Source organism: Gossypium hirsutum, chromosome D04 (genome assembly GCF_007990345.1).
Source record: "Gossypium hirsutum isolate 1008001.06 chromosome D04, Gossypium_hirsutum_v2.1, whole genome shotgun sequence".
In the NCBI taxonomy this organism is placed as follows: Eukaryota; Viridiplantae; Streptophyta; class Magnoliopsida; order Malvales; family Malvaceae; genus Gossypium; species Gossypium hirsutum.
The window spans coordinates 33,121,002-33,193,090 of NC_053440.1; the positions used below are offsets into that span (position 1 = coordinate 33,121,002).

Genomic DNA, 72,089 nt, shown 5'->3' on the forward strand with positions numbered 1-72,089 from the left:
ATTTCACAGAATGATTTTGTGAAAATTTCGTTTGAAAATTTCGACGTTTGGGCACTCAATTTAGTCAAAAGGACTAAATTGTAAAAAGTGAAAAAGTTGAGTTCTACATGTTAGAGGTGTCCAATTGTTATGAAATTTTAAATTGGAGGTCCTTAAATGGCAATTAGACCACTGGTTAAATTGTGGACAAAAATGGACATGAGATAAGTGAAATAGGATATTTTTAAGTGAAGAGTATTTTAGTCATTCAGTAATAAAAAAGAATTAAAAAGGGGAAAGATGGCAAAATAAGCTCATCTTCTTCATTAGGCCGAATTTAGCAAGGGGGAAGCCATAGTTAGGGTTTTCAAGCTTCCAAGCTCCATAGTAAGTGATTCCAAGCCTCGTTTTTAATGTTCTTTACGTTTTTGGAGTCTCGGTAACTTGGTTTAGCTTATTCTAGCAATAATTTAACCTAGGGTTCATATTTGGAAAAATATCCATAGGTGAAATGTTTTTACTTTGATGTTTTATGGTAGAATATGAAACTTGGAATTATGTTAAACAACTTTTCCTAAGCCATTTTATGTGAAAACGAGTAAAACGACATAATGGGTAAAAATACCTAATGTTCATAAGTGTTAGAGTGGGAATTTGATGTTGCCATAGGAGGGAAAAATTTTCAGCATGTCATAAAACATAAGAATAAGTTATGAAGTTTAATTTCCGAGCTTTTGGGAAAAAGTGTAATTATTCAAAAGTTTAGGGGCAAAATTGTAATTTTCCAAAGTTTGAGTCAAGGATTGTTTTGATGAATGTGAGTATTAAATAAGATAACTTTGCTAGTATAGATCAAGAAGAATGAAATCCGGGGTTACATTGGGGAAAGAAAAAGGTTGAAGACTAAAGTGCTAGTTTTGATCATATTTTGTACCGAGGTAAGTTTACGGTAAATAAATGCAATATTTTGATAATTATTATTAATGCTATTATTTTTCAGCAATTATGTATTTATTTCATGAAAATATTTCATGTTGACTCAAGTATGAGATGACAGAGAATTAGTGATACAAGCCCCGTTGAAACATTAGGAATGTATTGGATACAAATGTCATGACATTTGGATAAAGAGATGCCATGTAAGACCATGTTTGGGACATGGCATTAGCATCATTGAGATTATGTGAGGTCCTATGTAAGACCATGTTTGGGAGATTGCGTTGGCACTGAGATGAGAGGTCCCATGTAAGACCATGTTTGGGACATGGCGTTGGCAGCGAGATGAGAGGTCCCCCGTAAGACCATGTTTGGGACATGACATGGGCACCGATATGAGAACTCTCATGTAAGACCATATCTGGGATATGGCATTGGCAATACAGAAAACATCCTATGTAAGACTATGTCTGGGACATAGCTTTGGCATGTATTATCAGACAGGAGACCAGAGTATCCTTAGTATTCCAAGTGATTCAACGGACTAGTAAATACACCATGTTACATGAAAGTTCAGATGAAAGCATAATAATAAATTCAGGTGAGTTATAAGGATTGAGAATATCTCAATGATCAGTTGAGAAATAAATTTCAGCTAGGGAGGAGTAAGTTATAATCATGAGTTATTTAAGTAAGCAAGTAAGTAAACAAGTAAGTAAAAAACGAGTAAATATTCTAATGTTTGATAAAATTTATGAGTATGATTATTTATGATAAATGTTGTTATTTATTTACTTGTAAACTTACTAAAATTTATGCGTACTTTCTTTATTTTTCTTATTTTTATAGTATCGCCAAGTCAGTTCGAGGATCACAAGGACGTCGGAGTTCGTCTCACACTATCTACAGACATCTTGGTATTATGTGATTTCGAAACGTGTAAAGTTATGGCATGTATAGAGACTTAGTCAATTTGAGTGTGTTTATATGATATGGGTATGGGTTAGCTATTGAAATGGCTAATTAAGAACATGTTTGGTGTTATGGATGCCTAAATGATAGTAAATACAAATAAATTATAAAAGAGTAAAAATTTGCAATGGAGCAGTTTTTGGACAGCAGCAGTGATGTGATTTTGAAAAATCACCAAGGATAGTAGAATGGAATTAGAGAGTGAATAAGATATAGAATTAAAACTTATCGATTCTATTTTCACACAAAAGAAATGGTGTAGGCAAAGGAATTTTATATTAGGAGATATTTGAATTTTAGTAAGATAGTGTCAGAGTTGTTTTTGAAGTCCCCTATTCTGAATTTATAAAATCATTAAAAATTGTACAGAAATAATTAGGATTCGTAATTTATATTTCTAGAATCCTTAGTGAGTCTATTTTCAAAAGAAATAAACAAGAATGTTATATGAATTCTGTACAATGAGATAACTGATTTTTAGTACAAAGAGGTTAGAACTATCGAGTAGAGAAATAGGGGAGACTTTAACTAATAAACTGTACTAATTGGCTAATCCGAAAACTCTGAAAATTTTATAGTAAGAAGATATTTGAGTCTAGTTTCAGGAAAAATTTATGGATCTAAATTTTTAGTTTTGTAACTCGACTTATAATTAAATTAGTGACTGTCGCGCGAGTGGACAGCTTTACCGTGAATAGTGATATAAGTTATTTTTGATTTGTTTAAGTATTCGAAAAATTTTTAGTGTTTTCAGTTTGGACCCAAATCATTTTTGTTGCATGTTTTAGGGTCTCGAGTGTCATTTTTAGGGTCATATTGATTGAACATGAGCAAATTAATTTTAAAATAAATTTTTTATGCTCTGAACTGGGAAGTTAAATTAGATAACACCTCGTGCTCAACTCCTGCAACGGTCTCGGGTAAGGGGCATCCATTCAGTCAGCATTTAACATGTCCTGGACTGAAAGTTGACTCTATTGTATGAAAGATTATAGTAAGGATCTGAAATCTAGTGAACATAAGTGGAAGATAGCCAGTGTTAGGTAATGAGCTTTACATCCAAGCGTGTGAATAATTTGGAGAGTTAAGCTTGTTAAGGAGTAAAGGAAACTTGGAGGAGGCAGAATCAGGACCATATCATAGAGAACCATTATTGTAAAGATAGAGAATAAGTCCTCCACTGGTAAGCTACGAGAAAAGGGGAAGGCATTGACCACGCTGGAGAAATCTGTGGAAGGCCAAGGATGAACAAGGAGTTGAAATCTCTGTTTAAGATTTTGTTTTTTTCAATACTCTGAAATTTCACTAGAATGTCATCTTGTAGAAATCTCACTAAGTTCATTTGAACTTACGAAATTATTTCTTATTGCAAGAAAAAGGTTTGACTCAAGGATCGAGTGGAGTGTATAGAGGGGCTCCCTTAGAGGCCACGCCTCAGGGATCGAGTCAAATGTTCCAATCTTTATTTTAAGCTTTAGTGTTGTAAATCTTACTAAGAATGTGAGGCCAAAATTTTAAAAAGAAATATATTTCTCGGTATAATTTGGTGTGTAACTTAATAGCTTTTGTAAGTTAATTACAGTAGAACCAAACATACACACATATATAATATGAACATGAACTTTCTCAAACACAATCATTAACCAAGTTTCAACCAACTATCATTTCCAAATAATCTTATATAAATATATCACCTATGTACATGCCACATAACTGAGCTTATAACGAGCAAAAGTCTACCGAATCGATAGCAAGATAATGTAAGCTTTGAAGTGATCCAATGAACATGTTCCGCAAACCGACAATCTACAAAAAAATGAAAACAACTTGTAACCATTTCGAATGCTTAGTAAGTTCAGAGGTATTAAAATGATAAACTTACCTCGTTTAACAATTAAACATGTTAAAATAATAACTTGACACAACTTGCATAGCAATTCACAACAACAAGGTGAATTCATCATATAACCGAGTCATATAGTAATACAACAATTAACATCTTATTTCAATTTAATACCATTCACATAGAATCAAAAATTCAATACCAGTTGCATAATCTCAACATCATATACACATTTGAAAACTGAAATCATCTCATTCTACTTTCATTTCTCTTTTTCATTAACCAGATAGCCCGATGAACTATAATGAGCAGATTCAGATACACGGTAACTACACCACACCGGATTGCTTGTTAAAGAAGTAACTACATCACACCAAGGCACCGAAATGCAAAGCCCGTTGGCAACATATAATCGTATAACAATATATCCCTCCACCACACCAGGGTCTTAGTAGAGACTAGACCTATCCATGGGCCGGGCGGCCCGGCCCGGCCCGACGGGCCGCTCGAAATATGGGAGGGTTTGGGTAAAAATATAGGCCCGAAATATGGGCTTGGGCAAAAATTTAGGCCCGTTTAAAAAATGGGCCAGGCCTCGGGCAAGATTTTTTGACCCGGCCCGGCCCGAAAAATATTATATATATTTTTTTTATTTTTAAAATATAATAGTTTTTTATTTTAAGTTTATTTACTTTCATTTCCTTGACTAGTGTTACAAAATAATAATAATAAAACATCAAGTTTGTTTTGCTAATCAAATGTTAGATTTTGTTACAACAATTAATACAATTAATACAATTAATAATTTGATAAATTTACTAATCAAATGTTAGATTTTATTACAACAATTAATACAATTAATAATTTGATAAATTTACTAATCAAATGTTAGATTTTATTACAATAATTAATACAATTAACAATTAATAATTTGATAATTTTACTAACAATTAATTTTAATAACAATTAGTTTTAATTTTATTAAAAAATAATTTTAATTTTAATTAAAAACGGGCCGGGCCGGATCGGGCTCGGGCCCCATATTTTTCCTCCGGGCCGAGCCTGGGCAAAATCTCAGGCCCATATTTCGGGTCGGGCCGGGCCCGGGCCTAGTAAACGGGCTGAAATTTTTTTGTGGGCCCGACCCGACCCGGCCCATGGGCAGGTCTAGTAGAGACATATGACTCGGTAATTCGCAACATATGGTGGATTCCGGTATAATTTAGTAATAACTTTGTACCATTACATTTATCCCATACTATCGCACAATTAACCCTATTGGCATGCCAATAATATCCTATCATTTATTACGTTCACTCGTGCACATTTAGCACATATAACAATTTCTTTACAATTTAGTTCATATCTCACTGTTTTGTACTAAATCAGAAATAATTTAAATTACAACACCACAAGCACAATTTCAAAATTCAAGTATATACTACAATTACATATAATCATACCACATTAACTTGGTAAAAACAGTAATAAGCAAGACGTCGAGGACTAATCCACAATTTTGTCTTTTCCTTAATTATCCTTCGATTGGTTCAAATCTCGATCTATACAATAATTCATTTCAATTTATCAATTCCAAGTACCTTATATCATCCTACTATACGTAAATGACATTTCAATTTCACTTTTTAAATGTTCCCTAATGTTTTTCATTTTATTTAATTTAGTTCCTAATATTGAAATTGTTATACTTTCAAATTTGAGCTTCGATTTCAAAATCGATCTCAATTTCATCCTTCTACAACTCTCTAATATTTATGATTACTGAAATTTAACTTCAATTCTGAATTCTTTACACTTTACTCACTATGAAAATTAGTCATTTTTCACTTCTAAGCTTAAAATCTAACAAATTAGCACCAATTTCAACAAGTATTCAACAATGGTAACTTTTGAAAACTTTAAAAATTTTATAAACTGGTACATAGACTAACTAAATCGAGTTTTCGAGACCTCAAAAACATAAAAATTACAGAAAATGGGCTAATTAACATACCAAAGCAAGGGTCAAATGTTTGAAGGGTTCAAAAATGGCTTCCAAGGTTGCTTTTTGTTGGTTTCAGTGGAGAAGGGAAAAAGATGACACTATTTTTCACTATTTTATTTTTTATACTAAAGATTAACTTTAATCAAGTAAAATTAACATAATTAAACATTAATTAATTTAATTTAAACATGATTAACAAGGTGAACGACTTACAACCAGCCCCCACTATCGAATATCCATTTAAAAATGGTTTAATTGCTTAATCGTTCTTTCGGTTAACTAAAAATCCATAACAATTAACTTTTACCTCTTTTACAATTGAGTCATTGTATCTTAATTACCTATCCAATTAACAAAATTAGAGGACCAAAATTTAATTAAACTTTACACTAACCTCATAAATATTAAAACGGGCTCAATCATCGAAAATGGGCTCTAAAACCACCATTTCCAACACCACTGAAAAATGGGCCATTACATTACTTTTCTTTAAAATTTTAATTTTAAATGATGTCACATAAGATCTAACATCTCATTTAATGGTTAAATTAAAAGTTTTAGTGATAGAAAGATCTTATTGATAAAACATCGATAGTTTGAAGATTTAATTAGAATATCTTAAAGTTTGAGTATCAATTTAGAATGAAAGTCATAGCTTAGAGATGTCTGGTGCAATCAACTAAAATGAAAATATACAAATTAAATTAGAAAATTAGACATAACAAAAGGATTAAAACTGAAATTTAATATTTTCCTATAATGTAAAGAAAAACAAAATAATACATGTGTCAAATTTTTACTAACAGATTTGGTTAGGAGATAAGATGAATTAGTATGTAGATATGGAGAGTTAATGTTCATTGTAAAGACCAATGGAATGAAAAATGTGCAAGTATAAAAATAAGTTAAGATTAAAGAAGAGACACAACCGATTTTTATTTACACAATTCAAGGATCTTACATATGTAGAGCCTTACTCAAGATATATTCTTATTCAATCACCAAATCAAATCAATCATAACAAACCATTTCTACAAGCTAAAGCTCATAACCCCTTCACAAAGCAAGTTCATGGAGTCCCAATAGAAAATAACCGATCACCAAAAAACTAGAAGTTGTCACAAAGAATACTTGAGAATTATCACCAAAAACAACTATGTATTATCACCAATGATCAACAAAACAAACTAACATTCAATAAAAGGAAAAACTAACAGTTGTTACAAAGAATACTTGAGAATTTGAGGATATACCAACTCTCGGAAGTCATGTTTCACAAAGGCTAATGGCGCTTATTTATAGGATGAAATACCAAAAAGATAATCTTCTCTAAGCAGCAAATAAACCCTTGAAAATTCCTTGAAAAATCTGAAACTTATCTCTTAATCAAATCTTCATTCAATAAAGTGATAAAAATAATAATACAAACTTTATCTAATATCCTTATGGCCACCACAAAGATAAATTGAAGTGATAAAAATAATAATACAATCTTTATCTAATACTTGTTTTGTCAAATATGCCACAATTCTATAAATACTAAACATCTAGCAATGATTAGGACGAAACCTTTCCATGGCTCAAGAAAAAAATTATTCTCATTCTAACTGAACATGGAACGAGAAATATCCAAAAATCCAACAATCTCCCCCTTGGTATTTTGACAAAATCAATAACATGAACTTCAAGACTCACCCTCAGTACAAGCAAGTGAAAATAGAGACAAACAAGCAATATAGCAGTAAAGTATCAAAAGATAAAAGTTAAAATCCACCAAGTCATTTCGCATAAGCAAGAACAAACAAATATCCTCCAAACATCCTAAGAAGAAGCAATAAGAACAACCCAAACTAAACTTCAAAAATGAGAAAGAAAATTAAATGCAAAGCAGCAACAATCATCATCAGCATTTGCACGAGCAAAGCAAACAAAAAATACCATCTATCATATCTTCCCCATTTTGAAAATATGCCAATTTACTCCCCTTTTCACCAAGGCTTCGATCCTAAATCTCGAAGAAATCCTACAAAGTGTGTTTTTCGAGCATTAAGCGGTTGCACTTCAATGCTAATGCCATCAATTTCAATTCTTAACACAAGCATTACTAGGACTTTTTGAATCATAATAGAACTTTAAGGAGCACTTGTTCCTCCTATTAGAATGGGAGATGGAATGAATACTTTTGGCACAAGATCATTGACCCAACTTAGCTTATAAAGCTTACTAGAAATTTTATGCTCCGAAGACTCAATTGTCAACATGTCATTTTTTTCACCTTAATATTCAATTGAAGCATAAGAATTTGATAAATCAAATATGGAAAGGGGAGATACTCACATGTAAAGACAGATTTGACATGCTTCATGATTTTATAAAAATAAATTCTCAAATATTGAATCGAACCTCTTAACCCACCATATAAAGAAGTTGAGCTAACAGATTATTGATTAATGACTTGTGGATCACCAGTAGCTAATTATGAATGGTTATTTTGAGTAAAACACAAAACTTAGTCATTAGTCTTTTGAGAGAAAGATGACTACTTTCAAACCATACACGTACCATGCCACTCGTGATAACATTAATAATATTATTGCAATCTTCGGTACACTCATCACTAACACTCTGATTATTTAAAACCGATTGATATTGTTGAACTAAAATTAAACATATTACTCGTACCTTAACTTGCTCAAAATTGGTTGACCCCCATATATCAATGTCATGCTACAAGTTACAGAAAAACTCTTGTACAATCTCTTAGATATACGATCTTGCTAAAGTAATGGATTTCAATAGATTAGCGGCTTTAAACAACTGCATTGGAGAATATTTTTCAAAGTGAGAAATCATAATATTTCATTCCTATACATCCTTCTGTGTAGCCACATTTTCCCTCCTTTTTCGAGCCAAAATATCAACAAAGTCAAAATGCATTACCTTAATGAACTCTTCATCTCGTTTGGATCAAACTTCACGCAAGTGCTTCAACGGATATATGGATCATCATCGAGTTCATCAATCTTACACTCCCCTTTGGCCTTCATACGAGCATGTAATTACGCCAAGGTCTCGCTATCCCCCTCGATTTAAAGCTCGATTCTTGATCAAAAGACTCTTCAAATTCTTCATTATTTGACTTTAGTGCATCTTTTGATGGAATAATCTCGTCATCTTGAGATGTGTATGTTTCTTGATCAAACTCGGTCAAACTATCACCAGTTTCTTCAATGCCCATGGTTAGCATCAAACATTTTCTCAGTGTGAGTCGGTGTCATGTTGACCTTTTCGATGATAGAGGTTGAAGATGAATGTAACTTATTCGAAGCTTTAACACCTTGTTACTGAGTCGATGCTACAACACCTTGTTGCCATTATGTCTAATTCAAAGTATCGACCCTTGTTGCAATTTATCAACTATTTCAAAAGAAGAATCTAGAGACCCACTCAAATTCATATGGGTTGTTCTCTTTACTCTAGCCATGAAATGGGAAAGGAAAAAAAACTAGAGAAGATGAATAATGATGGTGGCGATGGAACTCTACAAGACGATCAAGAGTGTCATCCACTTCTTGCAATTTTTGTAGAGATAAAATCAAGTACTTGTAATTATAATATTTAATACAAGGCAAGAGTTTAAAGAAAATCCAAATACCTTCCCAATAAGAAATAGGAGATGTGACAAACTTGGTGGGAAGGCCAAAAATAATTTAAAGCCTTATATGTGAAAAATCCCAAGAGATCCTCTCAAGCTTTCAACAAGTTTTGTGTGGGAATACAACATGAGATTTTGCGTTTGTATTATCACAATAGACCATTAGAATATGAGTTGGAACATTGTAGTGATTAAGCATTTGCTTCATTAAAATGAGTTGAGTGCAACAACTTCTAGATGTAATATATTTAGCTTCGGATATCGAGAGAAATAGAATTTTGTTTCTTCTATGGAACCATACCAAACTATTCCCAAAAAAGAAACATCCACTGAAGGTACTTTTACAACCATCGACACTTTCATTCAAATCCGCATTGTTATACTCGACTAGTGCCATGCTTGTGTCTTTAGTGTACCATAACCTTTAGTTGATAGTGCCCTTACTGTATTTAATGATCCTTTTTGCCTATTTGAGATGCTACTCCTTCATTAGCTTGGAAGCGAACACACACACCCACACTTTGAAAAATACCTGGCCTGCTAACTGTCAAGTAAAAAAAACTCCTAATTATACTTCGATACATCGTGCTATCTACTAGAATACCATATTTTTCTATCTCGAACTTATCACTTGAACCCATGGGAGTCTGAGCATTTTTTTGCTTGAGCAAGCTTAAACTTTCTTACCATATTCAACGCATATTTTTCTTCATTGACAAAAATACCTCCTTATAGTTGTTTGACTTGTAATTCAAGAAAGTGCGAAAGTTCTCTCGCCGTGCTCATTTCAAACTCAGATTACACAAGTTGAATAAAATCATCTATCGTCTTATCAGAAGTAGAACCGAAGATAATGTCGTCAGCATAAATATGAACAAGAGTGATATTCTTCATGCCTTTATTTAAATCAAGGTTTTGTCATCCTTTCCTCGAACATACCCTTATTGTAATAGGAATCAGGATAAATGCTTACATCAAGCCTTTGGAGCTTGTTTGAGACCGTATAAAGCCTTGGATAAATTAAACACGTAATCCAAATAGTGTGGATCAATGAACCCTTTCAATTGCTCAACATAAGCTTCCTCGTTAAGCCATTCATTTAGAAACATATTTTGACATCCATTTGAAATAACTTTATATCAAAATAATAAGCAACAACTAATAAAGATGAATAGGTTCTAACCTTACTATTGGAATAAATGTTTCGTTGAAATCCTCTTCCTCAATTTATATGTAATCCTAAGCCACTAGATGAGCTTTCTTCTTCGTAATATTCCCATTCTCCTCACTGTTATTCATGAATATCCATTTGGTGCCTATAACATTACATTTCTTCGGTCGAGGTACAAATGTCCATACTTAATTTTTGACAAATTATTGTAACTTTTCCTACATTGCCAAAATCTTGTGTCTATATCACGTAAGGCTTCATCTACCATTTTTGTTTCAAAAGTAAAGACATAACATCCCATGTTAATCATATATCATAAATTTGTTTGTTTCCCATAAGTCCTCATACTATCAACAATATCAACAATAACATTTCCTAGAGGATGATTCTTGGACATTCAGGCTAGAAGATTGATCTTGTGGTTATCATTCATTTCTCCTTTAAAATGCCTTATTTTTGTTTCATCTTTCGTTGGAACAAATTTTGTTTGGCAGCAACTTAATCTTCTAGAAGATCCTCCTGTGAGTTTAGAGTCATCTACTACCATATTTATTCACTCCATCACAACCTTGGTCCAATTTTAATAAACTCTATATGCTCAACTATTAATTGAATATCCCACAAAAATACCATAATCGCTTCAAGCGTCAAACTTTCTTTTGCTTTTCGATCTCTCAAAATATAGCATGGACTACCAAAGGTCCAAAAACATGCTACTATAGGTTACCTCCATTTTCATATTTCATATGGGGTAATTATTGTTAGAAGTCTGAGAAAAAAAATCTAATTATTGACATAAAATGTAATATTAATGGTCTCAGCTCTTAACTTGTGTGAAATTTTTTTTGAATTAAGCATAACTTTTACAATCTCTTGAAAAGTTATGTTCTTTCACTCAAAAATCTTATTCTTTTGAGGAGTCTTAGGGGTTGAAAATTAATGTGAATCCTTTCTTGTTCACAGAAGTCTTCAAATTCATGATTCTCAACCTCTTTTCTGTGATCACTTTGAATTCAAACAACTTTTCCTATCTTTTCATCTTTTTCATTCATGAGTTTTATACATAAATTTTCAATGATATTACAAGGCTTTGGTTTTTTTTTTAGAAAATTAACCCATATAAATCGATAAAAATCATCAATGCATACAAATACTTACGTTTTTCCTCTTAGGCTCTTGAGTTGCATAGGAATTATAAGGTCCATGTGTAACAACTCCAATGGTCTTGTGGTAGTGATATGTTGTAACTGAGGATGAGATGAACGGTGGTATTTTTGTTTTAAGTAACCTTCACATGACCTAGTGATGAATCCTTCAAGTTTTGGCAACCCTTGGATGGACCCATGAAGAACAACCTTTTGAAGACTTTTTTAGCTTGCATGTCCTAGGCGTTGATGTGAAAGATCAAGTTCATTTGTTGAGAATGCATTATAAATTTCGTTCCTTACGAGTCTATAACAATGATAAAAAAAAACATGGCTCCTTCTATTATGCATTCACCATTTGTACTCCAAACTTCATAGTCATTCTTGTTAAATCTTATGAGATACCCATCATTGTACAATTGAATTATGCTAATCAAATTAGCACACAACCTCTACGAGATTAACATTCTTATGCTAATCAAATTAGCACACAACCTCTACGAGATTAACATTCTTGAGCTCCGGGAGTCTTTTATTGGCCAGTACCATTTTCCCAACTACTCTTCATTTCCGACCATCTGTAAATGTTAATCTATCTACATTACACCTACTAAAATCCTTTAGGAACTCTTCATTTCCAATCATGTGCCTTGAGCACCCACTTTCAAAGTACCAAATTTCCTCGGTAGTAGCCTTTTGGGATATATGAGCAACCAATAGACTCTTTTCCTTTCTAACCCAGACCTGTTTTAGAGGGTCCTTCTTCCCAACTCTTGTTCAAACACTACTATCACCAAGATTGAACTTCTTAAAGTCCTCTAGAAGTTTGAAATAAAATGGTATTATATACCCTTCCTTGTCGTAATAATGACATGCAAAGCCTCGTTTCTTTTTAGATTTTACTTTTGTTCTTGGTTCAAGTTTCTGCTTAGATAGAATCACATCAAGCTTAGTACTCTACCCTCAAACATTTTTAGAGTTAGTTTAGCTTCTTCAAGTTATTTTTTCACTTTATCAATAGCATGTTTGTTTATATGTACTTCTTTTTCAAGAGCTTTATCTTGAATTTTAAGAATGCATGCTTCTTCGTACAAATCTTTATTAATTTCACACTCCATTTCCATTTTCTTTAACAGGTGAAATATGCATTTTCAATTGACCCTTAATCACTTTTATCCTCATTTTGAATTTCCATCTTAACGGTGAACGCCATAAAATTACTCAATTCTTCATCAGACTTAGATGCATCATCCTAAACTTCTTCATCGCTCTATGTAGTGACTAGAGACTTTTGCTTCTTCTTTTTATTAGCGCATTAAGATTGTATGTGCTCATACCTTTTTCATTCATAACATTGAAAAACTTTATTTCTCATGTACTCTCATTTAGTCTAGTTGTTCGTAGGCATTTCTTCACCATGTTTATCAGCGACTATCTTCTTCTTAGCAAACCACTTTAGAGTCTTGTTGAATTTCTTTAAGAGTAACTCAATCTACTCATTGATCTCTTCCATAGTCTTCATGGAATTCTTATCTATTATGGCTGAATACTGAGCATTAAAGGGTACTCTTGATTTTACTTTGTCCCTTTGAGCTTCCAACATGAGAAAAATGATATCTTTTGCTTCTTCTATTGTTGTCACCTCGATAGTAAATCATTCTAGCAAAGAACGTAAAACCTTCCAGACCAACATGGTTTCTAAAAAATGTTCTCTGAAGCAAAAAGTCTCATTAAAGATGTCGCATAGCTGAGCATAGAGTTTAGACATTGTCTCTTCTTTATCCATCTTCAAGTTTTCAAATCTTGTAGTTAGCATCTATAGTTTTGACATCCTGACAGCTGTGTTTCGTTAATGTTGGTTCTGAAGTATGTTCTAGGCATCATTTTTTGTTTTATACATGGATATTACTTTTAATTGCTTCATATCCACACTACTAAAAGTGGCATTCAGTGCCTTGGAATTTCTAAAAGCCATTATTTTCTCTTCAATTGTGTACTATGCTTTTCCTTTCAATTGAAAGGTGTCGTTTGCTCCAGCCACAGTAGGCTAAGTCTAGCCTTCTTCAATAGCCCTCAGGTAGCATCATTTATTGATATAATGAAAGTTTCCATACGCTAGTAGGCGTAATTTGAGGATCCTACAAGCAATGGAGTATATGATACTAAGTTTCCTTCTTTCATTGGTTCCATAGCTAAAGATATGTCACCAAATTATCTTCAAATAGCTTTAGAATCCCACTCTAAGGCAATTTGAGATAAATTAGTCTGCAGATATAGAGATTTAATGTTCGTTGTAACAAAAACTCTACGAGTATGAAAATAAGCTAAGAGTAAAGAAGCGACACAACTAATCTTTATTTATGCAGTTTAGAGCGATCTTACGTCTGTAGAGCCTTACTCAACATATATTCTTATTCAATCACTAAATCAAATCAATTGTAACAAATTGTATATACTGGTTAAAGCTTATAACCCCTTTAAAAAGCAAGTTCATACAATCCAAATAGAGAACAATCAATCACCCACAAACCAGCAGAAACAACTCCCAATTATCACTAATGATCAACAAAATAAACTAAGACTCACTAAAAGGAAAGACCAAAAGCTGACGCAAAGAATACTTGACAATTCAATAATTGGGAAATTTTTTTTGGCTTTAAGATTTATTAGAAAGGAGCAAAAAAATATCCCTTTGATAAAATTTTTTAAATTAAATTAAAACTTATTGAAAAAATGATTTTCTGTTTGCAAAATAGAAATTGAGTTCAGGAGTACAGTTATGAGTGAGGAAGGTATCAACACCCTCACAACGCTCATTTGTAAAATGATACCATTTATCATGTGTCATTCTTAATTTTGACTTTTTTTCTTCATGAAATCTAAAAGTTTTTACCTCAATTATCATTAGAATTTGCCCCTTTTCATAAGGCACTATTTCCACAACATAGCCAAAATTTTCTTCCCTAACTTTCCAAAGTGGTGTGTCACCAAAAGAGAATATGTCTATTAAAACAATGAAATACCATCAATATAATATATTGTAAGCAGCAAATAAATCCTTTAAAATCCCTTTAAAAATCTTAAACTTATCTCTTAATCAAATCATTATTTAACAAAGTGCTAAAGATAAGAATGCAATCCTTATTCGATATCCTCATGACCATCACAAGGATTAATTGAATCTCTTTGAGAGTCCTAACCGAACCATAATACTTTTTTTTTCAAATATGCCTTAATTATAAATATCATAAACAACCAACAATGATTGGGCCAAAACCTTCTCATGGCCCAAGAAAAAATATCATCTCGTTCTAACAAAACATGAAATGAGCAACAACAAACACTCTAATAGATGACACGTATTTTCATTTGAGAATAGAAAATAACATTGAAAAAATAATACAACATAAAATCACCTAATAAATTTTAAAATTTGACTTATAAAATTAAAAAATTTATACAGAATATATAAAAAGCAAACTCTATATATTAAGTGGGTCATGGACCACGGTTCAAAGCCCATGACCATTGCACAAAGAGCATCCCGTGGAGGTTAATATATTAAATAAGGATGCTTTGGCCCCTTAAACTAGCCCAGTTCAAAGAACAAGTGATGAAGCCTATTTACTTCAAGCCTTGGTTTCCCAATGAAGCACTTATGGAAAGTTAGGACTACCTAGGTAAATATGAAAAGTAATCTTAGAAGATATTTAATCTGATAAAAGTTGATTTTGTAATCTTAAAAGATTGAGTCAATCCCTTAAGAATATCAATTGTAAATAGGTCTTGATCTCAACCGTCGATGTAACTCAATCTGTACCATGAAATTTGGGGGAGCTCAACTATAAATAGAGCATTTCCCCCTCATTTGTAATCATCCATTATTCCCATTCTTTGCATTTTTTTGAAGTGATAGAATACTTTGAGAGTATTTACTCTGACACCTAATGTGCTATGCTTTCTTATGGTTGTTCTAATTTTTTCATTGTTCCTTTGTTTTGAGATGTTTTTGCTTTAATTTTGGTGCTTAAGATAATTTCTATCGAGAATTCTAACTTTGTAAGATTTAGGTTGACTTAGACGGATTTGAACCTAAGAAATCACCTAAGGCCACACAGATTGTGAGAACAAAGTTCTAGCGCTGTGATAGTTGGTATCCGAGCTAAGGTTCGAAGGCACTAATCAAGATGACGAATGGAATAGAAAATCAAGTTGAGAAAATAGAGACCCGTGGAAGGACCAAAAAATCTAGTCGGTCGAGGGACATGTTATCTACTTTGGAAAATTAAATGGTCAATCTCGAGGAGTCCATGTGGGGCATGATGAAGACTATCGAAGTAGTTAAGAAACACACTGATAAGCTAGACTCAATGAAGGAGCAGCTTTGGAACTTTGTATTGGAGTCCCTCCGTTCCATGACGAACAAGCTGACGATAATGGATGATGCTCTCAAAGCCATAGTGATGACCGTGAAGGAAAAGATTGCAGAGCTTAAGATGGAGCTTACGATCAATAAGGCTACTTTGAACTATGGGATGTTGGCTTTGGGAGTAAAGCAACAAAGAATGGATGCTCCCAAACCAAAAGAGTTTAAGGGGACAAGGTCTGCGAGGGACGTGGACAACTTTCTTTGGAGAATGGAACAATACTTCTATGCGATGGGCATCAAGGATGATGCCAATAAGGTAAATAATTATTCAGTTTATTTTACTGATATTGTTCTCTTATGGTGGCGTCCTAAGTCTACGAATGAGAAATGTGGTGGGAATGCTATTGGGACTTGGGAGGAGTTCCAAAGAGAGTTGAAGAAGCAATTTAATCCACAGTATGCCGAGGATGAGGCTCGTGCAAAGTTGAGCTCCTTACGCAACAAGTTACTGTTTGGAAGTATGTCAAAGACTTCATCGAGTTGATGCTTCAAATATCAGACTTGAGCGAGAAAAAATCATTCTATTGGTTTAAAGATGGGTTAAATCCTTAGGCGAAGCAAGAGTTGAATCGACAAGTTATCATTGATCTTACTGTAGCCTTGGCTGAGGTGAAGTCCTTTGTCAAGCTTGGTCTAAGGAAAAACAAGTTCAAGGCTACCAAGCCCAAAGAGACGGGCAATGGTAGGGGAGACCACGAGGAAGAACAAGAAAAAAATAACAATGCTGGTAATGGTAAGAATGGTGGTAATGGGAGAACACCTAATGGGAAGTGAAAACCTAACAACAAACCGAAAGAGCCAATAAAGTGCTTTATTTATGATAGTCCACATATGGTGAGGTAATGTCCAAAACGATCTGTACTTTCTAACATCGAATGGGAGGATGAGCTAAACAAAGCAACAATAAGGCTTGGTTTGATCGTGAGTGGTGTCCTAGCCAATAGGGTTAGATAGAGTGAAAAAAACCTAGTGGAGTGCTTCTTATATTGTGGTTCGCATGGAATGCAGGATTGTCTATAGCGATCTAAATTGTCTATGATCAATAAAAGAGAGAAAGTAGAGCCCAATGAGAGTAAGGCTTCAAAGCTTAGGTTAATGATACTCAAATCTGTGAAAGCGAAGAGGGATTGTAACTAGAAAAGGGTTAATGTATGTGGACATCAACATCGCAGGTCAAAGTAAGAGTGCACTTATTGATATGGTGGCATTAGACTTGTTCATATTAAAGAAAGTTGTCGGTAAACTTGGTCTCTCGGTTAGTAAATCGACCAAGATAATCAAAATGGTAAATTCTAAAGAGGTCCCAATTGTAGGAGTACCACAAGAAGTTAAGCTACAAATCAGTCAAGAGAAAAGCAAGGAAAACTTCGAGGTAATTCACTTGGATGATTACGAATATGTTCTTGACTTGAATATTTTTGACAAGATTAATGCTCTATTGGTTCCTTTTAAGGATTGTATGTGTATCTTGGATCATTCACAACAATGTGTTATGCTTGTCAGTCAGGACATTACGGGTGAAACCAAGGTACTATCGACAATCCAGCTAGCCGAGGATGTTCCTGGTAGAAAGAAAATGACTTGGTATATCGGCGAAGTGTTATGCAAGCCAAATTGGAAATGCTAGAGGAGCGACAAACTTATGTGAAGCATGTTGAATCGCCAATGGGGCTACCACCTATGAGAGAGGTGGGTTGTGCATCAAAATTTTGGGGGAAAGTGCTGATGCTAACTAGACAGTTGGAGTGAGAAAATTCTATGAGCAAGGTACATCTCAAACAATTTTCAAGTGCTTTTCATTTTGACTTACCGTTGGCTTGACAAGGACACAAGGGCCCTTTTAAAGTTCTGATGTGGGTATGTTGAGGGGTTGGTAAACCAAAGTTGGTGGGAATACTCAAGGTTAACACGATGCTCAATGTGGGTGTGTCGAAGCATATTTGTCTGGATCAAAGGGATCCCGATCGAGGCAAGGAAGAGTAGTGAGCTCTTGCCAACAAGATGTACCAACGAGTGAAATGGTTCGAGCTCGGAGACAACAAAAGCCAAGGCAAAGGTTCCGAGGGGTGGGATACCTGATAATAAGACTAGTCGAGAAAGAGCCAAGGCATTAAGAAAGTTCGAATGAGAGTTAAACTAGCACCATTTCGAGGATGCAATGAGGGCATTATGAGAATAGGTGGGAGAGAATCGTGGCTCATAACCATTGTACAAAGAGCATCCCATGGAGGTCAATCTATTAAATGGGGCTCATTTGACCCACTTGAACTGACTCAATTCAAAGAACAAGTGACAAAACCCATCTACTGGAAGCCTCAGTGGCTTAACGAAACAGTTATGGGAAGTTAGGACTTCCTTGGTAAATATGAAAAGTAATCTTAGAAGATATTTAATCTGATAAGATTTGATCTTTTAATCTTAAAGGATTGAGTCAATCCCTTAAGAATATAAATTCTAGATAGGCTTTAATGTTGATCGTTGATGTAACTCAATCTGTATCATTGAATTCGGGGGAGCTCAACTATAAATAGAGCCCTTCCCCCACATTTGTAATCATCTATTGTAATTCCTTTTTTGTATTTTTTTGGATTAATATAATACTTTGAAAGCATTTACTCAAACACCTAGTGTGCTTTGTTTTCTTGTGGCTTTTCTACTCTTTCATTGTTCTTTTGTTTTGAGTTATTTCTATTTTAATTTTGGTTCATTAGAGAATTTATATTGAGAATTCTCACTTTGCGAGAGTTAAGTTGACTTAGGCAAATTTGAACCTAAGAAATAGCCTAAGACCTCATGGATTGCGAGACTAAAGTTCTAGCTGTAACACCTCGCTCGACATTGTCCTAAGTCAAATATTTTTGTAGGTGGATGGTTGGCTATGTTTAAGCCGAGGTAGGCTGAATTGCGCCCTATTCGCCAGTATTATCTTAGTGATGTTTGTAGCCCCTTAACTGGTAGACTATTTGGTTAATCAGGTGAGGCTATAATGTTTTTTTGTGAAGTATGTGTAACACCCTAAACCCAACCTAGATGTCCAGACCAAATCCAAAGAGTTACATTATCGATGCTAGGAAACCAATTCATAACACAGTCCAAATGAAACCATTGAACACAATATATCCATCACAGCAATTAACTAACCACATAATCTTCCCAACATCTCAATAGCATAGAATACTGAATTATTAATAATAGAATTTAAAGGAAAGATAAAAAGGTTTGACTGAGCTCCCACAGCGTCGACCCATTCAAGTCTGAGAGCCACCTGAAATCCAATCAACAACGAAATGAGTTGTAGACTCAGTGCGTAAAAGATGCTTGTTCAATTAAAACACATATATAAGATAATTCCTGAATCCCAAGATTCGGTTAGATAACAAAAGCAATGTCATCTCAAATATAGAATAGATTAGTTACATATACAAAAGCAATTTTAGATTCATATACAGAAAGAATCAAATTCATATGCAGTTATTCTACCCCCATCCGCTAGACATCATCTTTGGCCATCTTAACACACCGTTAAGGGCGTTCAATGCCTAACCAACCCTGCACACCATAAATTGTCTATCTGACATGTTTATAGAGACATAGCATAGCAGCTAGATAGAAATTCAACAAAACACCATATTCGTATTTATACACATCATGGCTTAGCCACTAATTCAGAGCAGATTACTTCCTTCTTCATGATATCCCAACCTGTGCAAATGCATATTACAAATATTCATAACATGTTTTCAGTCATTCCAATTCATTTCGCAAATAGATATTACAAATCAGTATCAAAAATAGCCATCATAGTACACATACATTTATATCATCCATATATCAGTCTTAGAGCATTAGAGAATTCTCATACAATCAAATTTAGATCATACATACATTGTGGAGGTTAGTTCCCATGTTCGACAACACTCACAACCTTAGAAACAAAATTCGGATCTTATTTATATGCCACAAAGCCCGGACACACACACATGTCCTTCCCCGTATGGCTCACAAGGCTTGGACACATGCCCATTCCTTGCCCGTGGGACTCACACGACCTAGGCACATGTCCATGTCCTTGGCCATGTGGTCCTAAATCATAAACAGTGAGTTACACAGCCTAGACACACGCTTGCATCCGTTTCCCGTGTAAACCCTGCACTAACATGGCCACACACGGCTTGGACACACGTCCGTGTCTCTTGTATGTGTGGCTCTAATTCGATGAACAGTGAGTTACACGGCCTGGCACACAGTCATATGGCATCGACAGCCATATTTTTCAGCTTCCAAAATTCTTAAAATTAAGAGTTTTTGATACGCACCTAAAGGGATTTCGAAGTAATAACAATGTAAAGGATCTCCGAAGTTTAAAACAGTCATTCAGTTACATAATTAAGCCATTTAATCAATAATAATTTACAATTATGCACCTAATGCCTATGTTAAAAGTTTAGACATTAGACCTTCAACAAACCCTGTACTTACCAAAAATTCAATGACAGTTACTGGAATTGTCAATTTGCTGTTCTCTACTTCCGTTATTCCCGCCTAATACGGAAACAAACGATCATCTATCAAAGGTTCTCACAACCCATCACATACTCAATTCAAATCAAATTATGCAAACAAAAGGGAAAACCGCAGAAACGCACGAATTGTTAGTGGCTTACTAGATAAACTTTCGATCAATGACTAATAGCAAAATTTCAACTAATCCCATATCCTTTACGACCATGATCAGCAAAAATTAAAAGAAAAGAAAAAGAACGAAGAAGAAGAAAAAGAAGAGTAACGAAGAAGATGAGAAAAACTAAAGAAAATTAAAGTGGCGAACAAACGTTAATTAAAATTAACTTCCAGACAGATTTCTAGCGTTTGCCAAAAATGTTCCTTATCGTCCTCTCCGAGACTCAAACACGGGACCTAACATATTACAGAGATTTAACCAGTGAACCAGTAGGCTTATTCTTGACACAAGTTTACACTGAATTGAACTTATTATGTAATGCATGGATAAGGGTTGTTTTTTCAATAATAAAACTTTAAATGATGCGACTCAAACTGTAATACCCCAAACACGGCCTAGATATTATGGTCGAATCTAGCGATGACACATGGAAAGGGATTTGAAGACAAGATTGTCGAGTTTAAAAACTGTTACAGTAAGTTAGATTTATTTAATTCGAAAAAAAATAGTTGATTTTCTTTAAAACTTGTCTCTTAGCTTAAGCTTTTGTAACCAATTAATTTAGGGAAAATCATTTCTATTTTCAAAAAACTTAGTTTTTAGAAAAAAAACTGTGTTTTGTGGAATTGTAGTTTTAAAAAATCCATAAAAAGCAGTATAAAGTCCCAAATTTAAAGCCAACCAGTCCATAGTCCAGAAGATACATCAAAAACCCCAAATAAGTAATAAATTCTAGGCATTAATAGAAAACAGCCTAAAATTTAGATGTGGCCATCGTCGAGTCCTCTGCTGCACTGACCCGTCAAGTTTGGGGATTACCTGTATAGATTAAACGGAGAAAGGGTGAGTTTTCGCAAACTCAGTGTGTAATCCCCATAGGAAACATGCATACAGATAATCAACAGAATTAAGTTAGATACATTCTGGGGCCCGTGCCTATCACAGAATCAGTTTGGGCCTTAGCCCATCCAGGTACAATCTCAGAAATACATTAGGGCCTTGGCCCATATCAGATACAGAATGTAGATACAGTAAATCAGAATCTTACCCACCAGCCTCTACACACCATCTCTATCCAACCCTACATACTAAGTGGGGATTAAATCAACCCACCCACACCTACACACCATGTTGTACTGAAATGCGGCACTTAATCAGAAGGTTGCAACTGAGCTGCCAGATAATAGGCTTAATAACCTTTCAGACGCTTCCTCCAAATATCATCAACCCACCCCGATGCAATGCAACATACAAAATATGTCACGCCATTATGCAATTAATAGTACATACATTCAGATATCATAAGTCATGCTCGGTATAGAAATCAGACAGACAGATCACACATATAGGGGTCTAAGTAAAGCTTACCGACCCTACAGTAGGTCCACAGTCGACTTAGGCGACCCATGCAACCTTACAGAACTTTTCAAAAAAATGGGCTCACATGCCGATGTGGCCCATTCGGCCCGAATGGCCTTGGCCACGTGATCCATTTTTAATCTAACCCGTGCTAGTTAATTATTCATATGTTTTCACTATTTACTTATATGTTCCTTCAATGATGTCTACTTAAGTCACTGTTACTAAATTATTTATATCTTGAGCTACAAAATTCCAAATTAAGATCCACTTGATGTCTTTGAAACAATACTCAAATACCTTTCTACCATAAAATTTTCAGAATTTTTGGTTCAACCAATAAGTACAATAAAATCTTCAAACTTACCCTTATTCTGCTATCCAACAGCTTCGTCCCTTCTTTGCTAAAAATTAATTATCTCTTAGTATAAAATTTGGATGATGTTTCCATTTGTATTTATTGAAAATAGACTCATTAATAATTTAATCATGTAAATTTTAACCCCCAATTATTTTTCTCCAATTTTTTATGATTTTCCAAAGTCAGATCAGGGGAACCCGAATTCATCTAACCTTGTCTCACAAAGTTTATTATATCTCACGATTTAAAATTCTATTACTTACACTGTTTCTTCTATGAGAAACTAGACTCAATAAAATTTAATTTCATATTGTGTTCATCCTCTAATTCGATTTCCACAATTTATGATGATTTTTCAAAGTTAGCCTACTACTGTTGTCAAAACAGCAAGCAATTCAACTTTTTGTCGAATCTCTTTTTTTTTTTTTGCATTTCAGGTACACACCTAGTTTTGTTTGATGCTAAAACAGTCCCCGAGCACTCCAAAGCCTATAATCAAGATACTCAACATCAATTTAATGTATTTACAAGCGAATTGACAACCAAGAATGAACAGAAACCCAACTTACCACCAACGATAACCCTCCGTTTAACTATTGTTAAGACGAGAACACCGAATTCTCCAGTCCAAGCCTCCCCCTATGCCCAAATCGCAGAGAAAAAATATTACCACTTTTGTAGTTAAGAGCTTCATGACAGAAACAAAGAGAAACACTTACCGAAACTAAGCAAGCACTAATTGCGTGCGAAAACGAAGGAAAATAAATGGATTAGGGAAAATTCAAGAAGAAGAAAAAGAAGAGAAAGATGGAAAAAACTCAAAGAATTTCGGCAAGAGGAGAGGAAGAAGAATAGATGGCAGAATTTTTTTGGAAAGGAGAGTCAAATTTTGGTTATGGAAAAAATAAAATAAAATCCCGATAACCCCCAAAATCCTTTAATCTTCTCCCCTAATTCCCACTACACATCCACTACTTAGAATCCCCCTATTACACAACTCTTTCCTGAAATCTGAGCAAAATAATAATACCCTTGCCTGCATAGGGATTCAAACACAAGACCTCCACCATAATAATACACCATTTAACCACCAGACCAGCAGACCCATTCTGATGTAATTTACCCAGCAATCAAATAAAAGCCTACTAAACAAGAGTAATGCCTAATTCATTCAAAATACCAAAATCTGCCCAAGCGAAGGCTTGAACTTGGGACCTTCCAAACACTCCTAGAACACATAACCACTAAAGCTGATAGATATTTGTGTCATATTTTCGCAATAACGAAATTAGAAATTTTTGGGATTACAATTCTACCCCCTAAAAGAATTTCGTCCTCAAAATTTTACCTGATCAGAACAAATGAGGATATTGCTGGCGCATCGCATCCTCAGGCTCCCATGTGGCCTCCTCAGTGCTATGATTACGCCATAGAACCTTCACTAAGGGAATAGACTTTTTCTGAAGGACCTTTACATCGCGCTCTAGAATTTAAACCGACTCCTCCTCGAAGGTCAAGTCTGGCCTAACCTCAATCTCCTCAACAGAAACAACATGCGTGGGATCAGAGCAGTAGCGGCTCAACATCAAGACGTGAAAAACATCATGAATGCGGTCTAACTCCGGAGGTAACTCCAACTAATAAGCAACATGTCCCACACGTTTCAGAATGCGGTAAGGTCCAATAAACCGAGGGCTCAACTTTCCCTTGCAACCGAACTTCAGAACCTTTTTCCATGGCGAGACCCTGAGATAAACTAAGTCTCCAATAGAATACTCGATCTTACACCTCTTCAAATCCACATACAATTTCTGCCTATCAGAAGTCGCTTTCAAATGGTCCCGAATCAATCTAACCTTATCATCTGTCTCAGAGACCAACTCAAGACCCAGAACACGTCGCTCGCCCAACTCAGTCCAACATAAAGGAGTGCGATGCTTACGACCATACAGTGCCTCGTAAGGTGCCATTTGGATGCTAGATTGGAAGCTATTATTATAGGCAAACTCTGCTAACAGCAAGTACTCCTCCCAACTACCTCGAAAATCAATAACACAACTCCTCAACATGTCCTCTGGTATTTGAATCACCCTCTCTGACTGACCATCTGTCTGAGGCTAGAAAGCAGTACTGAAGTCTAATATTGAACCTAGAGCCTCATGAAGCTTCTTCCTGAACCGAGACGTGAAACGAGGATCTCGATCAGAAATGATCGCGATAGGTACCCCATGTAGTCTCACTATTTTTTATATGTAGAGCTTAGTTAATTTCTGAAGAGAAATGTCTGTCCTTACCAAGATGAAGTGAGCAGACTTGGTCAATCGATCAACGATGACCCAAACAGTATCCTTCTTAGTGGGTGTTAGAGGCAACCCATTAATGAAGTCCTTCGTTACTCGCTCCCATTTTCATAACGGTGTCTTAACCCGCTGCAGCAAACTCAAAGGTAACTGATGCTCAACCTTAACCTATTGACAAGTCAAACAGCGAGCAACGAAGTCGGTAACCACACGTTTTAACCCTGGCCACTAGTACAATTCTCGAAGATCTCGGTTCATCTTGTTCCCATCGGGATACATAGTATAGGGACTACCATGCGCCTCTCTCAGAATCGACTGCCTTAAATCCTCATCATTCGGTACATAAATCTGACCACGGAAACAAAGTACCCCATCATTGTTTATTCAAAAATCAGTAGTGCCACTATTCTCAACCTGATGAAAACGCAACCTGAGAGACTTATCCCCCAACTGTTTACCTCGAATCTGTTCAATCCATGTCAGTTTGACCTAAAGTTCTGCCAATAGACTTCCATCGTCGAATTGGCTAAGTCAAGCAAACATCGCTCTCAAATTGGTCATAGCTCTATGGCTCAACGCATTGGCCACCACATTGGCCTTGCTGAGATGGTACACAATTGTACAATCATAATCCTTAAGCAACTCAACCCATCTACGCTACCTAAGATTTAAATCCTTCTGAGTGGGGAGATACTTGAGGCTCTTATGATCCGTGTAAATAATACACTTCTCACCGTACAAATAATGCCTCTAGATTTTTAATGCAAAGACTATGGTGGCCAACTCTAAATCGTACGTCGGATAGTTTGTCTTGTGTGTCTTAAGCTGACGAGATGCATATACAACCACCTCACCATCCTGCATCAACACACATCCCAAATCGACATGTGATGCATCACTATAAACCATGAACTCCTTTCCAGGTTCAAGCTGTACCAAAACAGGAGCCTCAGCCAGTAGAATCTTAAGCTTCTCAAAGCTCTCTTACTATGCATTAGTCCATTCAAATGGTACACCTTTACGTACCAGCTTAGTCAAGGGTGTTGCGATCAGTGAAAATCCTTCCACAAACCATCGGTAATAACCTGTCTGCCTCAAAAAGCTGCGGATTTCACACACATTCTTAGGCTGCTTCTAGTCCAATACAGCCTCAATTTTTTAGGGATCGACTCGAATCCCCTCAGCAGACACCACATGACTTAGAAATGTTACTTCACTTAACCAAAACTCGCATTTGCTGAACATAGCATAGAGTTGTTTTTCCTTCAAAATCTGAAGAACAATCTTAAGGTGCTTGTCATGCTCATCCTTAGTCCTTGAATAAACCAATATTTCATTGATGAACACCACTACAAACCGATCCAGTAGGGATGAAAAACTTGGTTCATCAGATCCATGAAAGCTACCAGTGCATTAGTCAGTCCAAATGGCATCACTAGAAACTCGTAGAGACCATAACGAGTCCTAAATGCCGTATTATGCACATCAGTCTCCTTAACCCTCAACTGATGATACCCAGAACACAAGTTAATTATGGAGAACACAGACGCCCCTTGAAAATGGTCAAACAAATCACAAATCCTCGAAAGTGGATACTTGTTCTTAATAGACAACTTATTTAGTTGTCGGTAGTCAATACACATCCTCATGGACCCATCCTTTTTCTTAACAAACAATACCGGTGCTCCTCACAGGGACACACTAGGGCGGATGAAACCACGATCCGATAACTCCTGAATTTGAGCCTTGAGCTCCATAAGCTCCTTCGATGCCATTCGATAGGGAGCGATAGACACCGAAGCTGTACCAAGGAGAAGTTGAATCCCAAACTCTACTTTCTGATTTAGAGGTAAACTCGGTAGCTCCTTAGGAAAGACGTTTGAAAAATCCTTCATAGTTCTGATGTCCTTAACAGTAAAATCCCCGGAAGCAAAAACACTTACGTAGGCCAAATACGCCTCACATCCCTTGTGAACCAGTTTCTTAGCTACTAGTGCAGAGATCATGTTATCCAAGTAATTCTGACGTTTCCCCAATCACAACTACTTCATTACCCCCTTTACTTCTCAATAAGACTCTCTTAGCCGCACAGCCCAAACTGACATGATGCTTGACCAACCAATCCATTCTCAATATCATATCGAACTCCCTAAATAGAAGTTTCATCAAATCAGTGAGAAATACAATCCCTTGAACCTCTAAAGGAACATCCCTGTATAGTTTGCTAACTCTAACAGATTGCCCCAACGGGCTCAACATAGTCACCTCACTAGAAGTACTCTCAACCGAAATCCCTAGGTTTTTGGAAACAGAACAGGCAACATAGGAATGCGTAGATCCTATATCTATCAACACAATGTAAGACATATCAAAAATAAGAAACGTACCCGTGATGACGTCTAGAGTATTTCTATCCTCTCGGCGATGAACAGCATAAACTAGGCCCGACTATCTCGCCTCAGCCTGTCTAGCACCTCTACCCAGTGCTCTCTGCCCCTGACCCAAACCATTACCACCCCTAGCCTGACCACAGCCCCTAGGTGGCTACTGAACTACCCTCGGTGGTTGTGCAGTACTAGAACCTACAGCTTGCACCTGATCGGCCCTCAGTAGACACTCATGAACATGGTGCTCAGTAGACCCACTTCTTAAACAAGCTCCAGTCATCCTCCAACAGTCCCCCGGATGGCGTCTTCCACAATGCCCACAAAGCGTGATCCTAGTAGGTGCAATAGGGGCCCTAACTCTAACTGGCCCACCAGATCTGACCTTTCTCTTAGGCCTCATCGCAGAACTCGAGGGCTCCAAATCCTTCTTATTATTGCCTCTCTCCTTATCCCAATTTTGGCGCTCAACGCGCTTCACCTCCTCGGCGATCTTTGCCTTCTCTACCAGTGCTGAAAAGTCACGCTCCCTCTACGAAGCTATCAAAACTCTCAAACTGTCCCTAAGTCCATCCTCGAAGCAGACACAATGCTCATATTCACTCAATACCATGCCTCGCGCATAGCAGCTCAATCTCAGAAACTCGGCCTCACACTCAGCCACTAAATGATCCCCTTATGTGAGATTCAGAAACTCACGTCCTCTAACGTCAATGTAGCTTACCCCCGTAGATTTACCTTGAAAAGCGAACTTATAGAAATCCTGAGTCAGCCATTCGAGCTGAGTGCCCTCCTTAACGGTCAGCCATCATTGGTATGCTTCATCACGAAGCAAGGAAACAACCCTTTTCAATTTCTTTTCAGGGGTAAAGTCTAGATCGTCCATGATTCTTTCCGTGGCCTCCATCCATTACTCGGCCACGCTAGGGGCAACTCTAGTGACACCCCTGAATAGCTCAGCCCCATTGGACCGGAGTCATTCCGTAACCGACCCTCAGCCCCCAAATCCAGTGTTGGGCCCAACGACCTTCTCTAATATCCTCAGCATAGCCTGGGACAAGGCGTCCTCCAGGGCCATGCGATCATGAGACCCAGTCTCTGTAGCAGGTGAAACCAGCTTCTCGCTTGTATCCAAATTCAGCATGCTGCCTAACGACGATGACTCAACTCGAGCCCCTCTACGGCCTCTACCTCAGCCTCTAGTACCCCATTCGCGGATAGCTCATGCACTCATCGTAGAATTCATAGCTTATCTATGTTAATAGTTTTATGAACCAGTTACATTTTTTATATCTATTAGTATATATTTTATGCAAAACAATATCAGAAGTTTAGAGTTTGTTATCACGAATCGCAGTCTTACTACAGTTTTCAGTTTCGCTACTATTTTCAATATACACTATCTACAGCGTTCTTAGTACAGTGTACTACCTATAATAGTTTCAGAATATGCTACTCATATTTTCAAAAACTTATCAAAGTTTTTTGACCACTTACAGAATCGGCGCCGGAGACTCGATGTACCACATACCTAGTCAAAAATATTTCAAACCATTTAAAAATCATCTCTTTAAAACCAAGTTTTAAAACCCAAATCCACAGCCGAGTTTTTCAACCTGGCTTTGATACTACTAAATGTAAGGCCCCAAACCCGACCTAAACGTTATGGCCGAATATGGTGATGTCACATGGAAAGGGATTTGAAGACAAGATTGTCGAGTTTAAAAACCATTACAGTAAGTTAGCTTTTACTTAATTAGAAAAAAAAACTAGTTGATTTGCTTTAAAACTTGTCTCTTAGCAGAAGCTTTTGTAACCAATTAATTTAGGAAAAATTATTTCTATTTACGAAAAACCTTAGTTTTTAGAAAAAATCGTGTTTTATGGAGTTGCAGTTTTTAAAAAATCCATAAAAAATAGTATAAAGTCTCAAATTTAAAACCAACCAGTCCATAGTTCAGAAGGTACATCAAAAACACCAAATAAGTAATAAATTCTAGGCATTAATAGAAAACAGCCTAAAATTTACGTGTGGCCACCATCGAGTCCTCCGCTACACTAACCTGTCAAGTTTGGGGATTACTTGTACAGATTAAACAAAGAAAGGGTAAGTTTTCGCAAACTCAATGTGTAATCCCCACAGAAAACATGCATACAGATAATCAACAGAATTCAGTTAGATACAGTTTACGGCACGTGCCCATCACCGAATCAGTTTGGGCCTTAGCCCATCCAGATACAGTCTCAGAAATACATTAGGGCCTTGGCCATGTGATCCATTTTTAATGTAACCCGTGCTAGTTAATTATTCATATGTTTTCACTATTTACTTATATGTTCCTTCAATGATGTCTACTTAAGTCACTGTTCCTAAATTATTTATATCTTGAGCTACAAAATTCCAAATTAAGATCCACTTGATGTATTTGAAATAATACTCAAATACCTTTCTACCATAAAATTTTCAGAATTTTTGGTTCAACCAATAAATATAGTAAAATCTTCAAACTTACCCTTATTCTGTTGTCTGATAGCTTCGTCCCTTCTTTGCTAAAAATTACTTATCTCTTAGTATAAAGTTTGGATGATGTTTCCATTTGTTTCTTTTGAAAATAGACTCATTAATAATTTAATCATGTAAATTTTAACCCCCAATTATTTTTCTCCAATTTTTCATGATTTTCTAAAGTCAGAACAAGGGAACCCGAATTCAATCTGCCCTTGTCTCACAAAGTTTATTATATCTCACGATTTAAAATTCTATTACTTACACCGTTTCTTCTATGAGAAACTAGACTCAATAAAATTTAATTCCATATTGCTTTCATCCTCTAATTCGATTTCCACAATTTATGACGATTTTTCAAAGTTAGCCTACTACTGTTGTCAAAACAGCAAGCAATTCAACTTTTTGTCGAATCTCTTTTTTTTTTGCATTCAGGTACACACCTAGTTTTGTTTGATGCTAAAACAGTCCCCGAGCACTCCAAAGCCTATAATCAAGATACTCAACATCAATTTAATGTATTTACAAGCGAATTGACAACCAAGAATGAACAGAAACCCAACTTACCACCAACGATAACCCTCCGTTTAACTATTGTTAAGACGACAACACCGAATTCTCCAGTCCAAGCCTCCCCCAATGACCAAATCGCAGAGAAAAAATATTACCACTTCTGTATTTAAAAGCTTCATGACAGAAACGAAGAGAAACACTTACCGAAACTAAGCGAGCACTAACTGCGTGCGAAAACAAAGAAAAGTAAATGGATTAGGGAAAATTCAAGAAGAAGAAAAAGAAGAGAAAGATTGAAAAACTCAAAAAATTTCAGTAAGAGGAGAGGGAGAAGAATAGATGGTAGAATTTTTTTGGAAAAGAGAGTCAAAATTTAGTTATGGAAAAAAATCCCAATAACCCCCAAAATCCCTTAATCTTCTCCCCTAATTCCCATTAAACATCTACTACTTAGAATCCCCCTATTACACAACTTTTTCCCGAAATCTGAGAAAAAAAATGCCCTTACCTTCATAGAGGTTCGAACACAAGACCTCCACCATAATAACACACCATTTCAACACCAAACCAGAAGGCCCATTCTGATATAATTTATCCAACAATCAAATAAAAGCCTACTAAACAAGAGTAAGACCTAATTCATTCAAAATACCAAAAGTTGCCCAAGCGAAGGCTTGAACTTGGGACCTCCCAAACACTCCTAGAACACATAACCACTAAAGCTTATAGATATTTGTGTCATATTTTCACAATAACGAAATTAGAAATTTTAGGGCGTTACACAAACTCCAGACCTTAAACACAAAAGTAAAGTACAAAACCACAAAATATTAATTAGTGGAAAATCTCACAATAAAATTCTCAAAATTTTGGGACATTACAGTATAGGTTATTGGTTTTTTTATCAGCGTGGTCGTTGTAGGAACCTGTCAATCTATGGTTTCTCTTGGTAAGTTTTGTGTGGCTGGCACTTCTATCAGTATCTTTTAGTGTAGATTGTTGAGTTCCGAACTTCATAGGTGTCTGTTTTATCACATGTGTGTATACTGTTCAGTTTTAGTTAGATTCTTATTTTGATAAAGTTAAAAATTAACTAAAGTGAAAGGATTATCTATGGTGGAATTTGTCTAGAAATGATTTTGTTGGCCATATTAAGGTAGTGAGTTAGCTTTGTATGTTAGCCATGTGTAAGTTATTGTGAGAATTATAAGCTATAAATCTCAGTGAGACTTTTGTAATGGGGGTTCTTCTTTTCTTTTGTGATGTTTTATCCTAGTAATGTGTTTAAGGAAGAGTTATTCGTTGGAGAGGAACCAACAAGCGTTTCAATATCAAGAATAAGGTTGAAAGTTTAGCGAAAAAGATGGTGTAACCAACTTAGTTGAGATCCTCTGTGAGTATCCAATTTGTATTAATCTTCTCTAAGTTTTCTTCTATTTTTGAGTATATTGCTAAATTCTAGTTGTTATAGTTTAGAGTTCAGGTGAGACCGTTTTCATGGAACTCTGGCAATTTGTTACATGTAATCATCTGTGTCTGCATATTTATGGCAGGAAATAAATATGACTTCCTTGGGATATAAGCTCGATATCCAAGTATGATGGGTCACTGGTAGGGCATGTTAGTTGCTAACCAGAATGACAGATGTGTTGGACCACTAGTTAAGCATGCTTGTTGCTAACTAGGTGGGAGAATAAGATGGGCCATTGGTAGGGCATGTTAGTTGCTAACCAGATTGGCGTCAGTATTGGGTTTTTGATAGGGTATGATAGTTGCTAACTAGCCTAGCAATATGGGTGCTATAGTTGATAGGACATGTTAGTTGTTAAACAAGGCAAAGAGCCCTGAACTCATAGGAACACACATGTGTTTGAAATAGTAAGGATTATGATAACTGTTCTGATGTGTGATTATGGGATCCAATGTTTAACCCAAGGAAGGACAAGAAAAAGAGCAAGAAAATATTATTCTAGATGTGCTGCATGTTATGTATATTTTCAAATAGGAATGAGACATTGAATAAGAACTTTTGATAATATTGAATGTTAAATGGTAATTCATGTCTTTATCCCTTTTTTCTATGTTGATCACATAGCGTTCGTTAGGTGGTTGTGCTTGGCGTACTAAAATCCGCCCTAGAGAGGGTGAGTTTAGAAAAAAAAGGTTTAAATCAATCTGATGAGATGCCTGTGTCGAAAAAGGGTAAGTGTGGTAAAGGCTATGTTTCCGAAGAAAAGTATTTGTTCGATTAAGTCAAGAGTTCTCAATGAAAGAAGAAAAGGAAAGGTATCCACTCAGTATTAGAGTTCGCCCGAGGATACTATCTGCCAAATATCGATTTCGCCCAAAATGTTTTGTGTGTAGAATATTGGTATATAAGTTTATATTTATTGTATATATTCAATTGTAGTATTGTACCTGTCCTTTTAATTGTCTTGATGGGACTGAACTCTTCTAATTTTAGAGTTGATTAAGTTCTTTTGAACTTACTCCTTTTCTTTCCTCTTTTCTAGGTGGTATGATAATAGCCCGTTTTTAGTAAAATCAGAATAATGGTTTTGAGACCACAAATTCAAATTCAAAAAATTTAATTTATTATTTTATGGTCCACATATGATAGTATTACCATATAAAATTTCGTGAAGAAATTTTACCGTTTACATGTTCAGTTTGATAAAAAAGACTAAATCACGTAAAGTGCAAAAGTTGAGTTCTAATAGCTAAATGTATTAAATAGCTATGGAACTTTAAAGTAGAGGTCCTTATATGGTAAATAGCCCATTAATATGTTATTGGATGATAATGGCTTTGCAATTTTTGTAATTTGAATTAATTATAAAGGTTAATTAAATAAATAGGTAATTAAATGATATATTAATAAAACAAAACAATTTTATTATGCTCATCTTATTCAATATACACCACAAACCGATTCTACTTGGAGAAAATAGAGCTAGGGTTCGGCCAACCTTCAAAATTCAATTAGGTACGCATTTTTATCCTGTTTTTAATGATTTCTATGTTTCTGGTATCGTTGTAGTTTAATCTAGCTAGCCCAGGGACTAATTTGCAAAATTGTTAAACTATTAGGGTTTTTCCATTGATGAGCATGCTTGAGTTTTGAATTTTGATGATATAAAATGAATGGTTGTTGTTAGATAAACAACTTTTGCAAAGGAATTTTTGATGAAATTATCAATTAGGGATTAAATTGAAAAATGTGATAAATTGTGAGGTGAAATTGTGAAATAAATGAAATATAGGGCTTGCTAGGGACTAGATTAATATTCGGCTATGATGGGTTGTGATGGAATTTCATAAATTTCCATTTTTATGAGATAAGGACTAAATTGCAAAGAATTAAAACTATAGGGGCAAAATAGTAATTTTGTCAAAATTACATGTAGGACTAAATTGAATGTGAAATTTTTATTGAATTGGTTTAAACTTATCCATATAGATCCTGTCAAACCTTGTACGGAGTTAGATCGAAGCAAAGAGAAAATCTCGGATTAGTCATCTCTGCATCTACGTACCCTTGTCGAGGTAAGTTCGTGTAATTAAAGTGCGTATTTATATGCTTTAATTGAAATATATATATGTGGATTGTATAATTACTTATCGCATATCCGACGACATATGACGACTATCGAGCCCTATTTGAACCTTAGGAATTCGTAGGATACAAATGACATGTCATTAGAGTTATTAGTTTTAGCTCTTATAAGCTTACCGATACTCAGCTCGTATGAGCTTATTGTTATTCAGCTCGGAGGAGCTTACCGTTATTCAGCCCCGGAGAGCTTACTATTTATAGCTCGTATGAGCATATATGTACATGAATTGATGGATTACAGTTCAGAACACCTCGTGTGTACTACCCGCGTATCTAACGATATTCTAAATGGTTCAACGAGCACTGTTCTGTTACGAGATTACGTGAGTTCAATACGAACTACTACAGGTATTTACATGAGATATATGAAAATGATTTGTACATGATATATATAGTTACATGAAGTGGAAATTATATGTACATGGAATTTTGGTTATTATTGAATTCATACATGTTTCTTGATATTATATGAATTACATGACTAACATGGTTGTTAAAGATATGTGTTTAGGCTTTTGGTCAAATTGTGGATATGTTTTGTATGCTTACCTTAAATGTGACTAAATGGTAAGTTAATTTCTTTGTTATACGAACTTACTAAGCTTAAATGCTTACTATGTGTTATTTTTCGTGTTTTATAGTGATTCGAAAGCTCGTTCGGGTTGGAAGATTGTCGGAGCTATATTACACTATCCATCAGCTCTTTTGGTACTTGCAGTTAATTAATTTCAGTTATAATGGCATGTATAGGTTAATTTAGCCAATGTTGGCATATAAGTGTTTTGTTGAGATTAGCCACTTATTTGGCTTGTGTTTGGTATATTTTGATGTCTATATATGTGTTTGATATGGTAGAATGCTGGAAAGTAAAGTGTGGTTTGGAATATGCATATAAGGTATGTTATATACCTTGGTGTAATTTAGTGATTTATTATGGGAAACTTATAGTTATTGTGATGTTAGCTAGAATGGTATATTTGGTATCATTTGGAAATATTGGTATGTCTTGGTAGTGACATGAAATGATGCAAAATGATTTACCTTGTGAATTGGTATTTTGGGTACCAAATTGTTGACCTTGATAAGTGACCTACATGATAGGTTTTGGTACAATTATGCATATATGTATTTGGTCATTTAAGTTTGGATACATGGTTGACATGATTTTAAGTTGTCATTTGGGGTGCCTAAGGGCATATTGGTTGTATGTGACGATATTACATGTTTTAAACTTGATCTTGGCTAGTTTTGGATGTCTATTTATGACTTGGTTATATGAAAATTTTGTGTTTAGGTTGGTACCAAATTGGGTGAGAAATGTGGCTTGGAAAATGGTCTATTTTCATCCATACGGGCAGAGACACAGGCGTGTGTCCCCTGTATCTTTTTAAGAGTGCAAGTCAGTATGCTCAAATGGCCTAGCACACGAGCGTGTGGCTTGGCCGTCTAGCACAAGTTAGTGAGTTACACGGGCATGGACACGGGCTGGGACACGACCGTGTGTCCCTATTTCGAATGCCCACACGGCCTAAGACACATGTATGTCTCTCACACGGCCTGGTCACGCAGCCGTGTGACCCCTGCAACTTTGAAAAATTTCAATGTTTTTCGAAAAATTCTTTGAGTATCCGATTTAGTCCTGACTTGTTTCTAACGTGTATTTTGGGCCTCGAGGGCTCGTATAAGGGACAATATGTATGATTTCGATTGGTTTCTAACAAGAATATTATATGATATGAAATGTTTGAAATTTCTGTCTGTTTAATCTGTAAACTCCGATAATGCTCCATAACCCTATTCCGGTGATGGATACGGGTTAGGGGTGTTACAGGTACTTTGTCGTAGAGCTTGTTAAAGGGACTTAGCCAGAAAGAGCGATCTCTATTGTGAACTTCTCCTGTGTTTGTTTTGTAACATGCGTATTTCTTTTGAGGGTGGCGTGTAATTTTGTTTTGTAGCTGGATCTATAATAATAGCACTTCATTATTAAATTACTATTTTAAAAGAATGTTGCCCTTGAGAAATTAGTTAAACTTTTACGAATTATGGTTTATGAGGTATTTCCTAAATGTATATGCCAAACTGTTTTAAACAAGATTTATCGCCATTATTGCCTTTGTGAATTTCGTAAAAGAATCTAGCCCGCCTGGTATTTATGATAACTCTTAGTTTTATTTTAAGGCTTCCACCAAAATTTATTTACTTAAAACGTTTATATCATATGGTTTACACCCATTTTGATTGTTTTAACATTTAAAAATTTTGGGTTAATGTCTCAAATGGTTTAAAATTATGTCAAATGAAGTATATAAGTTTAATTGTGTACAAGTCTATTTTCTATGTAACGCTTCAGCTCATTGTTGGGATTTGAGGTGTTACACTGACACTTGTATATATTTGATATCCATACAGACTTTTTAAAAATACCAACATCTTCCCTTTAATTGCTCTCTTCTTTCTAATTAACCGTATTACGATTGTGGATGTCATTTTACCACTATTTTCTCACTTCTTTTATACTTAAAAGTTTTTGCTCTCTTCTTTCTAATTAACCATATAACTTTTTGGTACTTTTCATGTTCGTTGTACAATTTATGTTCAGAGTTTGTTGTTGCTCCTCCCAACAATGTCGTCTTCAAGGTTCAAACAACGTTCTCCCCTGAAGAGTGCAATGTACATTGCCACTGTACCCAACCCTTGTTAGTAACAATGTTAATAATTAAACTTGCATTTTTAAATATAAAAAATAGAGGAACTAAATCTTTTGAAATAAAAATAAAGGGATTGAATTTCAAATGTACTAAAAGTACATAAACTTATATGACTTTTCAACCTTTTGATTATTAATAACTTTATATAATACAAAAATTCTTGCGGTACAGGAGGCCCTTCTTAACTCAGTCTTTGCATTTAGACAAAATTATAATGGCGACTAATAGATAAAGGATTTGGCAAGCTTTTTGTCTTGATGGAGTGGATGCCTGCGATTCAGGTTTGTCACTAAAGGATTGTGTTTCTATTGCCTTGAAATTTCAATCTTTTTTGTTATGTTGGATTCGTAGGCACACTAATAAGGTTGCTCGTGTTTTAGCAATAGGAGCTTTATTGAGAGTGAACTACATTGATTCTATTGATTGTCCTTTCGTTATTGTTAATATTGTTAATACTGAGAAATCTAATTTGGATGATAATGTGGGGAGTTAGAATTTGGGTGTATTAGGTAAACTTGATGGCTTGGGTTTAGGTGATCTCTTTGTTTTATCATTGTACTAGATTTATAAATGAATATGACTTTTCTCCAAAAAAAAACTTTTATATAAATAGTATAAAGTAAAGAGTAATAGATAAACATTATTTTCTTTTTTTTTTAGATTAAACATTGCCTATGTTACTTTCAAAAAAATAAGAAATAACAAAAACAAAATATTTTAAAATATAAAGTTATTAAATTTACGGTGTATTTGATAAATCAATGAAAATTTTCAACATTTAATATTTTAAATGTATTTAATAATCATCTTAATTTTTTACTTAATATAAAATTTTCAATAAAAAAGTGTTGAATAAGATAAGTAGGTAAGTAGATACTTATCACTTAATGCATAAATTATTATGTTGATTTTATTTTATTAGAAAACTGAAATAAATTATTTTTAAAAAATAATATATTCAAATTAACATATTTATCTTTCATCCAAAACTATCCAAAATAATATAAAATATTATATTAATAAGATTAAAATAAAAATAAATAATATTTTAAAATTTAATTTTTATTTTTATCAAACAACTTAATTATATTCAATATTTATATTTACTAATTTACCAAAAAAAATTTAATATAAATTCAACACTTATAAAATTTAGTAGTAAAAAAATTAATATTTAATCTCTTAATTTTCCTAGTGTGTTCTAGATGGTTAACTACGTATCAGAATCTGTTATATTGTTCATCGGGAAGATTTTAAATGGTTATATAATTTTTTGATTCGTAACCTGAGTTCATATTGAATCATTTAGTATAATTGTAAAGATTACTTATTATGAATATCAATATAAAGACTCACCTATTGAACATTGTGCTTGACAGGATTATAGTTGATTAACTGTTACTATGTGATTTATGTGTTTATATAGTAGTTTATCGTTTTAACCATTGAACTTACTAAGCTCTAGTAAAGCTTACTCGTGTTATTTCTTTTATTTCTTTGTAGATTATGTTTTGTGGAAATCGGGCGATCGGATCACTCGAAAAATCACATTATCCAGATATCTTTTGGTACTTTTTGAATGTTTACTTTTGGGTTATATGACATGTAATTGGTGTGCTATGTGTATGTTTTCAGATAATGACTTCATGTGTTGCAACTTTTGTTACTATAAGGTTGGATGAGCTTGTCTGTGTACGCACCTTTGGTTTAGGGTATGTAAATGTACATATAAAGTTATTTTGGTATTTGGTGTTAATATTATGAAGGCATTTGAAATATGGTAAGTTTGGTACATATTTTAGGTATGGATATATGAACTTGAATGCTACTAGTTTGGTGTGAAATGTGGATAGTTTTGATAATTGAATTGTGGTGTTAATGAGGGCACATTAGTTAGGCACTTGGGTCGACTGATTTGGTATGTTTTAAGTCTATTTGAATATGTTTTTGGTGTATGGAAATGATTGATTTTGGGTTCGCTTGGCACCTAAGATTTGGTTAAAAAGATGTTTTGTTTTGAAAGCTTTTTAACGTGCACACGATTGTATGTCTTCTTAAATTTTGGTGTAGGTTTAACTCACATGGTCACAGAGAGTTACACGGTCGAGCGACACAGCTGTGTAACCTCATTTCAAATACCCACATGGCCTATGACACGGTTGTATGACCCTACTTCGAATCATACACGGGCTAAGACATGGTTCTGTGATCCTCTTTCGAGTTGTGCACGATTTGGCCAAATGGCCATGTCCTTGAGCCACACAGCCTGGGCTTTTGTCACACAGCCGTGTGACCCCTGTTTTCAAAATTTTTAGATTCTTTTCTAAAAATTTTAATTTTTTTTCAAATTAGTCCCTAATTGTTCCCAAACTATTTTTTAGGGCTCTGTAAACTCGTTTTAAGGTCTATAAATGTATTATGCTACGAATGTTATTTTTATTTGAATATTTGTTATCTAGATTAATATATGTTTTTTAAATGATATCAAATGTTACAATATGTGTCGTAATACTCTGTAACCCTAATTCGGTGATGGAGTTGTTACATTTAGTGGTATTAGAGCTACGATTTAGTCGATTCTCAAGCTGAACATAGTATGTTAAAGTCTAAAAATTACATGTCATATTAACTTATGATAGTGTGATATTGATAGATCCGATCTAACCCTTGTTTTCCTTTTAGATTTGAAAGATTTTGACATAATCTGATCGTGCTGACATTGCTGAAGTGAATAGTAATGTTCTGACTAATAATCAAGAAGCAAGTCGTAGTTTACCAATTTCACAAATGTCTTTTATATTTTGCATTTGTAGCAAAATTTTGACAAGAAAATATTAGCTCATTGATTGTCTAAGTTCAAATTGAAAATAAGTGGTATTGTAAGAACATTTATATTGCGAGAAAGACAACTTACTTTAGTAAATAATCTAAATGAGTTCGTAATCCTGTAAAAGAATCAAAGTGAACATTTTATTCAAATACTGAGAAGGATTATTATGTCATCTATAATTCCAATTGGGGAGATGGTAGTCTTGGCTATTGGAGCAGTTGACTACATGAGTAGAGACATAGATGTATTCATTGGTAGAATGATATATTGGATTGTACCTAAGATGAATTAATTCTAAATCCGTTTGTGAATTATTTCACTTGTGACATTCATGGTGTAATTTACTTAAATCCTAAATTAGCCACTGACCATGCATATGCAACTCAAGTGCTTTGACATAAGTCGAGGCTTATGCTCTAAAGATGATCGAGCCCATAGCCGGTATGTCGGATACATGATTTGTGTTTGGCATGGCTTTACTAGCAAAAGTATAATTCATAGCTCAATTAAAGAGTTAATGACATCCTCTTATTGGCATTATGTGGATTGATAATATAGAATGTGGCCACGGGTTGCTTGTTCTTGAACGAGCAATTTATCACAGTCATTTGTTGAAAGTGATCATATTAATCATTAGGAAGACACAATGGTGACAATGAGATAAAATAAGGTTGTATTGAGTGAACAGATTTAACTCAAAGGAATCAATAATATCATATGAGGGTAACACACACATGAGGAGGTCATTGGACAAAGCAGTTGGATGAATTGTTTTCATAAAAAATATATAATAAGGAGTTTTCAATCATGATATTTCTTGTGGACTGACTCCATGATTAAGTAATTCCGAGTTATCAAAACGATGCTTCTGGACATACTTGCAATTACTAGAGCCTAATTTTATATGTCCAATTGGTTCCTCCACTAGCTCAACAAAAGTTCAATCGAACTGCATTTGAATCAGAAGAAAATTCTATGAGTTTGGAAATAATTTAATAGAGTCAATTTATTCGATGTGGAATTATAGGTGGTTGTGAGAATTGTTCAACTAGAGATATTAAATAATTTTCCCGAAAAATTAATTTGGAAAATCTAAGTGACTTTTGAGAAAATTAATTTTGATCAAGTAAAATTAAATTAGTAAAATTAATTAAAATTAAAATGATATTTTTGAAAATTAATTTTCAAGTCAAACAATTGGCCAAATAGGTAATTGAACTTGACTATTGGACCTGAGATCTTAAATTGGGCTTGGGAGCCTAAAAATCGAGATCAAGACCCAAAAATTGGTCAAACCGAGCCTAGTATGTAAAACCAAATCGATGGTCCAACCGATGGCTAGACAGGACCGATCAGGTTGTCACTGACTCGGACTAAACCAGCATCATCTGAATCAGCTCAGGGTATCGTAAAGGTGTCGCACCTACATCACCGGACACGACGGTGCCAGCAGGTGCGACGGCGGCGTTCTGATGGCCGGCAGTGGTTGGTCTTTGGTGGTTGAGCAATGGAAAAGTTACACTCTTACTGGGACTCTACTAGAGAATTTGATTTCAGATTAATTATTCCATAAATAATATTATTTTAATAGTTTAACATCAAATTTAATTTAATACTTATCTTAATATTATTTTATTAATTTAATATTAAAGTGATTGTTTTAATATTAAATTTAATTTAATGTTTATCTTGTAGATAAAAATTTTATTATTTTAATAAGATTTAGTATTAAATTTAATATAATATTTATCTTGATAATATATTATATTAATTTAATCTTAAAGTGGTTAAGTTTAATCATAGTTGAACTATCTAAACTCTCCCTATATAAAGAGAGTCTTGGGTCATTATTTTACATACACTTGAATTCAAGAGAAAGTTGTAGAGAGAAATTTCTCTAAAGAGATTACTTCAGAACATTTCTAAAGATATTTTTCTAATTTACAACTTAACCCAAAATTTTAGAGAAATTACGAAATTACCCTACTGGTAATTTTTGTGAAAAATTTTCTCATTTGAAGCGAGCCCACACTCAACAGACATGAGTTTGAGGATAGTTAAGAAGACTACTCGGTTGAAGGGTTCATCCTAGAGGAATAAAAAAGATACAATTTTGATTAAGTGTTTATTACTTTAGATATCACAACCAAGATATTGTTTTGGAAAAAAAATTTAAACTCTGTTTTCCCTAATTTATTTTTCTGCTGCATTTTCCAAACCCATTTTTTCCAACATCAACAACCTCCACCCCTTGTTGTACCTCCTGTGGTACCTCCACCTCCTCAAACAACTAAAACAAGTCAACGAATTCCTATTGATAAAGTCAGTAAATATGGTGTTGAGGAATTTTGGGGTAGAACAGAAGATGATTTGGCTAAAGCTAAGTATTAACTCAAAAATATTCAGCGAGTATTCAATGAAATGACTTGTCCTCCTAATGATTATCTTAGATGTGTTGTATCTTTACTTAAAAACACTGCTTACAGTTGGTGATCAACGTAATACGGAGAGATAACGTCAATTGGGATTTCTTCAAAACAAAGTTTTAAGAAAAGTATGCCAGCAAATGATACCTAGATCAGAAAAAGAAAGAATTTCTTGAATTGAAGTAGGGTAAGAAATCAGTAGCCGAGTATGAAAGAGACTTTCTACATCTCAACAATTATGCTCATGAAATTATGCTGAACGAGGAAGAAATGTGCATCAATTTCAAAGATGGATAAAATGATGAAATTAAAATGTTGATTGGAGGGACGAAAATATGGGTGTTTGTTGTTTTGTCAAATCGTGCTCAAAAGATGGAAGAAGTTTATAATCAGAAAAGGCAAAGAGATAGGAAGGCTTGAGAATTTGGTAAAAGAAGCTTTCCTAAGTCATTTTTTGCATCACCAACAAAATAATCAAAATAAGATTTTAATCATGTTACTTTATCATCTGGGTTCTCCGGTAAAAACACGTCGAGACAACATGATTCAAAATCTTAGGTTAAACTTGCTGATTGTGTGGGAAGTGTTCGTAACGCTCTGAGACTAGTGTGTGAGCATTGTGGAAAACTACATGCTAGTGAATGCAGACTAGAATAGGTGTATGTTACAAATGTGGTTCGACAGATCATTTTCTGTGGAACTACCCGATATTAGTGAGAGATAATGAAGAAAAGAATGCAAAGTAGTTTTTTAAACCTCAGATAAGTAGGCATCCTATTCAAAGCAATAATAGAGGAGAAAATCGCAATGGGACTAAAGATACAGCTGTCAGATCTAAAGTTAGAGCGCCTACGTGAGTATACGCTATTTAAGCCAAAAAGGAAGCTGCTGCACCTGATGTTATTGTTGGTATATTCTATCTCTTTGATGTTACTATGTATGCACTGATTGACCCTAAGTCAACTTACTCATATATTTGCACGACATTAGTAATGGATAAGAATTTATCTATTGAGTTAACTGAATTTGATGCTCAAGTTACTAATCCACTAGGTCATAGTGTGTTAGCTAATTTAAAATGTCGTAAGTGTCCACTGAGAATTCAAGGATGTGATTTTCCTGTTGATTTGATGTTGTTACCCTTTCATGAATTTGATACTATTCTGGGAATAGATTGGTTGACGTTACATGATGCTGTGGTAAACTGTAGATTAAAATGGATTGATCTGAGATGTCAGACGGGTGAGATGATTACAGTTGAGTTAGACAAAAAGAATAGTGTTGCCAGAGTTATTTAAGCTATTTGGGCACAGAAATTGATTCATAAAGGTTGTGAATCATTTTTGGTCAATATACTTGATACTCGAAATCTGGGGTCAAAGCTTGATCAAGTACTAATTGTGAATAAGTTTACAGACGTTTTTCCTGAAGAGTTATCGGGATTGCTGTTGGAACGCGAAGTTGAATTTGTAATTGAGATTCCCAAGACAGCTCCGATATCAATTGCACTGTATCGAATGACACCAATTGAGTTGAAGAACTAAAAGCACAGTTGCAAGAATTGTTAGACAGAGGTTTTATTCAGCCGAGTGTATCTCCTTAAGGTGGACCTATGTTATTTGTAAAAAAGAAAGGCAGGTCATTGAGATTGTGTATTGATTACAAGCAGTTGAGTAAAGTCACAATAAACAATAAATACCCTTTGCCTCGTATCGACGATTTGTTTAATCGGTTGAAAGGTGCAACCGTGTTCTCGAAAATAGATCCCAGGTCGGGATATTATCAGTTGCGAGTTAAAGATGTTGACGTGCCAAAAATTGCTTTCTGAACTCGTTATGGTCATTATGAATTTCTAGTGATGCCATTCGAATTAACCAAAACCCCTGCTGCTGTTATGAATCTGATTAATTTGGGTTTTTAGCATTATTTGGATAGATTTATGGTTCTGTTTACTGATGATATACTAATATATTCAAAAATAGAATCCGAGCATGTTTAGCATTTAAGAATTGTTTTGCAAAAGAAACAGTAGTACACAAAATTCAGTAAATGTGAGTTTTGTCTCAGAGAGGTTGGATTTCTTGGTCACATAATTTTCGTAGATGGAATTCATGTCAGAACCGATTTTTCGCTTGAAAGGTTAGTTGAGTTATATGTATCTGATATCGTTAGATTGCATGGAGTGCTAATATCTATTATCTCTGATCGATACCCGAGACTAACCTTTATATTTTGGGGTAAACTTCACGAGGCTTTAGGCACTAAACTCAACTTTAGCATCCATAGACTAACGGACAGACAAAATGGGTATACAAGTGCTGAAAGACATGTTACGATGTTGTCTTCTCGAGTTTGAAGGTAACTGGGAAAAATATTTATCGTTAGCTGAATTTGCTTATAATAACAGCTACCCGTCCAGTATTAAAATGGTAGCATTTGAAGCTTTACACGAACAAAGATGTAGAACACTGCTATATTGGTCTAAGTTAAGCGAATCCAAGTTAGTTGGAACTGATTTGATTCGTGAAACTGAAGATAAAGTTTGAGTTATTTGTGATTGCCTGAAAGCTATATCAGATCATTAGAAGTCATACATATATTTGAAAAGAAAATATATAGAATTTTCCATTGGCGATCGAGTGTTTTTAAAAGTTTCACCGTGAAAGAAAGTGTTTCTGTTTGGCAGAAAAGGGAAATTGAGCCCGACGTTTATTGGACCGTATGAGATTATTGAAAGAATCGGTCATGTAGCTCACAAATTATCTCTACCTCCTGAACTCATAAAGATTCATTATGTTTTCCATGTTTTGATGCTGAGGCAGTATAGATAAGATCCTTCTCATGTGATTACTTCCAACGAGATTAAATTACAGTCAAATCTATCATACTCTAAAGAACTAATAAGAATTTTAGCTCGCGAGGTAAAATAACTTCGAAATAAACGACTGTCATTGGTTAATGTTCTGTGGCATCGACATGGAATTGAGGAAGCAACCTGGGAAATCAAAGAATCGATGAAATAAAAATATTTGAGTTTATTTTCAAATAACAATTTCGAGGACAAATCTCCTAAGAGGGGAGAGTTGTAACAGCTCGTTTTCCAGTGGTGTCAAAAATAGTGATTTCAAAGCCACAATTTCGACGTGTTAGTCCATAAGTATTAAATAATTAATATTTATGAGGTCATTAGTGTCGCATTAAATTTTGGTTAAGAAATTTTAATGTTTAAGTAGTTAATTAATTAAAAAGGACTAAATCGTAAAAGTTGAAAAGTTAGTTCCTATTAGTTATAAGTACTAAATGGCTATGGAAATGAAAATTAATGGACTTAAATGGTAAATATACCATGTAATTAGATATATTTAATGATTAAAAGGTGAATTGGTGTGAAATTTGAATGTTTATTTAAGGGTAAAATGGTAAATAGATAATAAAACTTAAATTAAGTAAAATCAAATTGTCATCTTCCTCATTTTTGCATTGATGAAACTGAAACACCATGAAAATGCTAGGGAAGCTTCTGGCCTTGGCTTAATTAACATGCATGGTAGGTATTGTTCACTTGTTTTTCACGAATTTTATGTTTTTGGGATCGTTTTATTTCTATCTAGCTAACCCGAGGGTTAATTTGTAAAATTTTAAAAGTTTTGGAAGATGCCATTGATGAATTTAGTTGTTTTTGAAGTTTAATGGTAGAATATGATGCTTGGGTGTTAAATAGTAATATTTTGTTAAGTGATTTTCTATAATTTTCAAGTTTAGGGGTTTAATTTAAAATAAGATATGTTATTCTCATGAAATTTTAGCATGTGAGGATTGATTTGGAATAGTTTTAAATTTGGTTTTATGGATATTTATTTTAATTGTAAAAAAATAATCTTGCTTTAGCTTTAGGGATCAAGTTGAACAAAATGTAAGGCCTTCGAGCATGGCACTTAGTGCCCAGGTGTGTTTCGGAGGGATGTTAGCCTACGGGCTATGCATTTGGTGCCCATGTGTGTTCTCGATTGGTTAAGCTCGTTGAGCGTTCTGGTGTATTTTGGATGGTTAACCATGTAATTAAATTGTTATATCATTCATCGGGCAGATTTTAAATGCTTATATAATTTTTTGATTAGTAATTGAATTAATATTAAATGACCTAGTATAATTGTAAAGATTATTTATTATGAGTATTAATATAAAGACTCACCTATTAAGTTTTGCGCTTGATAGGATTATAGTTAATTAACTGTTACTATGTGATTTATGTGTTTATACAGTAAGTTTATTGTTTTAACCATTGAACTTACTAAGCTCTAGTAAAGCTTACCCGTGTTATTGTTTTACTTCTTTGTAGATTATGTTCTGTGGAAATCGGGGGATCGGATCAACTCGAAGAATCACACTATCTAGATATCTTTTGGTAGTTTTTGAATGTTTACTTTTAGGTTATATGGCATGTAATTGGTATGTTATGTGTATGCTTTGGGATAATGACTTCATGTGTTGCAACTTTGGTTAATATAAGGTTGGATGAGCTTGTTTGTGTATGCACCTTTGGTTTTGGGTATGTAAATGAACATATAAAGTTGTTCTGGTATTTGGTGTGAATATTATGAAGGCATTTGAAATATAGTAAGTTTAGTACATATTTTAGGTATGGATATGTGAACTTGAATACTACATTGGTTAGGCACTTAGGTTGAGTGATTTGGTATGTTTTAAGCCTATTTGAATATGTTTTTGGTGTATGGAAATGATTGATTTTGGGTTAACTTGGTACCTAAGATTTGGTTAAAAAGATGTCTTATTTTGAAAGCTTTTTAAGGTGAACATAGCCTGGGACACGGGCTATCCCATGATCGGGTGCCACACACTGCCTCTTCACATGGCACTGTGTCTTCTTAAATATTTGAGCATGTTTAACTCACACGGTCACGGAAAGTTACACGACCTGGGGACATGGTCGTGTGACCTCATTTTGCATACCCATACAGCCTAAGACACTACTGTGTGACCCTATTTTGAATTGTACACGGGTGGGTAGATAGGCTACGGCACGACCGTGTAACCCTATTTCGAGTCATGCACGGTTTGGCCTCATGACCATGTCATTGAGCCACAAAGCCTGGGCTATCACATGGCCTGGTCACATGTCTGTGTGACCCATGCTTTCAAAATTTTCAATTTTTTTTCTAAAACTTTCTATTTATTTCAAATTAGTCCCTAATTGTTCCTAAACTATTTTTTAGGGCTTCTAAGCTCGTTTTAAGGCCCATAAATGTATTATGCTATGAATGTTATTTTCATTTGAATATTTGTTATCTAAATTAATATATTATTGTTTAAATGATATTAAATGTTACAATATGTGTCGTAATACTCTGTAACCCTAATTTGACGACAGAGACGAGTTAGGGGTGTTATAGAAAACTTGGCAAAATCCTTTAAACAAAAGTCTTGCTAGAGATGTAGTCAACAAGGCTTAAAAAAGGATGGGAGTCAAGCCCATTAATTAGAGTCACCCATGATGGAAACTTGACTGAACACTTGGTATAACGTCAAGTATTGAGTTCAATGAGAAAAAGTACATCATTGGTTTGTGACTACTAGCACTATAAATAAATTCATCCTAAGATTAAAGTGCTAGGTCGTTATGATAAAGGAAGGATGACTAATGTACTCTTATTGAACCCATAACATAAATATGTTAGAGTGTTACAATTATGAGAACACTTTCAATGGGATCTACCTATGTGAGCATGAAGTGTGGTCATTTCTAGGAGTTCAAGGGCTTAACTCTAACAATACTCATGAAAAAAGGACACAGACACATGGTCATAATAGTGTCTCTAAATACTATGCATTGACCAATGTTGAAATCATTGTGTGAGATGTATTCGATTAGTGAAATGAAATAATTGGTTCAAAGCTTAGTCTACCATGCAATTCGATTAACTTTAACATGTTTTCATTAAGTGAATGTTCAGTCGTAAGACACCTTCATTTGTGCAAATTGATTTCCAAGATTATCAAAATCTAAGATCTTTTTAAAATGGGGGCAGATTGTTGGAACATTTTCAAATATTTATAGTATTTCGATAACTATAAATGAAATGATCTAATTAATGAAAAGTTATATCTTTTAGTTATTGATCAAGAGTTATATCACTTGATTTTTGAAAACAAAAATTATAACTACTCAAGAGATATTAGTTCAATAATTATGTCTCTTTTAAAAATGTGATTATTCAAAAAATACTCTTATTGAAATTTTATGTTTCTATAAAGAGACATGAGAATTCCTATATATAGGAGTGAGATTTTATTTGGAAAACATACCAAAAAATTTCAAAAGTTCTTTCTATGCTTCCTCCATCTTTTATTATTTTTAGATTGTTCTATAAAGAATCGTTAGTGCAAAACGTAAATAGTCGTCAGGCTTCATTGTATCCTCAATGTTCATTTACTTGAAACTCATTTGCACACCGAATATAGGTGGGGTGATTAGAACCTTAAAGATAGTGACTTGATACAACACCTTATAACTTTATCTTGTTGCTTCATTTTCTTTTTGTTTGAGTTGTTATTTGTATGTTTGAGATTTTCCACACCAAAATTTTTCATTAACATAATTTAACCCTTTTTAGAAAATAAATAAACAATGTGTTAACAAATGTTTATAGGCATTGAAAAGCTAAAAGCCTAGTACAAAAGAAAACAAGAGAATTAGGACATTTTAGAAGTTGAAACAAGATTTGTGGTTGCTAATTTGTACAAACAAGAAGACAAGGGATGAGAAATCCGCTTAAATCTCAGTGCTCAAAAGCAGACCAGCCTACCACTCAATTTTCTATTTTATTATTTTGTTGGAATTTATTTTAAATTAAATTACCCTAATAATTTATTTTATAAGAAAAACCTCAAAAAGCTTGGGTCTGCCTAACTATTTAATAGTTAGAAAAGTCTTGTTCAACTATTCTCCCCTTACGAACAAAAGCAGGTCTGCATTTCATTTTCACTGAAAAAGAATCCCAAGCCCTCCTTTACCAACACTAACCTTTTACACTGTAATAGTCTCGATTCTACTAGATTTTTATCTTCGTTTTGAACTCCTATTATAATCCACTCTCAATTTTATTTATTTATATTTGAATTTTAAGTGATTAAATTTAAAGAAAAATATGGAGGATGAAGATGATCTGCATCATAACTTTATTCACTCTCGCCCTTTCATGTCAAGTTGACGTGTCGGCCAACCCGACAGCTTTCGCACTCAGTGTGAATAATGTTTGTGACAGGACAATGGCGCGTATCATGCACACGCAGCCTCAGCAACTGGTTCCAAAACCCTTTTAATTCGAAGACAAAGTATGAAGTTTCAAACTCAAATCGGAATTTTTCTCCTTTCTTACAGCCTTGACTCATTTATACATCAATTTTGTTTTTTAACTATAAATTAACAAATTAAATACTAGAATTTTACCCGTAATTTCGGCCATCTAAACATTCATTAAATTTATACTTTGAAAATTCAATGCTAAAAATAAAATAATATAGGGAGATTTTAATTACGTTAACAAAATTTATATTTGGTAGTACTCTGCTGAGATGTAATGTATATTCTGGAACCTCAAATAAATAAGTAGGTAGGCCGAGCTGGAAGCTTCCCTGTTATGACACCATTTGCTATTATTTTACTTTTCCTTTTTCTTTCTTTCTTTTTTGTTTGATAATCACTTTTTCTGCTATCTTTTGATTTAGAATATCTTTTTATAATCTTCTTTTGGTTTAGAATTAACTGTTGAATGTTGAACTCAATAATTCATAAAGTTGCTATTTTTTCTTTTTAATTTTCTTTTTCATATGGACTATGGAATCCCAAATTATTTTAAATCTACTTTTTTTTTGGTTTGTTTGTTTCCAGGATTGATTAACAAAAAGTGAGCTTCCCTTTCTTGACTTGACATTGCACAATTACATGAGTAATTTTTGTAGCACCATCCATGAATTTTCTTTTAATTTAATTTTTTAAGTCAAATTCACATTACTTTTTTTTATATATAAATTTAAAGTACTTTACCATTATTTTTTAACTAGTCAACTAAACCACCAATGTTATAGTAAAGGATTTACGGTCATCTAGATAAAAATGGACACCTGTAAAATATTATAAATTAATATAGTGAAATTATAGTTTGATTTCTTCAAAATAATAATAATAATATTTCAATTCTCATATAAATAAATAAATTAAAATTTGATATATAAAAAAATTATACTTTAACTTTCTAACAAAGTAAAATAATTATATTTAATCTTTAAAAAAATATGAAATTATAAATTTATAATGTTTCTAAAAATGGGCAAATGACCAAAAAAAGCTTTTTTTTTCAAAAATTACTGAAATGGGCCAATTATCTAATTATTTATCGGAATGGTCCATTTTTCGCGAAATCGCGTCCACGTCAGCGCGATGTCAGGGTACGCGCCAGGAAATCGCGTCCACGTCAGCGCGATTAGCTGACGTGGACACAAATCGCGCCCTCTAGGACGCGATTTGTTAACGTGGCATCAGTTTATGTTTTTTAGCTTGGAAAACTTTGAAAGGCCATAACTTTTTGCTCGGTTGTCTCATTGAGACGATTTTTTTTATTTTGAATAACTTTTCGAGATCTACACGCTGACAAACAGCCGAAGGCGGTTTGCCGCACTTTTCATCGAAAAAGATCATTTTTTGCCCCTAAATTTTGATTTTTTCGGTTTAAAATTGAATTTTGAAACATTCAAATAATTATTTTCCTTATTTATTTGGAGTAAACATCGGATTTTTTTTACAGAATTGTTGTATTATTTTTTCTGATTTGACACGTTTATGGAATAGGTCCGATAAATTGTTAAAACGTAGGTAATATAATTAAGATAATAACAGTATTTTAATAATATGTCAATTAATTAGTTTAGTTTAGTTGGTTAATATGCTTGCTCTTTTCCTTTAGTACCTTGGTTCAAATCTTGTTGGAAACAATTTTGAATTTTTTTTGTACTTGTTGCTATTGATCTAATATAGAAGAGTTAATTGATTCAAAAAAAAATGTTACCAACAAGATTTGAACCAAGGTACTAAGGGAAATGAGCATGCTATTAACCAACTAAACTAAACTAATTAATTGACATATTATTAAAATACTGTTATTATCTTAATTATATTACCTACGTTCTAACAATTTATCGAACCTATTCCATACACGTGTCAAATCAGAAAAAATAATACAACAATTCTGTAAAAAAATCCGGTGTTTACTCCAAATAAATAAGGAAAATAATGATTTGAATGTTTCAAAATTCAATTTTAAACCCAAAAAATCAAAATTTAGGGGCAAAAAAGGATCTTTTTCGATGAAAACTGTGGCAAACCGCCTTTGGCTGTTTGTTAGCGCGTAGATCTCGAAAAGTTATTCGAAATAAAAAAAATCGTCTCAATCGGACAATCGAGCGAAAAGTTATGGCCTTTCAAAGTTTTCCAAGCTAAAAAACATAACCTGATGCCACGTCAGCAAATCGCGTCCTAGAGGGCGCGATTTGTGTCCACGTCAGCAAATCGCGCTGACGTGGACGTGATTTCCTGGCGCGTACCCTAACATCGCACTGACGTGGATACGATTTCGCGGAAAATAGACCATTCCGATAAATAATTAGATAATTAGCTCATTTTGGTAATTTTTGAAAAAAAAAGGGTTTTTTTTGGTCATTTGCCCTCTAAAAATATCAGATTTATTATTAATTCATTATAAAAATGAATAATGCGAATACATATTATGTAAGCATATACCGTTATTATATGTATGTATGTATAAAAAAAAGGAACACTTTTACCTTAGCACACCCTTGAGTACTCTACACTGAGAGGTAGTGCTTTAATATAAATTCAATTATTGATCCATTACACATCCACTAAAAATTTTGTTTTATATAAATATCAATTACACTAACCTCAACACCGCAGCACGTTCATTTCATTATACAAAAAAAGCAGATAGATAGGTTGAACTCCCTTTTTCTCCCCTTAGAACCAAACTTTCACCGACCTTCACTTTCTGCCTACCATGACGGCCAAGGATTGCGGCAACCATGGAAAAGGCCGGCGGCAGCGCATCCGAAGGCTCTTCGGTTGCCTTCTAGTCTTCCTCCTTATCGTTCTCATCACAATCCTTATCATATGGGCAATCCTCCGCCCCGCAAAACCCCGCTTCATCCTCCAAGACACCACCGTCTATGCTTTCAACGCCTCCACTCCCAATTTCCTCACTTCTAATTTCCAAGTCACCGTATCCACGCGAAACCCCAATGACAGAATCGGGATTTACTACGACAGGCTCGTCATCTACGCCACCTACAGGAACCAACAAACCACCCTTAGGACAGCTCTCCCTCCAACATACCAGGGTCATAATGAGATCAATGTTTGGTCCCCTTTCATCTACGGGAACATGGTCCCTATAGCTCCCGATTTCTCCGTCGCTTTGAAGTCCGAACAAGCTGCCGGAACGATCTTCATGGTGATCAAGATTGATGGACGGGTGAGATGGAAAGTTGGGACTTTCGTTTCAGGCAGGTATCATCTCAACGTTAGGTGTCCGGCTTATATCACTTTCGGGAGCAAAAACAACGGCGTTTCTGTCGGAGAAAACGCTGTTAAGTACCAGCTCGTCACCAGATGCAGCGTCAGTGTGTGAGAGAGCACTCATCAATATCAACAAAGAAGAAGACCAGGCAACTAACGCCGTTTAATCTATATTAAATCTCTCTCTCAGTTTCTTACTTCACGCCGTTAGTATATTTTATTTATTTTCTTTATAAGGGGAGGAGGAAATTGTACATTTTGCTATAGAATAAATGAAAAATGGAAAATTGAAAGCTAAAGCAAAATCTACAATTAAAGAGAAATTGTTTTCCATATCTAAATAAAATGAAATAGTGACATCAAGAAGAAATAATTTTCCGTAGCTTGTAGAATCGCAATTAGTGGAGGTTGTGCTGTCTGTTTCTTCACCTACAAATTGGCTTCTTTTCAAAACATTGGATCTTTAAATTTTATTTTTCCTAAGAAGAAATAGGAATATTTTCTACCTTAATTAGGGTGTCGCTTGTAATTTTTAGATATATAATTTAGTAAAAGCACTGTCGGTAACATGTTTGGGACATTGGGAAGGATAGGGTGTTTTGGCACATGGAAATGGAATTAGTGGTCCTTTTCACTCAACCTAATTATAATTGCGTGTTAGAAAAGGACCTTTTGTAATTTGTCTACTCTCAAAATCAGTCCTTATCCTAACTTTAATTTATTCATTTTTCCAATCCCACCCTTCAGGCCTATACTGTAGCACTACTTAAATAAGTCATAAATATTCTATTTTAACAACATTTTCAATGCTTTTTCTTGCTTGTTTCATTTTATTTCACAATTACTCTCTTGTATTAAGAGTGAGGTGGGGGGTTTTATTTGCATGTTGCCCATTTTTTATGAATCAACACTCCAGCCATGTGTGAGTTGAAATAATTATAAAATACAGGTAGAGAGGAATTTAAGATCCATCACATGCACTTCTCTTACACATTTGGGAATTTCTTATATGTCCTTCCATTTTTCTACATGCATACCATGTTTTATTTTCTATTAATAATTTTTAATTAACATTATATATACTTATCACCAATCAATCAAACAAATATTAAGTTGAAAAATAACTAAAATCTTATTTTTTTTATAGAATAACACATTAATATAAAAATATTTTTATTTTTATAAAATATTATTTTATTGAAATTTCAACTTAAAGAAACTTCAATTTCTAAAGCTTCAACATAACTATTCCATCCAAAGCAACACCACTTAATTTTTGTATAATTTTAACATATATAGTTTGTAATATAATCTACATGTATAAGATGTATATAATATATATGATTTTTGGCTTTGAACTTATAATATATATTATACAAACATAAAAACAAATCACGAGTTTTGATAGGTTGTCCTTCAAATTTGTGATTAGAAATTCGATTCCAATAAATTAATAATATTACGGGCGGAGTGAAGATAGCGTTTCCCCATCCATATTTTAAGAAAAAAAGCAACTCACTCTTGACACCTAGGCGGCTAGACCAGGCAACGACGAAGTGACCAACCCTTATTCCATAGATTAGACTGGGCTTGCCTGGACTTTTCTCCAACCGTTTTCTACACTTCAACACCAAATTCCAATCTCATATTAAATCTAAGTTAAGGGGTATTTTCAATTTTTAAAATTTATATATGAATTGTAAAAATATATAAATTTAAAAAATCTAAAATTATAAAAATTAAAATAAAAAACAGAAAAAATTGCATGTGACACACATGTCATTGATTGGTTACTAAATCCCGATCATTGGTCAAGACCAATTAATGATGATCAAAGTCGATCAATAATGATCAATATCGATTATTTTTTTTGTATGTTGCAATTAATTTTATCTTTTTTATTGTATGTAAATGCTTTATATGCATTTTTAATTTTTTTAATTATTATTTTTTTTAAAATTTATATACTTTCTTATTTTTGTAACTTATTATTTTAAATGATTTTTCATTTTTATAGTCTTTAAATTTTTTATACATTGAAATAATTTTTAATATATTTTTAATTTTTTTAGTTTTATTTTTTAAATGTTTACTAAGGTTGCAACCACATTCAGTTGATGGTGTGTCATGTGTGCCATATCTAACAATCTTGTTGGTCCACGTCATCCAATTTCAAATTTGTTTCAAATTTTACTACAATAGTTGAAAGAAGTCAAATTCGGGTACCAATTTGACCAAAAACCAAAGTCAAATATCAAATGGCATATTAACCCCTTTCATTTAGGTGTGATTGATCATTTATAAAATACAAGCCTCTTAAATATGAGAAATTATTTTATGGACCCTTCCTATGACAATGCCTATGATCCCTATCAATTAATAAAAAACCAGATCATCTTTTTTTTTTGTTATTTATACAATAGACTAAAATTTCTAAACCATCATTTGTGAAAGAAAGATTATCTTTGGAAACACAATTTGCCTAGCTTCTAGCTTTCTTCATGAGTGATTTATTGTCACTTCTATCTTGAACGATCTTGAGGATCATGTGGTTAAGGTCCATGGCATGATATGATATGATTGTATGTATGTCCATAGTGTAGCCATCGATGATGTATGAATCGAAGTGGTAGATCACGATACATGAATTTATGTGGTAGTCCGCCAAGCCAGTAAACACGAGACTCTGTACGACGCCTTTGTGGTGTATTCTGCATGAAACATTTATGGTATAATTTGTTTGGTCCTTGTGGCATGACCTATCATATATGTATGGTAAGATTTGTGATGTGATCTGGCCTGGGTTAATTGAGTCGTTTCGCAAAGTTGCCCGATCATCTATGAGGAGTAGTTGGAGTTGTCAAAATTGGGTGATTTAGGCTAAGGGTTGCGGAAGCTTTGAGAGGGGTTTAGATGAGTGGTTTGGTGTTGATAAATTCGGTTTAGAATAGAAACAACGTAGGTTAGAAAAAGGTAATTGATGGAGATGGAAAATAAAACTTAAACGTCAAGAATGTTCAATACTAAAAAGTATTGCCTGAGTCTTATATTGCTTAAGGTGAAATTTGATGAAGGATAGAAGCGAACCTTGACCCAATACCTATATAGAGGTAAGAACCAAAGGTATAAAAATATGGTTGAACGCCACACCAGTTTGGTGATAAGTTCAATTGAGTTTGGATGGACGCCACTAGCAAGCTAGATAAGTCGCTTCGAGACTCGAACGAAAGAAGAGAGGAGGTAACCTCACAAGAACAAAAGTTCTATTAAGTTTAATAATCAAATTCTGTAACCTTTTACAATAAACAAGTAAGCTATTTATAGGCAAAGACTAAGCTAGCCGAATGGGCAACTTAATGGCTAAGAATTCAGCCATGAATATGCTAGAAATTTCTAGAAAGAAATCATTAATTTGCTGTAGCTGAATTCAACTGAATGTGCATGAATGAAGCATTAAAAATTCGGTTCATGTTTGGAGATGATGCATGGATTGACTGAATCATCATGTTGCTTCACTTGATGCATTCATGCATCCTTAACCTTGAAGAATCTCCATAATTCCATGAATGTGCAGCCCTTTAATGATCCTACATCTCCCTTGGCTGAATGAGGCATTAATGTGCCTAAAATACTTGAATGGTCATCTTGAAAATGCATGAATCATGCATGAAACGTCCCATGTACTTTCCCCCATAAATATGATCCATGAATCTTCAAATACATGAACTTTCAGCAACTGCCTCTTGCATGAACGTCCCAAATGCATGTGCTACTTTAAATGCCATCCATTGAACCTCAATTGTGCATGCACACTCCCATACATTGCACCAATCCGTTCATGAACCTGCAGTAAATAACATCAGTAAGTTAAATGCATTTCAGACACATTAAATTAGCAGCATCTGAACTCAATAATTTGCACATTAAATTCGGCCATACATATTAACAAATTCAGACATATTTAAAACATCATAATTAATTAAGTATTTAAATTAGATATAATTAAAACACTTAATTAATTATTTTTCCAGATTTTAACAAATTAATTAACTTAAAATAAACAACTAATTCAACTAAAGACAAATTAAATGGTTTATTTCAGCAAAATAAATGCAAACTAAAGAAAGCTAAAAATAAGCTCATTGGGTTAAGATTGAGCTGAATTGAGCTCGAATGAGCTAACTTAAGCTCAAGTGAGCTGGAAACGAGCTAAACGGAGCTCAACGAGAAGGAATTGAACTAATTCAGCTCGTTTGGATTTGCAAACAATGCTTAGGGAGCTGGTCCAAAAGTGTGCCAGAGGCGTGGTCGTATCATCCCCTCTCTCTTTAAAGCGATTTGTCCCCAAATCGGGCCATTTGCTCACAAAAAATCGTTCAAGATTTTGAAAGTCACAAATGGCTTGGATCGAAAGAAGCTCATTCGCATGCCCTCCCTCTTTAGAAGGGTACCGCCTCACATCGTTACCTATAAAAGAATAAAACGAATTAGTAACACGATGAAGGTTAAGCACAAAGGAACTTTCCGAAATTTGATTCACAATTCGAACAAATAAACCGATACCAGGGTCAAAAATAGAAATTGTTCTTACCGTTTTTTCGATAGAAACAAACCTAAATCACAAAACAATCGAAAGGCATAATCTCGAAGGTCAGAATTACAAAATCCAAGCCCTTTTAACAAGAAGAAAGAATAATAATCTCCAGGGTCAAAAACAAAATTTTCTCTTGCCATTTCAATTTGATTTGGCAATTTCATGACAAACTTCATAGAAAGAACACTAAGCAACTCAAAATCATTATCATGCAAAACATGTTCGGATCTTTTAGACCACAATTGAGAACAACCTCCGGAAACAAAATTTTGATTTTGACTTAACAAACCAACAAGATTCACATGTCTCATTTTCAAACTTAAAGACAAAGCATCATACAAACAAAGATTGTTTACACATTCATTCAAAAAAATTTTACGATGCTTGCTTTCTTTTATGGATGATTCATAATAACAAACTCCAGGATTAAACACATGATTTTGACTACTCGATCCAAATGGCAACGAGGGTGTTAGCATACTCAAATTCAAACAAGCAAACCCTTTAAATTTCGTTCGAAAAGATTTACGAAAACATGGAAATTTCACACCACAAACTAGATAATTCACATGATCAACACAACCAAACAGATGATATGTCGACTTTTGATCACACAATTTCATATTTTGTTGGTGCTGTTTTATTCGTCCTTCATCAAAAATCTTGCTGATGCCATACTCATCAAAACATTTCCATTCCTTTTCAACAGGATCAGTTAGAATGAACAAATTATACGGACTTTCATCTTAAGCATCCAAAACATGCATTCCATTGCAAGTTAAAGATAAACAACCAATACCATCAAGAAAATGATATTTTTCAAAAACAAGAATCTTCTTATCATCAGACAAAACAAATGGATCATCATCAATCAAAGAATGACAAGTAGCCACGTCAAAGTTTAGATTTTTTCTAAAGACCAAATCATCAACAATGTGTCCACCAACAATCGAATAAGCAGAGGTGCTTTAAAATTTTCAACATCCATACCTTGCTTACCTTGAAACATTGGAAGAATGATATCTTGCAATTGATCGTGATGGAAATCAGTAGGAAACAAATGATGATTAGAGCATTGCAAGACTCTTTTCAAAGAAAAATCAACATTTCGATCCAAGGTTAAACAACAAAACAAATGTTTGAATGGGCTTTCTCTAAGACCAACAAAATGGCCGAATTGATCGATAGAAAACAAATCACAATCAGAATGAAGACCAAAAGATTCTTACCTGACTTACCTTCGAAAGTTTGAAAATTATTCACAACATCCAACTTACCTTTTTCAATTAATTGAAAACGTCGTATGTCAGAAAGATAATGAAGTTGGAACCAGTCCGTGGGTGAAATTTTGCAAACCTGAAACGAAGAAGAATCAAAAGGCAAACTCAAACAGTGGTTAGCAAAAATTTTCCTTACTTTTTCTTGCTTGCTTTCTTCACTCGTTTCTTTTGCAAACTCTTTTTCTTTTCCACTCGATTTCTTTTCAAGCTCTCTTTCAATTTCTTTTTCCACTCTTTCTTTTTCTTCTCTTTCAATTTCTTTTTCAATCTCTTTTTGCTTTTCACTCTCTTTTATTTTGAAATATCATTTTCATATTTTTCTTTTTCATTTCTTTCATTTTCATTTTCTTTATTCTTTTCTCGCTCAAAATCTTTTACAACCAAATTTTTCAATTTGATTTGGTCCTCATGGACTTGTTCCGGTGTGAGCGGTGCTAAGGTGATTTTCCTTCCTTGATGCTTGAAGAAATACCTATTGGTACGTTCATCGTGAGTGACCTTGTGATCCAATTGCCATGGTGCTCCCAGCAACAAATGGCAAGCTTGAATAGGTACCACATCACAAATGACTTCGTTTTGGTATCTGCCGATGGAATATGCAACACGCACTTGTTGAGTAACTTCAAATTCACCTTTGTCGTTAAACCACCGCAGCTTATAAGGTTGGGGATGCTCGGTAATGAGTAAGCCAAGTTTTTCCACCATTCTAGTGCTGGCCACATTTGAACTAATGTCACCATTAACAATGATGCAACAAATTTTATCGTGGACACGGCATCGAGTATGAAACAGATTCTTATGTTGCGGTTCGTTCTCCAATTGTTGAAGACTTGAACTCATTTTGATGTCAACGTTAACAGGTGTCAAATCTTCTTTATCTTTGTCGGATAGTACTTGGAGTTCTCCTTTTTGTATTCGTCGGAATTCAGATCGCATTATCCTTTGCATTTCTCGCTTCCATACTTGGAATTCACATTCAGAAAATTCTTCGGACATGTTTCAACAAAATGTTAGAAAACACAAGATAAATTAGAAAGAAAAATAATCCTCACCGTAAAATCTCACAAGTTCTCTCGCAAAGAAAATAATAAATGGCACACCACTCGTGTTTCACTCTTATTTGGCTTTTCTTCTCTCGAATGAACTCACGCTCTCTTGCCTTTTACCACTCGACCTCGTCTCACAAATTCGTAACTTGTCTCGGTAGACTTAATTTGCTGCTTGACGGTCAGTTTCAAAATGGGTTACAAGGGATAATGTCAGGTGTAAGGTAGGCTGAACAAAGAAAAAAATTGGTTTAAAGTGTGGCGTTGGATGGGTAAATAATGGTAGGAAGGGAAACTTGATGATCGGAGTAATAAGAGATGAAAATAAAACTCGCAAGACTTTTCACTTCTTTTTTTTCTTCTTTTTTTTACTTTTTTTTTTCGTTTTTGCTCACTTCTTTTTTTTCTTTTTTTCGAATTTTTTTTAATTTCGAATTTTTTTGTGATACTCCAATACAATTGTAAGGTAAATACAAGGAAGGAAAAAAATTAAATTACAACTCAAAATTTTTTTGATTTTTTTCACGTTTCGAACCTACTTGCGACCTTGTTACGAACGTCGGTGCTTCTCGTTTTGCAAGTGGGTTAATCGAGTCGTTTCTCAAAGTTGCCCGATCGTCTACGAGGAGTAGTTGGAGTTGTCAAAATTGAATGATTTAGGCTAAGGGTTGCGGAAGCTTTGAGAGGGGTTTAGATGAGTGGTTTGGTGTTGATAAATTCGGTTTAGAATAGAAACAAGGTAGGTTAGAAAAAGGTAATTGATGGAGATGGAAAATAAAACTTAAACGTCAAGAATGTTCAATACTAAAAGTATTGCCCGAGTCTTATATTGCTTAAGGTGAAATTTGATGAAGGATAGAAGCGAACCTTGACCCAATACCTATATAGAGGTAAGAACCAAAGGAATAAAAATATGGTTGAATGCCACACCAGTTTGGTGATAAGTTCAATTGAGTTGGATAGCCACTAGCAAGCTAGATAAGTCGCTTCGAGACTCGAACGAAAGAAGAGAGGAGGTAACCTCACAAGAACAAAAGTTCTATTAAGTTTAATAATCAAATTCTGTAACCTTTTACAATAAACAAGTAAGCTATTTATAGGCAAAGACTAAGCTAGCCGAATGGGCAACTTAATGGCTAAGAATTCAGCCATGAATATGCTAGAAATTTCTAGAAAGAAATCATTAATTTGCTATAGCTGAATTCAACTGAATGTGCATGAATGAAGCATTAAAAATTCGGTTCATGTTTGGAGATGATGCATGGATTGACCGAATCATCATGTTGCTTCACTTGATGCATTCATGCATCCTTAACCTTGAAGAATCTCCATAATTCCATGAATGTGCAGCCCTTTAATGATCCTACATCTCCCTTGGCTGAATGAGGCATTAATGTGCCTAAAATACTTGAATGGTCATCTTGAAAATGCATGAATCATGCATGAAACGTCCCATGTACTTTCCCCCATAAATATGATCCATGAATCTTCAAATACATGAACTTTCAGCAACTGCCTCTTGCATGAACGTCCCAAATGCATGTGCTACTTTAAATGCCATCCATTGAACCTTAATTGTGCATGCACACTCCCATACATTGCACCAATCCGTTCATGAACCTGCAGCAAATAACATCAGTAAGTTAAATGCATTTCAGACACATTAAATTAGCAGCATCTGAACTCAATAATTTGCACATTAAATTCGGCCATACATATTAACAAATTCAGACATATTTAAAACATCATAATTAATTAAGTATTTAAATTAGATATAATTAAAACACTTAATTAATTATTTGTCCAGATTTTAACAAATTAATTAACTTAAAATAAACAACTAATTCAACTAAAGACAAATTAAATGGTTTATTTCAGCAAAATAAATGCAAACTAAAGAAAGCTAAAAATAAGCTCATTGGGTTAAGATTGAGCTGAATTGAGCTCGAATGAGCTGACTTAAGCTCAAGTGAGCTGGAAACGAGCTAAACGGAGCTCAACGAGAAGGAATTGAACTAATTCAGCTCGCATGGATTTGCAAACAATGCTTAGGGAGCTGGTCCAAAAGTGTGCCAGAGGCGTGGTCGTATCAATTTGTATATCGGTCTTTGTGATAAATTATGAATAAAGTCTATCACTTTTTATGAAGTATGGCTAGATAAAGTATTGATGTTCTCAAGGTTAAGGGCTGAGTGGGATTAGTGAAATAAATGAATAAGTTTAAGAATATTGTTGAAAGGAACTGTGTATATGGATGATAGTGAAGGTATTCGCCGTGATGATAAGACAATGTTGAAATTGGACTTATTTGTACTATGTATGACCTAAGATATTGTCAACGTGAATTTTTTTATGGTATGATTTAATCAAAGCTGTTTGAAATATGCCAAATCTAAATTGAATAATGACTTCGCCTGAAATCTTATGAAATTTGAATATTGATTATCACGAACACTTGGGATTTGGAAGTATTGTTGTGGATGTTACCAGATTGATTTATGAAGTACTCTATCGATATGAGTTGTATGGTATTAATTTAGGATATGATTGGTTTAATAATTTGATGGTATTCAGATCTGTATGAGTAGTTTCCAAATATGTATGTATTCATCTATGGTTAATGATAAGAACAACTATTTTCAGATAAGTGTAGGAAATGAGATATGATCTATACGGAACGAATTCTGAAGATAAGTTTGATTGGGTTGCATATATGTAAATGAGGGACTTAATTATTATTTCAAAGAATCTTTAGATAATTAGGTGATAAAGAATTGGAATATTATGAATATAACAATTGGCGTGTATATGAATCAAACTATATTGGTATCTGCCTAATAGATAGTTCAGAAAGTTAGTTGGCACATAGATGTTAATCAAAGAATATAAAGTAACCATCAAGGTTCAGTGAAATGATGTTCATTAATTACTCATGAACTCACAAGATTTGTTAATTGTTTCAAGTTTCGATGACAAGAGGCTACGCCTGGAGGGACTATGCCAGGACTATGCCAAGAAAGAGGCATGTCTAGTTATTATGTATAGAAAGCTGATTGGGTAGCATATTTTAGGAGTTCTTAAATGAATCTGTATTTAGTAGATGATTGTTTTAGATAGATTTGTTGAGAAATTTTGTAATAGTTTGTGTTTAAGAACCATATTTGTTTCTTGAAAATTAGTCTTGAATAATTTAGAAGAATATGTATTAAATATGATGTTATCTAAGATGGTTTAGTGAGTTTGGCTAAGTGCTTTTGAGTAGTAATGCCTAATATATGGATCTAGAGAATCGGGTCAGGTTTCGTGCATTACAACATCGTTGTTCAAAAGCAGGCACACTAATCATTATTGGTATGTCAATTGTATCCTAACTATTCTACTAAGCTTACTTGGGCAATTCACTTTATTAATAATTTTAGCATTCCAAAATTCACATAAACACATGTATACATAAAGTTCCATGATGTTCCACATATATCAATATCGCATTTTAAGTGCTCATTGAGTAATTAATTATCACTTCATATTCATTTCACATATCCATTTATCACTTGGGTGAATCATATCACTAGCTCTCAGTCATACATATATATAATTAATAACAAAACTTTATAACAAAAAATTGACAAATTCTCACAGGGCACTTTACACCTGTAATTATTACATAACTTACTAAATATTCATATTGCAATATTTAAATTAAAATAATATACAACATGTTTCTCTTTTTCATTTCTTCAATTGTCATATTTACTATTATTTCGCCTTGCTATATTGCATTATAATAACTTGCTTATTTTTTTTTATAAAAGTTGCATTTTGCTTCTTTTCATCATTACTCCAAGTATCTTATGTTATCCAAGTTCTCATAGCTCATATATGTCTTATTCTCTTCTAAGTAAAGTCAATACTTATTATTATTATTATTAACACCATCATTCAACTTACTAAGTATTTTAACACTTTAAATTATGGGTTTTCAAATCTTAGCAAGTACTTTTAGTAACTATTTATTTATTAAAATCTCATAGTCATACTCATTTTGAGGTAAACTTGAAAATTTATAGGTACTTACCTCTTGGATGAAGAAAATCAAAGTAAAACTTTTATTTTCCTTCTCAACATATAAATTTGTTTTTCCTTGGCTTAGGTTCTCCTTTTTGCTAATCCTTCTTATTTATCACAATAAAATACACATAAACATCATTACAATATACTCAAATAGCTTTTATATACTAAAATCTCAAATAGAAATGAGGGTGCTGGTGGAAAATATGTTTATTACCTTATTGGAATCTTTCTATCATTAACCCATAGAAAACTTCAGGTTGAAAATATGAAACTGAAGGTGGAACCAAGCTTATAATTATGCTTTCTATTTGATTTTAGTGAAAGAACCAATATTTTGAGTGAGATTTGACTTGGATTTGAGAGAGAAAAGTGGGAAATTAAGGAAAGAGAATAGAGAGAGAAGTTGAAATTAAGAAATACATGATATTTGTTAACACAGATCGAATTCAACAATCCTACTTTTTAGAGCCTCACTTAGTGAATGATTTTATTCAGCAAGAGTCTGGATTACCTATTGTTTAAGCCCAATCTATCCTTACACAAAGAAGTAATTGCAGCCCTGATATCAACCCCAATTATTACAAATCACTCACCCAAATACCCCACTTACAAATTAATAAAACTCCTCAAACAATACCTAAAAGAGTATCAAAACTTTAACCAATAAAATAGAAAAATATAAATGCTAATGACACTAAAAAACTGCACACCAAGTAACGCCACAAGCAACCTATTTGTAGGTTGATACAAGAGCCCATCTAATAGAGTTTTGATAAGCTTGAAACACTTATTTAAAAGTTAATTTTATCCCATTAATTATTTTGAGTAAATATCACATAAAAACAACTCTCCAACAACTTCAAACACAAAAGTTAAGGACAAATAATTAATCCTTATCCAATAGACTCATAGCTTCATCAAGAAAATTGATTGAAAAACTAGAAAATCCTAGTCGCGCATCACCTATTGTTTTGTCAAACATGCCATTGCTTTGTATGCCAAACATCAAACATCTATAAGGTTGTAACCATCTTATTACCCAAGTAGAAATTTATTCTCGCTCTAATAGAACATGGAACAAGCAATGTAAAAAACTCCAACAATCTCCCTTTTGGAATTTTTGAAAAAAACCCATAGAAAGTGAATAGCACACAATCCAAACAAGTCACAAGCCAAGGAACTTGGAATACGTCTCCCCCAAAAAGGTAGAACCATACTTGATCAAACACTCCGTGTATTAATGTTTTTGTTCATCTCATACAATCATTGAATCAATAAAGTCTTTAAAAAACAAATCAAAGTAATCTCTCCCTTTGAAAAAATAGAATGCAACAACCATAACCATAAACCATCACCAGATCAATAAAAAATTCAACAAGTCACTAAGAACATTTCATTTGTTGCTACCATTTTCCTCCATTTTTTGGCAAAGATGCTAAAAGTGCTTCCCTTCACCAAGAGATCTTTTTAGCAAAAATAACCTTTTATCCATCAACCTTTAAATAAGAGCATTAAAAGAATCCATACCAATCCTCAAGATCCCTAACACTTGAGCTTTTTGGGCAGCCAAAATAGAAAATGTTGATCCAGATTTATTTTAAAAAAAGATGGAACAGTGTTAGATTCATATCAACTTAAAATGTTTTTTTTACTTATCCAGCAATCTTTTCATACCAGATTGTATCTTCAACACAAATATAGCAATAAAAAATCCAATAATATAAGTTCAAAAGTATTAGTTCAAAATATAAAAACATTGAAAACAACCATAAGTAAAATAAAAATAGATAGAATTACCAAAATCATTATTCCGCCCACTTTCTTCATTCTCTATTAACTTCCATCATGTTGTTTAAAGGGGATAACATCGAATACTACCTCATAAACTAAAGAAGTAGCTCGTGGAACAACAATAGTCTTTTCCATGAAGCTTAAATAAAGTTTGTCCAACATTTGATAACTTTTCAATATGATCTCTATGAGTTGTGATAACTCTAGAATATAGAGTTATTTTTAGTACTTTTGAGCTTACAATTCATTTGAGTTTAGAGTGGTTGATAACATTTTAGTAGTATTTAGATCATATTCATGCTAGGTATTTAACAATGAAAGATTTCGTTTGACTAAGGGGTTTTATTTAATTTCTATACTAAAATGTTAATGATTTCCTTGAAAGTGTGATCACTAACCAGTAGCCTAGGACGTACTATTGGAAAACTGATAAAAAAAAGCAATGGGATAATAAAGAAAATGAAGTCAGTAAGCACCAGTGCTGAAACTAAATCTCTCCACCAGCGAAGTCATCTTATATTTCACCTGTTGTGGAGATTGCTCGAATTTTGTCTGTTCACACTTTGCTTGTCTATAGGTTAGTTCATAGTTCACTAATCCACGAGACAAGTCACAGTTCACCGGTCCACAAGACAATTCGCAAGTGTCATGTTTGAAGGGTAGTTCGTACTATGCTTGTACGCTAGCCAATTCACATTCTCAGCTCATGGTACATAACTCGCATATATTGCAGCTCGTAACACACAGTTTACAATCCTAAGGTCACATACACTGCTTGTCTAGATGGAGCTTACAGTTCACAGCTCGCATGCATAGAAATCGCACGTCATAATTCCTATTTCGCACTTTTTCAGTTCGTAGATATGCGAGTTGTAGCATGGTTAGTCAATCTCCAATGTGTACACAAATCACTTAGTCAACTGTCAGATTGTGGGATGTAGAAATCACAGAACAATTATAACGGTAAAGTAAATCAAGGAACCATTACGCCTAAAACTATAAAAGATGAATGGAGCATCAATAGGGGAAAATAACATAATAGAACACAAACACACAAAATTGAAGAGCAAAAAAATCAAAACACAAGAGTGAGAGCATTGAGGCTGAGAGAGACGCAGAGAGTTTTGAGGAAGCAATGTGAGCTAACTGCAGGGAACCACCGACATTAAACTGATCATCCTTTCTTTTTCTTATCTATTTATTTCTTTTGTTGGTTTTAAATTATGACTACAACTTATTTGTTGATTTTCACTTTAATGATTACGACTTAAATTTGTTATGCTAGAATAATTATGGGTTCCTAGCTTGAAATTATCGATGTTTTGTTAACAATGTTCTGTGCAAATGATTTTTTATTCATTCGAGTGGTTTTCATGTTTAACACTTGCTAAAGTGTAGCTAATATTAGTAACCAATTGAGTTAATTATTACATCTAAAAAGATGGTAATTAATAGACATACAACTCCAAAGGTGCATGCTTAATTCTTCCAGTAATTAAATTTGTAATGCTATATACATACATTGCTACCTTGCATAATCCTTAGGAACAATGCCTGAAAATATAATGTTGAGGTTAACTTGGCATAGACATATGTTAAGGTAATTAAAATATTTAACGTAGTGAGTTTAAGAGAATCCTACAACTAGTAGATTTTGGATTAGTAAAATACCATATCGACATGACATCATTGAAACATTTGACAACACTGCTTTTGGTGATTGCATGTTAGGGGGAAATAAATGTTGTAGCCTTTCATGTCATCGTTATTGAAACTTGTCACTGTTTTCATTGCTATTACATTTTGTGTTATTATTTTAATTTGTTTTGCATACTTAGTTAAATTTAATTCAAGTACTTAGTAACTCAATTAAATCATATTTTTGTTACTAACCAAATTGATTACTAGTTGATTTTCCAACTATTGTTTTAAACCAGTTCTTGTAAAGATGATAACTCTAATACTCACTACTTTATTACTTGTTGACGAATGTGTACACTTGCACATCAATAGAAAATCTCACAACAAGTGTTTGGAATTGTTGTCGAGGACTATTGTAGCCATTATTTGTGAAATTAATTACCCTGTAATTTTGTTTAAATTTATTATTCTTAATTTATTAATTTTCATGACTTTTTAGGTTCTATTTTTTATGAACTAGGACCATAATCTTGAATTACTTCTTGTTGATACAGAAATCAAACGTACTTTTAAAAGGAGAAGAAGAGAGCAAGCAAATTAGTGCTTAGCTACAGAGATGAATACTGGCATGATCAAAGAAATGCTACTAATAATGCTCAAAATTCGGTCATTGTTGTTGATGAGAGAGACCACGCCATTTGTCAATATGTTGTGCCTTTCTTCAATGAGAGGTTAACACCAGAGACCAAGGTTGCAGCTGTACCATAACATAGTGGTCTAGACATATTTAAAGTCCCACAACATCTATATCCTCAACAATTCCAAAAATAAAAGCAAGAGGTTCAATTTAAGATGTTCTTGGACATGTTTAAATAGTTACATATCAACATTCCACTTGTGGAAGCTCTTGAGCAGATGTCGAAATTCATGGACATTCTCTCCAAAAAGAAAAGGTTAGGGGAATTCGAGAAAATGGCTTTGAAAAAGGAATGTAGTTTATTTATGCAAAATGAACTTTTGCCAAAAATGAAAGATTTGGGGAGTTTCACCATACCATGCAACATTGGAGACTCTTATTGTGGAATGGCTCTATGCGATTAAGGAGCAAGTGTCAATATGATGCGCATGTCTGTGTTTAGGTGATTAGGTATTGGTGAGGTTAGACTGATGATGGCTACACTTCAATTGGTAGACAGGTCATTAGCACATCCTGAGGGAAAGATCGAAGACATGGTGGTACGTGTGGATAAATTTATATTTCCAGCTGATTTTATTGTATTATCGATATGCAGAAAGGTGAACTCACCATAGAGTTCAAGATGATCAAGTGACATTCAATGTATTCAAGGCTATTAGATTTCCAGATGCAATTAAAGAATGTTCCGCTATGTCCAAGATAGTACTGGTGGTTTCTACTGAATGGGAGCTTAACTTTGTAGATGATTCATTGGGACGCATTTTATTATCTGGTCTATCGAATGATGATGAAAATGTTGAATGTTTGGCTTTGTTAGAGGCTAATTCGAACGGATTCAGTTTACAATCTTGATTTGAATCAATGAGTTAGCATCTTGTGAGTACACGTAACTAAAGACGTCAATCAAGAAACCACCTGGATTGGAGTTAAAGGTATTTCCTTCCCATTTGAAATATGCTTATTTGGGTCCGTCCTTAAGTTTTCCTGTCAACATTTCAGCTGAGCTAACCGAAAAATAAGAAGAATAGTTGATTGATGTGTTGAAGAAGTTCAATAGGGAAATCGAATGGACTATCGTTGATATTCGAGGTATCAATTTGTATCTGTGTATGGATAAAATCTTACTAGAAGATGGTGAAAAGGCATCGATTGATGGCTAGAGAAGATTGAACCCAATTATGAAAGATATAGTCAAGAAGGAAATCATCAACTAATTACATGCGGGGATTATTTACCCCATATTTGACAGCCTGTGGGTGAGTACCGAAGAAAGAGGGAATCACAGTCATAGAGAATGAGAATAACGAGCTGATTCTGACAAGGATAGTTACGGGATGGAAAATTTATGTTGATTATAGGAAACTAAAGAAAGCAACTCGAAAGAGTCATTTTCTGTTTATTGACCATATGTTGGATAGGCTTGCGGGACGTGAGTATTACTATTTCCTGAATGGATATTTGGGGTACAATTAGATAGCTGTAGCTTCAAAACATCAGCACAAAACCACTTTTACCTATTCGTATAGTACGTTCTAAATTCAAAGAATGCCTCTCGGCTTCTGTAATACATCAGCAACATTTCAAAGGTGCATGATGGTGATATTCACAACATGGTTGAATGAATTTTGAAAGATTTCATGGATGACTTTTCAGTGTTCGGGGATTTGCACGATGACTATCTTAATAATTTAGCTGTAGTGATAAAACAGTGTGAATAAACAAACCTTGTCTTGAATTGGGAGAAATGCCATTTTATGGTTGTGGAGGGAGTCGTTTTGGGGCTCAAAATATCAAGACATGGAATTGAAGTTGACAAAGAAAAAATTAATGTAATCAATAAGCAATCACCTCCTATTTCTATAAAAGGCATTAGAAGTTTTTTAGGGTATGCAAGTTTTTATCGAAGGTTCACCAAGGACTTCTCAAAGATTTCCAAGCCACTTTGTAATTTATTAAAGAAGGATATGGCATTCAATTTTGATGAAGTATGCTTGAAAGCCTTTGATGAGCTAGAATGATGATTAATTTTGACACTAATTATTGGTACACTGATTGAAATTCTCCTTTTGAGCTAATGTGTGACACTGACGACTTTATAGTGGAAGTTGTAATGGGTCAACGAAGAAATAAAATCTTCCATCTGACTTATTACGCAAGTCTAAATTTGACAGGAGACTAGTTAAACTATATGGTAACTAAGAAAGAGCAACTTGCCATTATTTTTACTCTTGAAAATTTTCGCCCTTATCTTGTGGGTACTAATGTGAAAGTTTACACTGACCATTCGATAATTAAATAATTACTAATGTAAAAATATGCTAAGCCAAGATTGATTCGATGAGCACTTTTACTCCAATAATTTAATCATGAGATTCAAGATAGAAAGGGGGTTGAGAATCAAATGGCAAATCATCTATCAAGATTGGAGGAATAAGAGAGAACTCACTCCCATATTCTTATTAATGAATATTTTCCAAATGAACACATCTTTGAGGTAAGTCATACACATGAAACTCTTTGCTTTGTTGGTTTTTCTAACTTCTTGGCTAGTGGATTGATGCTGCCTCAGATGACATACCAATAACGAAAGAAGTTCTTCCATGATGTATGCCATTACTTTTGGGAGGATCCATATTTATTCAAGCAGTGTGCGAATCAAATGATTAGAAGGTGTATATCCGAAAGTGAGGTGGATGATATCCTTTACCATTGTCATTTGTCTCCAAGTGGGGGACATTTTGGGGGAACATGTACTATGGCCAAGGTGTTATAAGTTGAGTTCTTTTAGCTCATTTTATTTGAAGATACATATGCCTACGTAAGGAATTGTGACAGGTTCCAACGAGTTGAGAATATTTCAAGGAGTAAGGAGATGCCTTTGAATAATATCCTTGAAGTGGAATTGTTTGATGTGAGGTGAATTGACTTTTCGGGCCTATTTCCTCCATCGTATGGTAATATTTATATTTTGGTGGTTGTTGATTACGTGTCCTAGTGGGTAGAGGCCGAGGTGGTTATGCGCTTTCTACATAAACACGTATTTATGAGGTTTGAGACTCTGAGGGCTATAATTAGTGATGAGGGATCTCACTTTGTGAATAAGTGGCTGACTTGGCTACTAGATGAATGTAATATAAAGCACAAGGTTGCTACTGCTTACCATTCGCAGATGAATGGGCAAGTTGAATTGGCAAACAATAAAATAAAAGGTTTACTCTAAAAAGTGGTGCATCCGAATCAATAAGATTGATCTATGAGACTTGAAGATGCTTTGTTGGCTTACGGAAAAATAGTCAAAACTCCTTTAGGGATGTCTCCTTATCAGTTAATGTTAAAAAACTTGTCATTTACCATTAGAGCTTGAACATGTAACTTATTGGGCTATTAAGAAACTGAATTTGGATTTGAAGCATGATGGAGAAAAATGAATGTTGCAGCTTGATGAATTAGAAGAGGTGAAAATGCTTTCTTATGAGAATGCCAAGATATTTAAAAAGAAAACAAAGTTGTGGCATGACAAGTACATCCACTCTCATGTGTTTGAAACATTCCAACAAGTCTTATTTTTCAACTCAAAATTAAAGTTTTTCCCTGGGAAACTCAAGTCTTGATGGTCTGGACCTCTCACTATTAACCGAGTATTTCCATATTGATGTGATCTCGCCTTGGTGAAGTGATTTGAGTCATTTAGATGCCTAATTGTTAAAATGAGAAGTTCTGTTCTAGTTGGAGTTTATATAAAATTCGACTAAGTAATGGTTTAAACAAAGGGGTTTCTAAGAGTGTTTAAGATAGGTTAATGGTATATTGGCTAAACATTGAAATTAAGGTGAAGTTAAGATGGATAATATGGATGGAAAATAGGCTTAAGATTCAAGAGTGAACCAACACTATAATGGAGTGCTAACCCGAAACTTATATGATCTTAAGGTGATTTAGGTTATGGAATTTGGGAACTTGACCAGTTACCTAGAGAGGTAAGAACCGAAGGTATAGTTTGGTGAACGCTACACTAAGAGAGTGATAAGTTCGATAGAAAACAAGGGTTGACGCTACTGACTAGCAGATAAGCCAACTAAGTCTTTGGACAAAATTTGAGAGAATGAAATCTCACAAAAATGACAGAATTTCATACAAAGTTTCAAAAGTCATTACAACTTGAAATTAACTAAGTATTTATAGCCAAAAAGCTAGGCTAGCCGAATGGACAAGTGGATAGCCAAATAGTCACTTAATTTCAACTTTTAATGAGCTGAAAATTCCAAAAAAAATTCAAGAAAATTCTAGGAAGCTTCTCTAGCCTTGGGGGCGTCTTTGGACAGCTTCTAGAGTGTCTACATGCAGCTGGAGTTAATTGGGATGCATGGAAACTAGTTAGCCTTGTTGGGGATGTCTAAGGGCTTTCTTTTGATCAGCTAAATAGTTTCGAGTTCATTAAAATCTGCTTGGGGTTCATAAGAGTTTTTGAGTGTGAACAGACGGAATTGAATAGCCTTTGTGTGTGAAAGCACCAAACTGAATGGTCCCCTAGTGTGAAAAGC

General features: G+C 34.0%; 2 protein-coding genes across 2 annotated transcripts; one reads left to right on the forward strand and one right to left on the reverse strand.

The window, feature by feature from the left end:
• Window positions 1-26,524: 26,524 nt before the first annotated feature.
• Window positions 26,525-28,364, reverse strand: LOC107898211 (uncharacterized). Its single transcript, XM_016823741.1, has 4 exons — window positions 28,248-28,364; window positions 27,419-27,752; window positions 26,940-27,181; window positions 26,525-26,857 (listed from the first exon to the last, which is right to left on the reverse strand). Exons 1-4 carry the CDS (start codon window positions 28,362-28,364, stop codon window positions 26,525-26,527), a joined length of 1,026 nt encoding a protein of 341 aa, XP_016679230.1.
• Window positions 28,365-51,566: 23,202 nt separating this feature from the next.
• Window positions 51,567-52,810, forward strand: LOC107899420 (NDR1/HIN1-like protein 1). Its single transcript, XM_016825131.2, has one exon. The coding sequence runs from the start codon at window positions 51,911-51,913 to the stop codon at window positions 52,538-52,540; it is 630 nt and encodes a 209-aa protein (XP_016680620.1). The 5' UTR covers window positions 51,567-51,910; the 3' UTR covers window positions 52,541-52,810.
• Window positions 52,811-72,089: the final 19,279 nt, after the last annotated feature.

What these genes read in the sequence shown, in the direction of transcription:
- LOC107898211 (XM_016823741.1), bottom strand. Translation starts at nt 28,364, where the DNA reads ATGCTGAATTTGGATACAAGCGAGAAGCTGGTTTCACCTGCTACAGAG. An exon ending in CGATCAGGTGCAAGCTGTAG is followed by an intron (nt 27,182 to 27,418) that starts GTTCTAGTACTG and finishes TTGTGTTGATAG; the next exon opens with ATATAGGATCTACGCATTCC. An exon ending in ATTGGTTGGTCAAGCATCAT is followed by an intron (nt 26,858 to 26,939) that starts GTCAGTTTGGGC and finishes GGGAAACGTCAG; the next exon opens with AATTACTTGGATAACATGAT.
- LOC107899420 (XM_016825131.2), top strand. Translation starts at nt 51,911, where the DNA reads ATGACGGCCAAGGATTGCGGCAACCATGGAAAAGGCCGGCGGCAGCGC.